Source organism: Sabethes cyaneus, chromosome 1 (genome assembly GCF_943734655.1).
Source record: "Sabethes cyaneus chromosome 1, idSabCyanKW18_F2, whole genome shotgun sequence".
Classification (NCBI taxonomy): Eukaryota; Metazoa; Arthropoda; class Insecta; order Diptera; family Culicidae; genus Sabethes; species Sabethes cyaneus.
In genome coordinates this window covers 51,055,684-51,127,772 of record NC_071353.1, presented here as the reverse complement: position 1 = coordinate 51,127,772, position 72,089 = coordinate 51,055,684, and the positions used below count along the sequence as shown (strand labels likewise).

The window sequence follows — 72,089 nt, the reverse complement described above, 5'->3', positions numbered from 1 at the left end:
ACAAAGCTTCTGATGGCGATACTCCATTCGGTGCATACGGATTTGGAGTACTTCGGTACGTCAGCAAAAACAAATCTAATGCTTCTTGTAGTGGGCCTTTCCCTTCTTGAATCTTTTTAATTCCTCTTTTAAACGTATCGACAAACCTTTCCACCATCCCGTTAGACTGTGGGTGGAAAGGTGCCGTGGTGATGTGTTCGATGCCATTCAGGATACAGAACTGTGCAAACTCTGCGCTTTTAAACTGGGTACCGTTATCAGATACTAACAGCTCCGGCATGCCTAGCCGTGCGAAAAGACTTCGCAAAATCTTGATGGTAGCTGTAGTTAAGATACGGTTTGTTTGCACTATCTCGGGCCACTTGGAGAAGGAGTCCACTACCAGTAGAAAATAGTCCCCGTCGACTGGTCCAGCGTAATCAATATGCACTCGCTGCCATGGCCGTTGCGGCTTTGGCCAAGGTACAGGTGAAACACGAGGTGATGACTTTGCAGCAAGTGCGCATTGCGAACACGCTTTCACCATTTGTTCAATTTCAGCGTCTATCGCCGGCCAGTAGACATAACTTCGAGCGATGGCCTTCATTCTTCCCACTCCAGGATGACCGATATGCAGTTGGTTTAGACAGCGCATACGTAACTGAGTTGGAAGGACAAGTCTCTCTCCGAAAAGTACACATCCTTGTACGGTCGTGAGCGATTCTCGACGGTTATAGAATTGCTGTAACTCACGATTGGATGTGATGGCCTGCTTGGCTGGCCAGCCTTGATGGATGTACTGAACCACCTTGCTGAGTATCGGATTGCTCCGCGTACCATGCTGAACTTCTCTGAAATGGAGCGGAAAGACGTTGAGGGAATCGAAAGCTACTAACCCAACATCCTTTTCGAGGGTGACAGCTGCGATGACATAATCCTCATCCAACCGAACATGTTGGTTTATAAGCCGAGACAGCACATCGACGTGACCGAACTTCTCTGTGGCCACGTATTCGATCGTAAAGTCATACATGAGCAGCATCAAGGCCCACCGTTGCAATCTATTGGCGGTATACACGGGAATACCTTTCTTTGACCCAAAAATACGAAGCAACGGTGCGTGGTCAGTTTGTAACCGGAATTTGCGGCCGAAAATCATGCGATGAAACTTCGTGACCGCAAATAAGCTAAGCCCTCTCGATCAGGTTGACTATAATTCCGCTCTGCTGGGGCGAGGGATCTGGATGCATGTTGGATAACTCGCATTGACCCATCGGGAAAACGGTGACTAATCGTGGCTCCCAAGCCAACGGAGGACGCATCAGCAGCAACGATAATTTCCAACTCCGGGTTATAATGCGTTAAGAGCAGGTCCGACGAAAGGATTTCTTTAAATTTGTCGAACACTGATTGACACGCCGATGTCCACTTAAACTTTGTGCCTGCCTTCAGTAGCTCGTCCAACGGGAACCGTAGAGCGCGCATGTTAGGCACAAACTTGCCGTAATAGTTAACGGCTCCTAGAAAAGCACGAACGCCGGACACGTCGACAGGAGGAGGCATTTGCCTAATTGCGGCAACCTTAGCAGGGTCCGGCCGAACACCATGTTGATCCATCAGATGCCCCAGATACTCAATCTGACGAGAGCCAAACGAGCACTTCTCCAACCGGATGGTAAACCCAAACTCTTGTAGACGCTCGAATAGTGCTTTCAGATTCTCCCAGTGCTCTTCTTCATTGCGGCCGCCTACGATGATGTCATCGAGGTAACCGCTCGTGTGCTGCAGACCTGCTAGCATTGCATCGACGACTTGCTGAAACGCTCCCGGTGCTGCTTTCACTCCAGGCGCCAAACGATTTACCTTGAAGATGCCCCTGTGGGTATTAATAGCCAGGAGTTTACTGGTGGCTTCGTCGACTTCCAGCTGAAGGTAGGACTCGGACATATCAACAATGCTAAACACCTTGCAATGAGCCAGCTTCACAAAAATGTCCTGGGGAAGCGGTAGCGGATACTGGTGTGGTTGTAAAGCCTCATTTAAACCAGTGGAGTAGTCTCCGCAAATTCGTATGCTGCCGTTTGCTTTCCGGACCACTACTATCGGAGCTGCCCACTCAGAGTAATCTACTGGTGTTATTATATTCATGCTCTCCAACCGATGCAACTCATCGTCTACTGCGCTGTACATAGCGTACGCCACCGGACGTTTAGGACTAAAAACTGGCATTTGATCTGGCTTTAATTCGAGCTTCACTGTAGTTTTTATACATTTACCTAGCTCGGTACTAAAAACTTGTGGATACTGCGCCTTAAGACGATCCGCTAAGGATGGAGAAACGGAAACTACGTTGCAAAATGCATTCATCGGAACCGAATCTAGATGGAATGCCTCGATTAAGTCAAGTCCTAAGATATGTAAATCTTTTTCCGCGACGAAAATCGTGCCTACGTGTGTTACCCCGTTAACACTTATTGAACAGTCGAACTGTGACACCAGCTTGAGTGGGTCACCCGAGGCTGCTTTGGCATTCACTGACGGTGGCTTTACTTGCGGTCGTCCTAGCTGCTTCCATGTTTGTACGGATATGACACTAATGTCTGAAGCGGTATCAAACTGCATCCGAACGGACACACCATTTAACATAACGGGAATAAACTTTCTTCTACCCCGCACCATGTCAACTGATACTCGGACGGTCTTCGTATCTACCGTCACGCGCTGGGACTTCCGTTTGTAGTTCGGACGACTCTTCCGTGCACTTCCACAATAGCCTTCTTTGTGGCCGTAACGCTTGCAATCGGAACACTGATGATTTCTGTATGTACAGTCCCGACTAAAATGCATTAACCCGCATGTCCAACATGGACCGGTTGGCCTTTTCTCCATACTGGACGAATACTGCTTCGGCGAATTGTCCTTCTTCGCTACCGACTGTTTCCGGAACTTATGGAATTTCTGCTGTCTTCCGCTGATGACGTTGACCGCATTCGAACTGCCCTCGATCATAGCCGTATCATGACGTAGATTCATTAACCGTTGGCATTCGGTTGACAACTGCTCCAAGGTGACATCTCCTCTTTCTTCGATCTTGCTAAGTAAACGGGTGCGAATCTCAGCATCACTTTCAGCTTTCAACCCGCACACGAACATCAAAGACTTAAATTCCTCCTCTGACAGTTTCGCCAATTCGAATTGTACACAGCTCTTATTAACACGACAAGCGTAAGACAGGTAGTCCTCCGTTGGAGCCTTTGCGGTCTGCAAACACCGGTAACGCTTACTAACCATTGATTCCGCTGCTCCAAACAAAGCTTTCAGCTTTTCCACAACCTGGCTGAAGTTAAAATCCTTGGGAGCCTTTGGCAGAATAAAACTAACGAAGCGTTCATGCTCGGCTGCTCCCAACTTCCGGACCAATAACCTCACTTTTGTTGCGTCATCTAACCTTGCAGCATCCTTTGCGAACAACTCATCATACCGCGAGAACCATGCCGCGAACGTTACACCTTCCTCAATGTCATATCGAAATTCCTTGATATTAGCAGCGACCGAATCAAGGATCGTTTCCGGGCTCTCCGGAACCTGCAGTCTGATATTCTGGATCGCCTCTCTATTCTGCTGCATGAACAATCGCTGATGTTCCTGTGCTTCACGTTGGCTAGCAATAAGCTGATTCGTGACACTTTGCTGCTGCTGGAGCTGCTGAAGAACCTGCAGAATAAGTGTTTCCACCGGAATCTGCTGTTGCTGATCCATGCCTTTTGTAGGTTATACTACCGCGTGGGAAACCGTGATTTTTTTCCTTGCGATTTTTTTCACTACGCGAGCGAACTGAAACCACGAACCCGAGTCGCCACTGTTGTATCTTGCGAACAGGCAGGGGACGTGATATTAGCCGAACATCAAGTAGTTATGCTAACGCGAATAATCGAATTAAAACTATAACGTATATTTAGTAAAAGATATGATTTATCACGCTAACAGCAACTTTTATATGTAAGTCGTTTGACGGCTGATCGGCTTCTGTCGCAGTGACAGCGTAGCTGTCAGGAAGAGCCCAGTGATGAAACAGGGAACGAGCAATGACGTGCTCCCAGTTCTGCTCCAGTTGCCTTCAACAGAGTTCAAAATGCAAGACCTTTTTTTTTTTTTTAACGAGTAGGGAAATCTGCTATCAGACACCTGAAAAGACAGCTCACCCAAGTAACCACAAGCATTAATGCATAACCCCATATTGGCTGTAGCTCGGCATCGCTAATACCAGACAGCGGTATATCAGCAATTCGCATGGTTAAAACTTTTGTATAAACATTGCTAATGCGTTTAAGCATTATCGTAAATTAGCATTATTAAAAACACTATTTGCGTATATAATGTTACAATATGTTGCTTACAAGCTTTAGGACAAATCTTTAAAACGTACCGTAAATGTTAATAAAATGCTTATACCTGACTTCGTTTTTGCTTATTTACGGCCACTACTCATACTCTGTTTCACCTAACTGCTGCTGTCTTTTTTCAACCAATTGAATTCTAAAATCAACTACGAACGACGATTTAAGTACGACTAATTACAACCCACTCATCTATAACAGCTGTGGTTAAGATATCAAAGGCGCCAGCAAATGAACCATGCAGGGATACACGCACCCATCAGGTTCAAGTCTCATTAAAGGTAACATTTGAAATGCAAAAAAAAATCCATTCGTCGTAAATAATGCAGTAACGCATAGCTTGAGAAGCTGCTAGAACCAGCGGACTTAAAAAATAAATATGAAATATATTTATTTTTGTCTTTTGACACGCCGGCCGAATTGATGTTTTTATATTTTTTTCGCAAACAGGCTAAAAATAACGATATGTCGATAATGCAGGCGAAGTGATGTTTAATTCATGCCGTAATGGTGCTTTAGCAATTGCTATCATAATGCAGCTTTAATTTGACAATAGTGGGGCCCTTTTCCACTTTATTACTGCATTTATTGTACATGTAAGAAAATAATACATTATATGATATGCTTTGTAGCGCACTATAAAGCATTACAATTGAATTGATATAAAGCTTCGTGGTTACTTGGGCAGGGAGTGGGGTTTGGTATCCCGTGAAGATCGTGGAGATCCAGACCCACTAAAACCCTACTCGAGTCTCCAGCCTCAATCCCCCCTGGAACCACCTTATCGGTATTACTTCAGGGAGGGGCTATTGTGCTTAACGCACGCTCTTAGATAACTACTGGACTATGGTAGTTAGGCTGTTTATTCGCCGTTGATCGGCTTTCCAACGATTTTGTAGCTCAAGTACGATCTGGGTAGCAGCCGCATTGACCGCACCCCAGACGTCCGAGCTAGAACACATCCTTTGGACTAAGTTATCCGGAGTAGTGTCCTGTCCGCTAACTGCCATCATGTTGCTTCTCACGCCCTCGAAACGAGGGCATATGAAGAAAGCATGTTCTGCAGTTTCCTCAACGTCCGCGCATTCAGGACACTCGGGGGACTCCGCATGCCCAAATTTGTGCAGATACTGTCTAAAACAACCATGCCCTGACAGAATCTGTGTCAGGTGGAAGTTGACTTCGCCATGACGCCTGTTGACCCATCCGGATAGTTCCGGGATAAGTCTATGTGTCCACCGGCCTTTTGTGGAATCAGACCATGCCCGCTGCCATGTGATCATCGAGGCCGATCTTGTGGTACTCCGTATGCCTCTAGTTCCACGTTGGTTGAAGCACTCTACGTCCTCGCTGATGATGATACCAATAGGCATCATACCCGCTAAGACGCAGATTGCGTCATGTGAAACTGTGCGGTACGCACTCGCCACTCTTAAGCACATGAGACGATAGGTGCTTTCCAGCTTGGCTAGATAGCTTTTGGTACCTAACGCCGATGACCACACCGGCCCGCCATACTTGAGTATGGACTGGACCACGTTGGCTAAAAGCCTTCGCTTGCTGCCATATACCGCAGAGCTATTAGACATCATACGAGACAATGCCGAAATAGCTGTGGAAGCCTTCTTGCAGGCATAGTCGACGTGGCTCCCGAACTTGAGCTTGTCGTCGACCATGACTCCAAGGAGTTTTAAGAACCGCGTTGACGAAATAGTGCAGTCCCCGACACTGATATTTGCTTGCTGCACCGACTTGCGGTTGTTAACCACGATAACCTCCGTTTTATGATGCGCTAGGTCCAGTTTCCTGGATCGCATCCAATCTTCAACAATGCTTATAGAGTGAGCAGCCGTCAACTCAACCTCTCTGATAGATTCACCGTAGACTTCCAAGGTGATATCGTCCGCAAAGCCGACAATCGCCACCCCTACCGGAAACTTTAGCTTCAACACCTCGTCATACATGACGTTCCACAACACCGGGCCCAGTATGGAACCTTGCGGAACCCCTGAGGTGATTGGAACGCATTTCTGACCATCCTCCGTGTTGTAGCAATGCAAGACCTTGGAAATGCTTGTATGTTTCTGAATTTGCAGATTGATTATGACAAAGAAAAAGGAGTAATGAAGCTTAGTCAGCCACATTATGTGAATGCCGTGCTGAAACGGTTTGGCATGGAGGCGTGCAAGCCCTCAACAACCCCAATGGAAGCCGGTCTCCAACTCCTGAAAGCTGTCTCGCAAGAAAAGCTAGATAAACCTTATCGGGAGCTCATCGGCTGTCTTACTTACTTAGCAGTTACCTGTCGTCCGGATCTAAGTGCAGCGGTGTCGTATTTCAGCCAGTTCCAGTCTAACCCTTCGGAGCATGATTGGAAACATGTGAAAAGAATACTCCGGTATTTGAGAGGAACGCCGGATTATGGATTAGTCTACACCAGAAAAGAATTACCTTGTCGTCAGATCGTGAGTTTTGCTGATGCCAATTGGGCCACTGACATTAATGACCGTCATTCTGTGCCTGGATACCTTGTTCAAATTTACGGATCTACTACAGCTTGGAGTACCAGAAAGCAGAGAACCGTAGCACTTTCGTCAACCGAAGCCGAGTGCTGTGCGTTGGTAGATTGTATCTGTGATAGTTTGTGGATTTGTAAACTGTTCAACGAGTTAGCCATCTGGGATCAAAATGCGGCACAGATATTCGAGGACAATCAGTCTGCAATTGCTATCGCTCAGTCCGATGGTCCTTCAAAGAAGCTGAAGCATACTGACGTGAAACTACACTTCGTCAAAAAATGCGTTAAGGATGAAAAGGTGGATTTGTGGTATATTCCGTCAGCAGATCAACCAGCAGATATTCTCACCAAAGGCTTAACGCCAATGTTATTTAGCAAACATTGTTTGACCATGGGTATTAAGGCGTGATTGTTTGAGGAGGAGTGTTAACGTAGAGTACAAACTATCCCTTGGTGTTACCCAAATTGAAGGATTTCCGATTTACCGTATATATAAACTTAAATAAACACTTTGCCTTTTGTCATCATTCGTACCGCACGTATTTTACTTTAGATCGCGTATATATCACAGCCTCTGATTTCCTTATAGCTGTTTCGTTCCGACATATACATTGGCATTAGGGAAAATAATCCAGATTTAGCTGCCAGGCACAATAGCATAAAATTTATTCAGCTCTTAAACATCTAAATCTGGTAATTTTATCAAGCTTCGAGCTTGTTAATAGCTGCTTTTAAAGCTGCAATGAAGCTTTATAGAGGGTTTTGCGCACTTTTAAACAACCAGTTTGCACAATGCTGTCAATTCAATTTTTAGAACGAGAAATAGTTAAGGTACACCGGGGCAAGCGGGGCCTAAAAAATGCATAGTTTGGGTTAATTCCACTGTGTTTTCTATACCTATGATTATTTCAAAATTCTTTCAGCACAGAAATTCTTCAGTGGTATCACTTCGAAGGATTAATTACGAGAAAAGCTTATCAATTTACATGAAATGAATCTGGAGAATTTTCAAAATTATGGCGATAGGTCCCACTTGCCCCATTTACCGGGGCAAGTTGGACCTATATTCAAATTTGATTAAAAAGCATAAAATAATAGTCAATTGTGTAAGTTAAAATATAGCAATGTTAAAGCATTGCAAGAAGCAATCGAAAACAATATTTGTACGAAGGGTTCATTCAAAAATAGCGTAACAAAATCAGATAACAGCGGGCGACTTTATCTATACCTATAAAGAAGGATTTCTGTCTGTCTGTCTGTCTGTCTGTCTGTCTGTCTGTCTGTCTGTCTGTCTGTCTGTCTGTCTGTCTGTCTGTATTTTGTTCCTTATAGAATCGAAAACTACTGAACCAATCGGCGTGAAAATTTGCATGTAGAGGTTTTTGGGGCCAGGGAAGGTTTTAGTGATGGTTAGAGACCCCTCCCCCCACTAAGAGGGGGGGCTCCCATACAAATGAAACACAAATTTCTGCATAACTCGAGAACTAATCAAGCAAATAGAACCAAATTTGGCATGTGGGTGTTTTCGGTGACAAGAATTTATTCTAGGGTAATTTGAGACCCCTCCCCTCTTTATAAGGGGAATTATAACTCCTCTCCCCTTTAAGAGGGGGGGCTTCCATACAAATTTCCTCATAACTCGAGAACTAATCAAGCAAATGGAACCAAATTTGGCATGTGTGTGTTTTTGGAGACCAAAATTTTTTCTATGATGAATTGGGACCCCTCCCCACTTTAGGAGGGGGGGCTCCTATACAAGCGAAATACAAATTTCCTCATAACTCGAGAACTAATCAAGCAAATGGAACCAAATTTGGCATGTGAAGGTTTTCGAAGGCAAGAATATTTTCTATGATGAATTGGGACCCCTCCCTACTTTAGGAGGGGGGGCTCATATACAAGCGAAATACAAATTTCCTCATAACTCGAGAACTAATCAAGCAAATGGAACCAAATTTGGCATGTGAAGGTTTTCGAAGGCAAGAATATTTTCTATGATGAATTAGGCCCCTCCCCACTTTAAGAGGGGGGGCTCCTGTACAAATGAAATACAAATTTCCTCATAACTCGAGAACTAATCAAGCAAATGGAACCAAATTTGGCATGTGTGTGTTTTTGGAGACCAAAATTTTTTCTATGACGAATTGGGACCCCTCCCTACTTTAGGAGGGGGGGCTCCTATACAAGCGAAATACAAATTTCCTCATAACTCGAGAACTAATCAAGCAAATGGAACCAAATTTGGCATGTGAAGGTTTTCGAAGACAAGAATATTTTTTATGATGAATTGGGACACCTCCCCACTTTAGGAGGGGGAAGCTCCTATATAAGCTAAATATAAATTTCCTCATAACTCGAGAACTAATCAAGCAAATGGAACAAACTTTGGCATGTAGGTGTTTTTGGAGGCAAGATTTTTTTCTATGATGAATTAGGACCTCTCCTCACTTTAGTAGGGGGGGCTCCTATACAAATGAAATACAAATTTCCTCATAACTCGAGAACTAATCAAGCAAATAGAACCAAATTTGGCATGTGGAGGTTTTTGGAGGCAAAAACATTTTCTATGGTGAATTAGGACCCTTCCACACTTTAACAGAGGGGGCTTCTACACCAATGAAATACAAATCTATACCTATAAAGAAGGATTTCTGTCTGTCTGTCTGTCTGTCTGTCTGTCTGTCTGTCCTGTGTTCCTTATAGAATCAAAAACTACTGAACCAATCGGCGTGAAAATTTGCATGTAGAGGTTTTTGGGGCCAGGAAAGGTTTTAGTGATGGTTAGAGACCCCTCCCCCCACTAAGAGGGGGGGCTCCCATACAAATGAAACACAAATTTCTGCATAACTCGAGAACTATTGCTTGATTAGAACCAAATTTGGCATGTGGGTGTTTTCGGTGACAAGAATTTATTCTAGGGTAATTTGAGACCCCTCCCCTCTTTATAAGGGGAATTATAACTCCTCTCCCCTTTAAGAGGGGGGGTTTCCATACAAATTTCCTCATAACTCGAGAACTAATCAAGCAAATGGAACCAAATTTGGCATGTGAAAGTTTTCGAGGGCAAGAAAATTTTCTATGTTGAATTAGGACCCCTCCTCACTTTAAGAGGGGGGGCTCCTGTACAAATGAAATACCAATTTCCTCATAACTCGAGAACTAATCAAGCAAATGGAACCAAATTTGGCATGTGTGTGTTTTTGGAGACAAAATTTTTTTCTATGATGAATTGGGACCCCTCCCCACTGTAAGTGGGGGGGGCTCCTATACAAACGAAATACAAATTTCCTTATAACTCGAGAGCTAATCCAGCAAATGGAACCAAATTTGGCATGTAGGTGATTTTGGAGGCAAGAATTTTTTCTATGATGAATAAGAACCTCTCCCCACTTTAGGAGGGGGGGCTCCTATACAAATGAAATACAAATTTCCTCATAACTCGAGAACTAATCAAGCAAATAGAACCAAATTTGGCATGTGGGTGTTTTCGGTGACAAGAATTTATTCTATGGTAAATTGAGACCCCTCCCTCTTTATAAGGGGAATTGTAACTCCTCTCCCCTTTAAGAGGGGGGGGCTTCCATACAAATTTCCTCATAACTCGAGAACTAATCAAGCAAATGGAACCATATTTGGCATGTGGGTGTTTTTGGAGGCAACCATTTTTCCCATTATGAATTAGGACTTCTTACCTTTTTAGGAGGGGGGGGGGGCTCCCATTCAAACGAAATACAAATTTGCTCATAACTTTAGAACTAATCAAGCAAATGGAACCAAATTTGGCATGTGAGAGTTTTAGATGGCAGAATTTTTTTTTCTGTGGTGTATTACGACCCCTTTCCCTTTTAAGAGGGTGGGCTCCCATACAAATGAAATACAAATTTCCTTATAATTTGAGTACTAATCAAGCAAATGGAACCAAATTTAGCATGTAGGAGATTTTTCAGTCTTGAATTTATTTTATGATAGTTAGAGACCGACCTCTCACCCCTGTGGTAGGGAGATATGGACTCTCATACAAATAAAACAGAAATTTTTGCGAAACTCAAAAACTAATCCAACTCGAGAAATTCGAGACTCTTCCATAAAACATTAATCAATAACAAGACCACAAAAACTATCTATAGTAACACTAGATCATTCAGGACGAGCCGGTCGCGAGTGTTGCCGGTGACCCGCCGTCGGAAGCGCCGCCCACTGGGGGGCTTGCAAAACTCGAGATAGTGACAAAGATCATCCGAGATTCATGATTTATGTACAACACAGGTTAATTTGTGGCAATACGAAGTTTGTCGGGTCAGCTAGTAATTTATATAAAACACAGATCGTGAACAATTACGCTGTAAAGCATTATTGTAATGAAATCCCAGATAACACAAAATCGTAATAGAAAGTTCACATTAAATCGTTTTCATGTCAATTTCACATTGGAATTGCATAATGATTAGAGTATGTCGAATCGAAGTGAACAATAAGTTGTTTTGCTATATTTCACGCCATATAAGAACATATATGTACCAAAGTGGAGGCGATATACGTGCGAAAGCTTTGACAATTATTTGTAATTCTATTTTGCGTAGTTTTTATAAAACGCAACTAAATACTGCTGAATATATGATTAAGATATAATCAAATATTGCAATCGTCTATACTGCTTTATCCCAGATAACACAAAATCGTAATAGAAAGTTCACATTAAATCGTTTTCATGTTCATTTCACATTGGAATTGTATAATGATTAGAGTATGTCAAATCGAAGTGAACAATAAGTTGTTTTGCAGTTGTGCGTGCCTTCATATACAATTCATGACTGTGAAGTATCCCAGTAAACCCTTTGGTTTGTATATCTCGTTTGCAACTGAGGTATACGAAATCATATCTGAACGAAAAAGTTATATTTCACGCCATATAAGAACATATATGTACCAAAGTGGAGGCGATATACGTGCGAAAATTTTGACAACTATTTGTAATTCTATTTTGCGCAGTTTTTATAGCACGCAACTAAATACTCCTGAATATATGATTAAGATATAATCAAATATTGCAATTGTCTATCCTGCTTTATAATTCACAGTCATGAATTGTATATGAAGACACGCACAACTGCAAAACAACTTATTGTTCACTTCGATTTGACATACTCTAATCATTATACAATTCCAATGTGAAATGAACATGAAAACGATTTAATGTGAACTTTCTATTACGATTTTGTGTTATCTGGGATAAAGCAGTATAGACGATTGCAATATTTGATTATATCTTAATCATATATTCAGCAGTATTCAGTTGCGTTTTATAAAAACTACGCAAAATAGAATTACAAATAATTGTCAAAGCTTTCGCACGTATATCGCCTCCACTTTGGTACATATATGTTCTTATATGGCGTGAAATATAACTTTTTCATTCTGATATGATTTCGTATATCTCAGTTGCAATCGAGATATACAAACCAAATGGTTTACTGGGATGTAGTTGAATATGTCGTTGTATCCAATTCTTGCGAGACGTAATTTAAGATTAACCATTGTTTAATAACTCCAAAATACGATTATGATCTTTTTGTTCTACCATGCCCAATTCGGTAGAGCTACTCATAAGAGATAGTTATGTTATAATAACCACAATACTTTATTGTTTCAGTTCCAGTTACAGATTTGCTTAATTATATCAAATTTGACTTTCCAAATTCAATTAACACCGTTTAGGTGTAACCAAAATGTGACCAAACTGTTTGTTCCCTCACAAGCTGTGCATATGGGCTTCTTTTTTGGGGCCCCTTGGTTTAGTCCTTTTCGGTTTTATTTTAAAGCTTTACTGGTATAAATATTATGTAATTGAACTGAAAATGTTCGATAGTTCATCTAAAAAATGTATTAAGACCAAGGGGTCGGCCACTCGGCACAGCCGTTTTTATGTTAGACGACTTGAAACGAGCCGAACTGTGTCGGTGCTGTACCGAAAGTGCCGAACTGCAAGATTTGTTAAATTCGTTAAAATCTGATAGATCTGGCAACCTTGCGAGATGATTTTGACAACTGGCAGTGCTCCCATTTCATATGTAAAATTGAACCGGAGGTGTGTAAAGCCCTATAAATGTTATTTTTATAAGGCTTTAGAGGAGTGCCGCTTGATATCTCTGCAGTGCCGGGGCACTATGTGCTGAGTGTCCGACCCCTTGATTAAGACAGGAAGTTTTGTCCTGAAACACTTTATTTTTAATAGGTCCCACTTGCCCCGGGTGCTTTGAAGTGCCGACCTTATTTAGACCCATTTTTTTAATCCCGTTTGTTAATTTAAACAACTAGTTTTCGGGTGTAATTTGTGAATACACTCATTATGTTTACCTACCGTCAGAAAAACATGTACTTTTACGTAAAGCCTGTGGCCAAAATATCATTTATAGAAAGGTGCGTCAAACTTATAACGCAAATTGAAAATAACGCTCAAATTTAAAGTCCAATTTTGATGTTTGGAATAGCTGTTATAAATAATCTATAATTTTAATACATGCGTTTGAGCTGTATCTTTCATTTATAGAAAGGTTCCGTTGGAGAAAATGAGGTTGAAGAGAGTTATGAGCTCCCCCAGTAAACCATTTGGTTTGTATATCTCGATTGCAACAGTATAATCAATATATATGGAATGCCAATGTCGCTGCAGTGCGCGTGGTAAACATCACACATGTTCAGATAATGTATTTACATTATATATGCATATGTGTGTGTGCCTGAGATTCATCAAAAGGGGAATCTCATTGTCAAACTTTGACAACCAGTTTAAAATTTCAAATATGGCTGCCAAGTAATGTGATTGGAAACTTCGCTTGCTTCAAATTTCTAAAAAACGGTGCAAAAGGGCGCAGTTGTTGGATTCAATTCATCCGTGCGAGATGATATTGACAACTGGCAGTGCTCCCATTTCATATGTAAATTTGAACCGGAGGTGTGTAAAGCCCTATAAATGTTATTTTATAAGGCTTTAGAGGTGTGCCGTTTGATATCTCTGCAGTGCCGGGGCACTATAGATCATTACATGGGAGCTCCTAACCACACTTTTTTGACAGCACTTGGTGGTTTGTTTACATGGTGTTAAATTTTGAATTGTGTTTTCTATCTTTGTCTGGCACATAATGATAAAAATTTATAGTTTTTATTTAAGAGAAAGTGCCGTACATGCATTTTACAAAAACTGATGCAGTAATCCTTCACGAAATTTCAAATCGAAACTGCTGCTGCTTTTTGTCACAAAACATGTAAATAAACCACCAAGTGGTGTCATTTGACGGAAAAATGACGTCATCGCAAAATGATCTATATGCTGAGTGTCCGACCCCTTGCAATGTTTACATTTTTACACTCGAACAACAAACAATCATGAATGTATCCATAGTAAAGGCCCAGACACAATGCCTACGGATTTTACTACGTTGCGGCAGTTCGACAGCTTTTCCATGGATTTTCTGTCAAATTTCCGCAACGTAGTAAAATCCGTATGCATTGTGTCTGGGCCTTAACTCCGTCAGGGCGAACTCGACGCTCCGCCAATGAATGTCAAAAGATTGTGCCCACTTGTGCTCAATATCCGCCATTATCGCTCGTGGAAAGCTGGATACAGTCGCACATTAGCAATTCTTATTCGCTATGTAAGCACAAATCGATCTCTTGTACTCTCATGGAACTGCCATTCGCTATGTGCGCGAAACGGTGCTGCGACCTTCCCAAGTTTGTTCTATTTGTGAAGTCTGTGCACAGGTTTGTTAAAGAGTGAAAAGGATAGACAAAATTTTGCACCAAATCTTCACAAACTTTCCATATGGCAGTTCCATGAGAGTACATGAGATCGATTTGTGCTTACATAGCGAATATGGAAAGTTTGTGAAGATTTGGTGCAAAATTTTGTCTATCCTTTTCACTCTTTAACAAACCTGTGCACAGACTTCACAAATAGAACAAACTTGGGAAGGTCGCAGCACCGTTTCGCGCACATAGCGAATTCTCGCGTCACTTTTCATTTCGTCCAATGTAACAAATGTAAACAAATCCGGTTTATCACAACTAGAGTGACTATATACAGAGTGGCGACAAGTCATCCCAAATGTATGCAATTCGGCTTTTCCAAGGTTTTTCTTTCTCTTTCCTGCATACGCGTTGGATAGGTCGTCTGCTCGATTGGAATGACACTGACAGATAATTATCATTCCAATTTTGACATTGTCGCCACTCTGTATATAGTCACTCTAATCACAACTAGGCATGGGCGATACTGGTAATCGATACACTCGGTATGGATACCTTACCCTAAAGTATCGAGTATTTTGGCATCGATACCTCCGGATACCTAAAGTGACTATATACAGAGTGGCGACAAGTCATCCCAAATATATGCAATGCGGTTTTTCCAAGGTTTTTCTTTCTCCTTCCTGCATACGCGTTGGATAGGTCGTCTGCTCGATTGGAATGACACTGACAGATAATTATCATTCCAATTTTGACATTGTCGCCACTCTGTATATAGTCACTCTACGGATACCAATGAGTAGTGGTATCTAGAGTGACTATATACAGAGTGGCGACAAGTCATCCCAAATGTATGCAATGCGGTTTTTCCAAGGGTTTTCTTTCTCTTTCCTGCATACGCGTTGGATAGGTTGTCTGCTCGATTGGAATGACACTGACAGATAATTATCATTCCAATTTTGACATTGTCGCCACTCTGTATATAGTCACTCTAGTGGTATCGATACTTTTCAAGCGATACTTATAGGTAGAGTGACTATATACAGAGTGGCGACAATGTCAAAATTGGAATGATAATTATCTGTCAGTGTCATTCCAATCGAGCAGACGACTTATCCAACGCGTATGCAGGAAAGAGAAAGAAAAACCTTGGAAAACCCGCATTGCATACATTTGGGATGACTTGTCGCCACTCTGTATATAGTCACTCTACTTATAGGTATCGTTTGTTTTTTTTTCTAATCCGTCGTAAGGATGATTTAGACTAAACGTGTAAACGGGTGGCTAAGCGTCACTATTCAAGAAACGGCCACCCACTAACATTTACGGTTGCCCAGCATGAGACCCTCGTAGAGAGAGGTTCTTTTTATCTCGAGTTCGAGAAGCGAAGTATGTTGGCAGATTTAAAACACCATGCGCTCGGTTTGAAACGTCGGATCACCATACCTACCATACCTACGCATAGACCTGATACTTGAAAACAGCATTATTTGATCTTGCTACAGCAGACAAAATGACGCGAGATTTTCATCAGTGGCTAAGTCCAACTTCCACATGAAAATAAATGTGGACGATTAGAGTGTTTCTAGCTGATTCCGGAGTCAGCCTCTCTGGTAGGAAAAGGACTCAAACTATTAGAACTCCACCAACCAAAGACATGAGAACCCCCGCATGGAGGTTCGTCGCATTATCTCTAAACTAGAAAACTAGCAAACTATTCGCTCTTAAATTGTATAAGTTATTTATTTACTGGTTTTAATAACTCGTAGAAAACTTTAAGTCGCATGCGCATACCCGAGTTTTTACTTGAAGTTTACCGTTGCTGCGGGTTGTTGGTGTGGGAAATTAACATCCGCGCCACGCAGATCCCGATACTGCTTTTCCTGCGTACAGCGCACAGTGTGCACTAAATTTGTTGGTTTACTCAATGGTTGCTTAAGCTGGTTGGCTTAAGGCCCAAACAGAATGCAGCGTTAACGCATCCGTCAGCGTCAATTTGACAGTAAACCCATGGGAAAACTGTCAGAATAACGCTGACGGACGCGTTGACGCAGCATTCTGTTTGGCCCTTTAGGCTGAGCTTAATGGCTAGTTATTAAACGATGCTTGTTGCTGTTTGATATTATTCAATGTTACCGAATTCTTTTAAGCCAACATATCTCGTACAGGGCGCAAGTTGACGGATGCAATGTCCGGCGTTGTATCGTACAGGGAAATCTTGATACTGAACGACGGAACAAGAACAAACACTGGTACAATAGTGTGTTCCGTGGCGAATCTGTTCAATTGAAAGATATCCTATACGTGGTATCTTAACATACCGCTACTTGGCAATAATAGGTGTCATACCTCTCATAGCACATTTGTCCGTTCGAAATACGGTTGCGTACCGGGGTTGTGGTAGGGAAAACTGCCTATTTAAGGGAAAAGATGATTGCTAAGCTAGACTTGTGGAAAGTCTTCATGCATTTCATCACATTACATTACTGCACATGCATTAATCACGATGTGAACAAAATTATGGGCCACTCGCCTATTTCACAGGTAACATCAAAGTAAAAGATCAAGGCAAGGTGATCCTTAGATTTTGCGCGGTGCTTGAAATTGTTCTTTTGGTTAAAGTTGTCTTCTAGCGAACAGTTTATGTAGCTAACCAACCTCTCCCGTCTGTACACGGGTCATTGGCCGTTTTCGGCAGGTCAAACTCCTCGGTAGCGTTAGCGATACAGGCAAATCAAGCAAAGTAAGCGAGCCCCTAGAATCTCATTCTAATGTTCCATTAATTTAATTTAATCTATACCTATAAAGAAGGATTTCTGTCTGTCTGTCTGTCTGTCTGTCTGTCTGTCTGTCTGTCTGTCTGTCTGTCTGTCTGTCTGTCTGTCTGTCTGTCTGTCTGTCTGTCTGTCTGTCTGTTTTGTGTTCCTTATAGAATCAAAAACTACTGAACCAATCGGCGTGAAAATTTGCATGTAGAGGTTTTTAGGGCCAGGAAAGGTTTTAGTGATGGTTAGAGACCCCTCCCCCCACTAAGAGGGGGGGCTCCCATACAAATGAAACACAAATTTCTGCATAATTCGAGAACTAATTAAGCAAATAGAACCAAATTTGGCATGTGGGTGTTTTCGGTGACAAGAATTTATTCTAGGGTAATTTGAGACCCCTCCCCTCTTTATAAGGGGAATTATAACTCCTCTCTCCTTTAAGAGGGGGGGTTTCCATACCAATTTCCTCATAACTCGAGAACTAATCAAGCAAATGGAACCAAATTTGGCATGTGAAGGTTTTCGAGGGCAAGAAAATTTTCTATGTTGAATTAGGACCCCTCCTCACTTTAAGAGGGGGGGCTCCTGTACAAATGAAATACCAATTTCCTCATAACTCGAGAACTAATCAAGCAAATGGAACCAAATTTGGCATGTGTGTGTTTTTGAAGACAAAATTTTTTTCTATGATGAATTGGGACCCCTCCCCACTTTAAGAGGGGGGGGGGGCTCCTATACAAACGAAATACAAATTTCCTTATAACTCGAGAGCTAATCCAGCAAATGGAACCAAATTTGGCATGTAGGTGTTTTTGGAGGCAAGAATGTTTTCTATGATGAATAAGAACCTCTCCCCACTTTAGGAGGGGGGCTCCTATACAAATGAAATACAAATTTCCTCATAACTCGAGAACTAATCAAGCAAATAGAACCAAATTTGGCATGTGGGTGTTTTCGGTGACAAGAATTTATTCTATGGTAAATTGAGACCCCTCCCTCTTTATAAGAGGAATTGTAACTCCTCTCTCCTTTAAGAGGGGGGGCTGCCATACAAATTTCCTCATAACTCGAGAACTAATCAAGCAAATGGAACCAACTTTGGCATGTGAAGGTTTTCGAGGGCAAGAAAATTTTCTACGGTGAATTAGGACCCCTCCCCACTCTAAGAGGGGGGGCTCCTGTACAAATGAAATACAAATTTCCTCCTAACTCGAGAACTAATCAAGCAAATAGAACAACATTTGGCATGTGGGTGTTTTTTTTGGTGACAAGAATTTATTCTATGGTGAATTGAGACCCCTCCCCTCTTTATAAGAGGAATTATAACTCCTCTCCCCTTTAAGAGGGGGGACTTCCATACAAATTTCCTCATAACTCGAGAACTAATCAAGCAAATGCAACCAAATTTGGCATGTGAAGGTTTTCGAGAGCAAGAAAATTTTCTATGGTGAATTAGGACCCCTCCCCACTTTAAGAGGAGGGGCTCCTGTACAAATGAAATACCAATTTCCTCATAACTCGAGAACTAATCAAGCGAATTGAACCAAATTTGGCATGTGTGTGTTTTTGGAGACAATTTTTTTTTCAATGATGAATTGGGACCCCTCCCCACTTTAGGAGGGGGGGTCCTGTACAAACGAGATACAAATTTCCTCATAACTCGAGAACTAATCCAGCAAATGGAACCAAATTTGGCATGTAGGTGTTTTTGGAGGCAAGAATTTTTTCTGTGATGAATTAGGACCTCTTCCCACATTATGAGGGGGGGCTCCAATACAAATGAAATACAAATTTCCCCATAACTCGAGAACTAATCAAGCAAATGGAACCAACTTTGGCATGTGAAGGTTTTCGAGGGCAAGAAAATTTTCTACGGTGAATTAGGACCCCTCCTCACTCTAAGAGGGAGGGCTCCTGTACAAATGAAATACAAATTTCCTCCTAACTCGAGAACTAATCAAGCAAATAGAACAACATTTGGCATGTGGGTGTTTTTGGAGGCAACCATTTTTCCCATGATGAATTAGGACTTCTTACCTTTTTAGGAGGGGGGGGGGCTCCCATTCAAACGAAATACAAATTTGCTCATAACTTTAGAACTAATCAAGTAAATGGAACCAAATTTGGCATGTGAGAGTTTTAGATGGCAGAATTTTTTTTCTGTGGTGTATTACGACCCCTTTCCCTTTTAAGAGGGTGGGCTTCCATACAAATGAAATACAAATTTCCTTATAATTTGAGTACTAATCAAGCAAATGGAACCAAATTTAGCATGTAGGAGATTTTTGAGTCTTGAATTTATTTTATGATAGTTAGAGACCTCTCACCCCTGTGGTAGGGGGATATGGACTCTCATACAAATAAAACAGAAATTTTGGCGAAACTCAAAAACTAATCCAACTCGAGAAATTCGAGACTCTTCCATAAAACATTAATCAATAACAAGACCACAAAAACTATCTATAGTAACACTAGATCATTCAGGACGAGCCGGTCGCGAGTGTTGCCGGTGACCCGCCGTCGGAAGCGCCGCCCACTGGGGGACTTGCAAAACTCGAGAAGTGATAAAGATCATCCGAGATTCATGATTTATGTACAACACAGGTTAATTTGTGGCAATACGAAGTTTGTCGGGTCAGCTAGTTAATTTTATAAAAATGTTATGCATTGGGGTCCAAATGATCAGTTTTGATCTTGTGTTCAATCATTCATTTTCAATCCGAAATTCGTTTTCTTTGCTTCATTTGAAAGATACAACCACTTACCTTGCACGCAAGGTAAGTTAGGGAATATTTTGTTGACTAATGGCCACTTCAGTTCCGGAACATTAGTTAAGAGCAGAATAGAATGCTGCATCAAAGCATCCGTCAGCGTGTATTTAATAGTTGACCCATGGCCAAAACTTTATACTTCAATTAGTCTAATTTTATAATTAAGTCGATGAGATTTTATGTGCAGCTAGATGTATAACATTTCGCCGAATACCGTTTCGCGGAAAACCAATTCGCGAATGACCATAACGCGGAATATACTGTTTTGTGGAAAACCATTGCGCGGAAAGTACTATTTCGCGGAAAAAATTTTCGCCGAAAATACTATTTGGCGGAGAACCACCGTTCCTTCAGTTTGGAAGCCGCAAAAAGCAGCTTCGCCGCTTTGTATTCAACAAAAGTTAAATCGAAGCGAAGACTAGGGATAACTAACTTAACTAACTAGAGGTCAGTAGACCTAGGAAAACGAATAGACCTAGACAGATGTGACCTCTGCGGGGGGGGGCTGCTCCCCCCGTAGTTGCCGGCGCTTCCGACTGCGGGTCACCGGCGAACACTTGCCGTTGCCTGCGGCCGGCTCGCCCTGAATCATCTAGGAAACGTTTGCTACTAATATGGTTTTCCGCGAAACAATATTTACCGCCAAATGGTTTTTCGCGAAATGGTTCTTTCCGCCAAACGGTTTTTCGCGGAATAGTCCTTTCTGCGAAAGGGTTTTCGGCGTTTTGGTACTTTCCGCGAAAATGATTTCCGCAAAAATGTTTTCCGCGAAATGGTATTCCGCGAAACGGTACTCCGCGATATGGTCTTCGGCGAAATGTTATACAACCGCTAAAATTCAAAAATGTCCCCAAAAACCAGGTACCGCACGTTCTGGAATCGACATTAAAGTGGCCATTTGGTTCCAAATGTCCCCATTTTATTTCCATTAGTCTTATTTTATCAAGCTGATGTGATTTGATGCGCCGTAAGATGAATTATCTCAAAAATGCAAAATTCCCCCAATAACAGGCAGTGGATGTTCCGGAATCGACCTCCGCTTTGGTACATATATGTTCTTATATGGCGTGAAATATAAGTTTTTCGTTCAGATATGATTTCGTATATCTCAGTTGCAATCGAGATATACAAACCAAATGGTTTACTGGGCGTGCGAAAGCTTTGACAATTATTTGTAATTCTTTTTTGCGTAGTTTTTATAAAACGCAACTAAATACTCCTGAATATATGATTAAGATACAATCAAATATTGCAATCGTCTATACTGCTTTATAATTCACAGTCATGAATTGTATATGAAGGCACGCACGACTGCAAAACAACTTATTGTTCACTTCGATTTGACATACTCTAATTATTATACAATTCCAATGTGAAATTGACATGAAAACGATTTATTATGAACTTTCTATTACGATTTTGTGTTGTCTGGGAGTCCAATGTAACTTTTTCCATAATAAAGCTTTCCAGTTATGTGTGTATTGGTGCATGAAAATGAGGCAAACAACAACAGTAAACAAAAGAGATGTATTCCTTTGTCACCAAGGTATAGAATGAATTTTGTCTTCCGCTGGCTTAAATATCAGCAAATTTTCGAAATATGTGCTTGAATTTGGAACAGGATGGAAAATTTGACCGAAATATGTGCTCTGTAGTGTGGCAAACGGAGAAACACAACTAGTAATCGCTATTTTTCGGTTTGTTCCTCCAGCATCAGCTGTTCCCCAAAATGAGGTAAACATCATGTATATACACGCGTATTCGTGTTCGCTAGTGTGGGTGCTTGAGCTGTCAGAAAGCTCTATAAACTAAAACTGCTTAGTTTTAATTAGATTTTTAAAAACTCCGTTAAATATTGAATGTTATTATTCAACAACCACGTTGAGTGAATGACTGAAAATTATTTCATTTTGAAACAATTTAAAGTTCAATTCGAAGAACTTTGATCTCGTTTTTCACAATATGGTGGAATTGTTACATTGGACGAAATCAAAAGTGACGCGAGATATTGAAACTGCGTTGGGAACGGCCTTATGTCTGTTTGTCTGTGGTTGATCGGTGAGTTTGTATTTGACAGATAAAAAATATTTACTTTACCTTGCTCTTAAGATACCTTGAACCTGAGCCTGAGCCAGCGCTTTTATCGATTGAAGAGTTATTTATTTATGTTGCTGATAAGTTTTATGATCAATTCGTTGATTTTCTATTCATATATAATAATTAAGGTATCTATCCTGGAATTTGGTGACTCTTTGGTAAAGAATCGGTCTCGTGCAGTAATCGAATCATAGGTAGTTACTTGTAGGTATTTTTTGTAAGTTATTTTCAATTGCTAATATGGATGCTGAGTTAAGAGTGGAGTTTTTGTGCAATTGGCTGAATGCTTGCAATAGTGTATTGTGCTATTTTATATGTATTACTGCTGATTGCAAGAAAAGTTTTACCTTCAAGAGTGCGCAATCGCTCATAAGGTGGTATTTTAGATTATTGTGCCTTGCAGCAATTTTCCGAATCCTATACGTAAATTTATATTGTGCCTGGCAGCCAAACCTGGACTATGTACCCTAATGCCAATGTATAGGGTGTTTGCAGAGTGCATTTGTATTGGAGATCTGTTGGGCAGGCAAAAGTGACAGCTCCATATAAAACACACGGGCTGGGAAGAGCAAAATTTTTTAAATGATTTATTTTCTTCATTTAAAACAGAAATTACAAATTGCTTCATACATATGGCAAGGTAATATATCTGTTTACTAAATAAAAAAATTATTTTCAACAAATAAGCTAAGACGCGGTAGCAATGATCAAAAATGTAACTGTGACCTATGTTAGCGGGATAAAAGTAAATAAATATCAATAGCCAGCAGTTACTTTCGGCTAAGAAAGCAATCTATTATGCTAAAACCAATTTTATATTCCGTTACTTTCAACTTGGTCTATGCCGTATACTGCTTCAAAAAACAGTATATTTGGGACACCGATTTAACGCGAATTCACCGAAATCCTAGTTACCAAAAGTCAGCATATATTTCAGGGAACATTTGTCGGTTACTTTGACTATTAGTTGCTTTAAAATGATAAATAATTTTAGAAAAAATGATAATTTTATCCAGCACGTTTTTGCTGCATCGAATAGGAAAATATGCAATGTGTGCCCAACAGATGTCTTGCATGTGTGTGTAGCAAAAGCCCTATCTGCACTACAGAGACTGTAAATTACAGAGGCGCCAAGACACTCAAAATCCGCTAAATTTTGAAACAAAACGGAGAGTACCATCATAAATAAAGGTAAAGTAACCATGAAGCTTTATATCAATTCAATTGTAATGCTTTATAGTGCACTACAAAACATATCATATAATGTATTATTTTCTTACATGTACAATTAATGCCGTAATAAAGTGGAAAAGGGCCCCACTATTGTCAAATTAAAGCTGCATTATAACAGCAATTGCTAAAGCACCATTACGGCGTATATTTAACATCGTTTCGCCTGCATTATCGACATATCGTTATTTTTAGCTTGTTTTTGAAAAAAATATAAAAACATTGTGCCCGGCATGTCAAAAGACAAAAATAAATATATTTTCATATTTATTTTTCAAGTCCGCAGTTTCTAACACAGCTTGTCAAAGCTATGCGTTCCATTATTTACGATGAATGAAACACATTTTATTTCGCACTAGCTGACCCGACAAACTTCGTATTGCCACAAATTAACCTGTGTTGTACATAATCATGAAGCTCGGATGATCTTTGTCACAATCTCGAGTTTTGCAAGCCCCCCAGTGGACGGCGCTTCCGACGGCGGGTCACCGGCAACACTCGCGACCGTCTCGTCCTGAATGATCTAGTGTTACTATAGATAGTTTTTGTGGTCTTGTATTGACTAATGTTTTATGGAAGTCTCGAATTTCTCGAGTACGATTAGTTTTTTAATTTCACAAAAATTTCTGTTTTATTTGTGTGAGAGTCCATCCCCCTACCACAGGGGTGAGAGGTCTCTAACTATCGTAAAATAAATTCAAGACTCCAAAATCTCCCACATGCCAAATTTGGTTCCATTTGCTTGATTAGTTCTCAAGTTATAAGGAAATTTGAATTTCATTTGTATGGGAGCTCCCCTCTTAAAAGGGGAAGGGGTCGTAATTCACCATAGAAAAAATTTCTGCCATCTAAAACTCCCACATGCCAAATTTGGTTCCATTTGATTGATTAGTTCTCGAGATAAGAGGAAATTTGCATTTCATTTGTATGGAAGCCCACCCTCTTAAAGGGGAGATGGGCCATAACTCGCTTTCTAAAGAAGAGAGGGGTCTCAATTCACCATAGAAAAAAATCTTGCGTCCAAAACCACTTACATGTCAAATTTGGTTCCATTTGATAGATTAGTTCTCGAGTTATGAGGAAATTTGTTTTTCATTTGTATGGGAGCCCCCCCCTCTTAAATTGGGGAAATCCATAGAAAGTATACCATAGAAAATATTCTTGCCTACAAAAACACCCAAATGAAAAATTTGGTTCCATTTGCTTGATTAGTTCTAGAGTTATGAGGAAATTTGTATTTCGTTTGTATGAGAGCCCCCCCCCCCTCTTAAAAAGGTAAGGGGTCCTAATTCATCATAGAAAAAATGGTTGCCTCCAAAAACACCCACATGCCAAATATGGTTCCATTTGCTTGATTAGTTCTCGAATTATGAGGAAATTTGTATTTCATTTGTGTAGAAGCACCCCCTCTTAAAGTTGGGAGGGGTCCTAATTCACCATAGAAAATATTTTTGCCTCCAGAAACCTCCACATGCCAAATTTGGTTCTATTTGCTTGATTAGTTCTCGAGTTATGAGGAAATTTGAATTTCATTTGTATAGGAGCCCCTCCTCCTAAAGTGAGTAGTGGTCCCAATTCATCATAGAAAAAATTTTTGTCTCCAAAAACACCCACGTGCCAAATTTGGTTCCATTTGCTTGATTAGTTCTCGAGTTATGAGGAAATTTGTATTTCGTTTGTATAGGAGCCCCCCCTCTTAAGGTTGGGAGGGGTCCTAATTCACCATAGAAAATGTTCTTGCCCTCAAAAACTTTCACATGCCAAATTTGGTTGCATTTGCTTGATTAGCTCTCGAGTTATGAGGAAATTTGTATTTTGTTTGCATAGGAGCCCCCCCCCCTCTTAAGGTTGGGAGGGGTCCTAATTCACCATAGAAAATATTCTTGCCCTCGAAAACTTTCACATGCCAAATTTGGTTTCATTTGCTTGATTAGTTCTCGAGTTATGAGGAAATTTGTATTTCGTTTGTATAGGAGCCCCCCTTCTTAAGGTTGGAAGGGGTCCTAATTCACCATAGAAAATATTCTTGCCCTCGAAAACTTTCACATGCCAAATTTGGTTTCATTTGCTTGATTAGCTCTCGAGTTATGAGGAAATTTGTATTTCATTTGTATAGGAGCCCCCCTCCTAAAGTGAGGAGGGGTCCCAGTTCATCATAGAAAAAAATTTTGTCTCCAAAATCACCCACGTGTCAAATTTGGTTCCATTTGCTTGATTAGTTCTCGAGTTATGAGGAAATTTGTATTTCGTTTGTATAGGAGCCCCCCCTCTTAAAGTTGGGAGGGGTTCTAATTCACCATAGAAAATATTCATGCCCTAGAAAACTTTCACATGCCAAATTTGGTTCCATTCGCTTGATTAATTCTCGAGTTATGAGGAAATTTGCATTTCATTTGTATAGGAGCCCCCCTTTCTAAAGTGGGGAGGGGTCCCAATTCATCATAGAAAAAAATTCTGTCTCCAAAAACACCCACGTGCCAAATTTTGTTCCATTTGCTTGATTGGTTCTCGAGTTATGAGGAAATTTGTATTTCGTTTGTATAGGAGCCCCCCCTCTTAAAGTGGGGAGGGGTCCTTATTTACCATAGAAAATATTCTTGCCCTCGAAAACTTTCACATGCCAAATTTGATTCCATTTGCTTGATTAGTTCTTCAGTTATGAGGAAATTTGTATTTCATGTGTATAGAATCCCCCCCTTCTTAAAAGGGGAAGGGGTCCCAATTCATCATAGAAAAAATTTTTGTCTCCAAAAACACCCACATGCCAAATTTGGTTTCATTTGCTTGATTAGTTCTCGAGTTATGAGGAAATTTGTATGGAAGCCCCCCTTTTAAAAAGGAGAGGAGTTATAATTCCCCATATAAAGAGGGGAGGGGTCTCAATTTACCATAGAATAAATTCTTGTCACCGAAAACACCCACATGCCAAATTTGGTTCTATTTGCTTGATTAGTAGTCGAGTTATGCAGAAATTTGTGTTTCATTTGTATGGGAGCCCCCCCCTCTTAGTGGGGGGAGGGGTTTCTAACCATCACTAAAACCTTTCCTGGCCCCAAAAAACCTCTACATGCATATTTTCATGCCGATTGGTTCAGTAGTTTTCGATTCTATAAGGAACATACGGACAGACAGACAGACAGACAGAAATCCTTCTTTATAGGTATAGATTTCAAATGTGTCCTTTAATTAGATTCGAACCTGGGTGCGTGTATCCCTGCATCATTCATTTGCTGGCGCTTTTGACATCTCAACCACAGCTGCAGTAGATGAGTGGGTTGTAATTAGTCGTAGTTAAATCGTCGTTCGTAGTTCATTTTAGAATTCAATTGGTTGAAAAAAGACAGTAGCAGTTAGGTGAAACAGAGCATAAGTAGTGGCCGTAAATAAGCAAAAACGAAGTCAGGTATAAGCATTTTATTAACATTTACGATACGTTTTAAAGATTTGTCCTAAAGCTTGTAAGCAACATATTGTAACATTATATACGCAAATAGTGTTTTTAATAATGCTAATTTACGATAATGGTTAAACGCATTAGCGATGTTTATACAAAAGTTTTAACCTTGCGAATTGCTGATTACCGCTGTCTGGTATTAGCGATGCCGAGCTACAGCCAATATGGGGTTATGCGTCTAGGGGTTTCCAACAGCACTACGCACCTTTGAAAAAAGTTACTTTTGATTACTTTATTGATTACCTCTGATTACCAGTAATCAATCTCTTGTGATTACTATAAATTAATCATGGTTACTAATGATTACTTAAAATTATCATTGATTACTCTACTGATTACCATTGATTACCTAATTAATACGTAAATGATTACAAAAGTAATCTCTGATTACTACGCACTTATGCGCTTTACTGGAAACCCCTTGTTATGCGTTAATGCTTGTGGTTCAGCGGAGTGCTATCCCTATCTTAACGAACGGTGTTTGACAGTCCACTTAACGAAGGGCGCTATTGCAAGAAATCCAAGAAATAGCGCCCGTCTGACAGGTAGATTTGCTGCCAACCTTGTCGAGATGTGCTGAGATGTTGGCAACAAAAACATGGCATCCATCGCAAGCCCCTGTTGTGGTTACTTGGGTAACTCTCCGCTTTCGTTCAAAATTTAGCGGTTTTTGAGTGTCTTGGCGCCTCTGTAATCTACAGGCTCGAAGGAAGTAATCGATTTTTTGTGTGTAAAATCTGTTGGTGGCGCCCTCCAGAAATAGTTTGCCAAACGCATCAAAAAATATCCACGTACGTTTATCAAAATTTCTTTGTGCTGAAGTTACATAGCAGCGATGGCAGCGACATCAAGATTTAGTTTGCCACTTACTGCTCGAGGGGTGCTCTATTGAAGGATTACTCGTAGATTACATAAAAACCTTTTACACACTTTTGTCGATTACCTGGTAGTCTGTTCTCTGTGTCAATACTTGTCAAGTTGGAATCATCATGTAGCATGAAAACTATAACATTAAGGTTTAAAATAAATCATTGAAAAAAAATAATTTTTTTTCACCCGGATAATCGAGTCTAAAAACCCGGATAATCGAATCCCTGGTTAATCGAGTCCGGCCTGTATATGTCAAATAGCGGAGCTTGCAAACATAAACAGCTGATCCGCAGCCAACCGCACTGACTACAAATATCGCAAAAAAGGGTTTGTTTTCTTTAATCAAAATTAACAGCAGCAACTGAATAATGCGTAGGATCACTAGGATGTTTAATTAATCCGCTTGCATCGGATTGCGTTTTTGATTCCAGCGTTTGCGTCTTGTTTGTTTACTTCACTCTAAGCTCATCGATGCGGCGAAAGTTGAAAGCTCTTTAAAAGCTCATTGATGTGACGAAAGTTTGATACTGTGTTGCTGCTTTTCCGGAAATCGCTAGTTCAACGCAACCAAATGCGTGTCGCCTATGTTGCCAAAATCGGGACCCTTTTTCGATATAAAAAAATTAATTCTAAAGCATTGAGAAGTTGACTAAATATCATTAATCAACGATTGCAACCATTTTATGTTTAAAAAGTCCGACAAGAGCTATCCGTCCGGTGCAAATAAGTTATTGACACATAACTTTTTTTCATGAACCTACTCAGGGCATCATTTTTTTCGTCATTTAAAGCATGTATGCGGAAACTGATTGATATTTAAGCATATTTTTGGAAGTGAAATATCTTGTGTTGCCAAAAACGAATACTTTTGTTGCCAAAATCGAACTATGCCAAATTCGAAATCCAACTGTACACAAGAAAAAGTTTGTAGTTGTAGAATGTTTCGAAAAGTAATATTTTTATTGACGTAGGACTACGTCTTGCCGCAGAGTTTAAAAACTTGCACATACTGATGTCATCATTTTGGGTCATTTTGAACATGTATGCGAAAATTGATTGATGTTTAAGCATATTTTTGTTTGCGTGTTGCCAAAAACGAATAGTTTTGTTGCCAAAATCAGTCCGTGCCAAAATCGAGGCATGCCAAAATAGAACCATGCCAAAATAGAACCATGCCAAAAACGAAATCCCACTGTATTAAGTAAAGAGATAAGTTTATAATTATTTCGCATCTCCTCTCTCAGACCCAATTCGATAACTGCAACAACTTTGCAGTCATCAGATCCATATATGTATGACGAATAAAAATCAACGCACAAGACGGGATCCACAATGCAATAAAAAATAAAAATTTATGAATATGAAATGCTTTTTTATATAAATATAGTAGCATTTTATATTTGGCAACAAAAGCGTCTCGCCTATGTTGTCAAAATCGAGACCCTTTTTGTAATGGAAAAATTGAGAAAAAATGAGTCAAAATGGGCTAAATATAAACAATTAATGATTTATCTATATGATTGCAACAATTTTATACTCGAAAAGCCCGACAAGAGCGTCAGACCGACGCAAGCAAGTTTTTGACCCCCTGCGGTAAAACGTAGTTCTAAGTCAATTAAAAAATATTATCTTTTGAAAAATTCTACAGCTACAAACTTTTTTTCATGCACATACTGACGTCATCATTTTGCGTCATTTTGAACATGTACCTATGCAGAAACTGATTGATATTTAAGCATATTTTCGGAAGTGAAATACTTTTGTTGCTAAATTCGGTCCGTGTCAAAATCGAAGCATGCCAAAATCGAAATCCCACTGTTCATAAATTTATATTCGATTTTTGAGCTTAAATAACTCAGGATAGATTTTTTAATGAGTAATACTCATTTGCTATCCGGAAATATTATAAAAGTTCGTTGCGAAATTAACGACATCTGGTTTTATTAACGTTCTGCTAAGGTACCCTAATCTTAACGATTACGCTGTTGTGGAAGTCTGCTGGACACCTAAACTTAACTTAATAATTGCTATTACTGAATTATGTATATTCACATTTTATTTATTTTAGAATACAGAACATATGTTTAGCAACCTATTATAGATGTAATAAAACCCCAGATATAAGTCGGGAAGACCTAGGACAGGACGTGCCAAGTGTCAACCTCGGCGTTGACCCAAAATTGACCCAACTTCTGATTGGCTGAAAGTGACGAGCAACCGTTGACTGGAAAATATAACGCGGTATCGCTTTCAGTGTTGCTGAAACTCATTAGTGGGAATACGACAATAAGTTATTATTTCCGAATTTTGATTTCTTTTGTATTCTGTAGTTCTGCTTGGTTCTACATTAGTTTTGTTTGTACACGAATTTTAAATTCAAAATGAAATGCAAAACATGATTTTTGTAGCATAAACTGTGGCGTATTCGGAAGCTGTTTTTCGGCAAACGATGTTATTCTTAAAATAATATGTGCAGGCAACAGTGGTGCAGAGTGTAACAAAGAATATTCAATCGGGATGGCGGTAATAATAAGAAGAAGAATAAGAAACCAGTTGGCACGTCCTGTCCTAGCGGAAGACACCGAAACTTCAGAATCAAAATACAATACATAGCGTATCTGTTGCATTTGTCTGATTTCTGATGTCACTCAGAATACAACCTCAGCCGCAGAAGGTAAACTTTCTAGCACTATTTGCATCCAATCTGTTGCTACCTGCTTAATTGAAGATAGAATTAACAAAAGGGCGAATGTCGCAAGCGTAAACAAACCGAGTGAGGGTTGATTTTCCTATGCTGGCCAAGCAAAAAGTAACTCTCACCCGGTTTGTTTATATTTGCGACATTCGCCCTTTTGTTAATTCTATCTAGAATTGACTATTCTATACGCGCCAGATTGCAGAAAAAACGACGACGAAAGAAAAAAACTACAAGGTATACAGCCCCAAGGGTTATACGAAAGGGTGACGTAGGACTATATCAGATCATCAGACCAAAGACTAGACTGTAAACTGCCTTTCTGGCATATGTAGGTTTATAAGAATTTGTGAGTGCCATTGTTTAAGTGAATGTTTAAAAGAGAAGAGCAAAATATGCAATGCAATGGTGGCTTTGACAATACGTGGACGGGGGTTCATAAGCACAACGCATGTAACCTTTGAGACAGAAATTTCTTTTCAGAATCTCTTGTGTGCATCATAAAGGTTGAAATGGTAATGAATGACAAATTTCTATTTTATTTGCATGAGAGTCCTTATCCTCCTACCACAGGGGCGAGGGGTCTCAAACCAGCATAAAATAATTAAATTGAAAATAAATTCATGCCTCCAAAAACCCTCACATGCCAAATTTGGTTCCATTTGCTTGATTAGTTCTAGAGTTATGAGGAAATTTGTATTTCATTTGTATGGAAGCCCCCCCTCTTAGAAGAAGAAGGGGTCTCAGTACACCATAGAAAAACATCTTACCTCAAAAAAACCCCACATGCCAATTTCGGTTCCTTTTGCTTGATTAGTTCTCGAGTTATGAGGAAATTTGTATATTATTTGTATGGGAGCCCCCCCCCTCCTAAAAAGTGGAGAAGTTTCAATTTACCATAAAAAAAATCTTGCCTTCTGAAACCACTTAGTTCTCGAATTTTGATGAAATTTATGTTTCACTGTATAAGAGCCCCCCCCCCCTCTTACGCCCCCTTAAAATTACTCTCTTGCCACCCTATAAAATTGCTGGTCATTTTATCTATCCAACTACCTATAAATTGTTCAGTTTCGTTCAGTAGTTTAGTAGTTATTAGCATTTGAAATCTTTCATTCAAACGTTACACTTCTATTTTCGTTTTCACAAAGTGCTACCCAGTCCCAGTATAGTAAACAAAGACGTAGTCCTACGTCAAAAACCCCAAGCTTTACCCAGCAGCAGTCGCATGATGCGAGAACCCAAGTAACCAAGAGTTCAAATAATGGTGTCTAACGAGGGTTAAATAGCTTTATGTATATTAATTTATAACTTGCTAAGCAGCGTAACTTTTAAGTAATTAACCGAACTTTCAAGCTGTCTTGAGTCCGCTGCATAGAACGCCAAGCAGCTTCGAAATAAACTGTCAAAAACTAAGAAAAAACTAAAATTTAGCAGCACTTCTATGTTCTATTTTTATGCTTCTACCTAACTTCTATATTCGTTGCATTTGCCTGCTGTTGGGTTTGAACCCGGGTGTTCTGCGTTGTAAACCTATCCCGATCCACTGCGTCACCTTTGTCGTATACAAGCGATGTGAATTTTGCCAATGAGTTTGTTCTTAAGTAAAAGTTCGTTTTAGAACTTGCACCTGCTTTATGCAGCGCGAGTTAATTATAGAACATAAACTTTGGAGCCAGGCAATTAACCAGTAGTGAGATACCGACAGCATATGCGACACAACACAACACAATAATGAAGAGCATTGCATTCTAATTTACATTTGTAATTAGAAATGTGCGAGGATTAAATTTATTCGAGTGAAATAAAAATAATTAATCTCAAATAGCTTTAGGTTCTGCTGGTTTGATCACCAGAAATTTAAACAAAAAAGTGGCCAGAAGCATTCACACAGAACTTGTTAGCAACTAAAGTTACTTCAGAACTTCATGTAGCATCCTAATAGCTTTGAAGTATCTATGAAGTACTCTGAAGTACTGAAGTACTTCTTAAAGCATTTAGTTCCACGTATACTTGATATACACTACTAATCAACAAGAAAGTTTCAGGGAACTGAATTTGAACTAATTGCGAACTTTAGAGTTCGAACTTCTGGTTGCTTGGGGAGTGCTTATGGATCAAAAGATGGCGGGTTCAATTCCCGGAAAAAAGACATGCATTTTTAATTAGCTAGCCTAATTATTCGAATTAAAGTTATTCGAAATTAAAAATATCGCGTTCGAAACATGTTCACGGCAAAATAAAAAAGGTCGCATTCCATTTTTTTTAATTTAAAAATAGATTTTTTTGGCTGCATAAAGGTTGACGAAGCGTTGATTAAGCGACTGGAAAAGCAGATTGCAAAACTATTTCTCGTTCTAAAAATAGAATTGACAGCATTGCGCAAATTGGCTATTTAAAAGTGCTAAAAAGTTTCTATTAAGCTTCATTGCAGCTTCGAAAGCAGCTATTAATTAACCTGAAGCTTGATAAAATCACCAGATTTAGATGTTTAAGAGCTGAAAAAAGGTTTTTATTTCTAAACCTAAACCATAGATCAGCCACAGGTTGAATAAAATCAGCTATAAAAGCGTTTGATCAGCCTGAAATTGTTACTTGGGGGATGCCAGTTTACACGGTAAAAAATAGTAATCATATTGGCCTCGCCAGCGTTGCTGATATTGTTCAGGGTTTTGCGTGAGAAAAAAAGAAAGGGAAGTATTTTTGCTTTTGTCAACACTCACGCGTTGACAGTTCGGCACGAGATTTCCTGTAAGTGCGAGCAGCCTTTGAAATCTCTTTCAACGCTGGCAAGGCCAATAAGTGTAATAATAGCAGGGGTGTACACAAGGGAAGTCGTTACCACATACTGTTCCACAAAAACTAGCAGAAATGACACTTCCGATTCGGGCAGAATCCTGTTCGATTTCTGCCAGAGGTTTCGAATAAAAACCGGTTTTGTACCAATTCAGCTTTCCCTCCTTTTTTGAATGGTACCCAGGTAACCAATAAGCATTTACAATGCAATTTAAAAGCAAGCCAATATGCATTTAAGTTGCCTTAAATGCTACTTAAATGCTATTTTGGCAAAATATGTGGCTACTTTACTGCAAGCCCTCTTATAGTGCTGACAATGCTTATTTGCAGCTAGTTACCAACAAGAAGAATTTAAATAATATGTTTCATTGATATTTTTCGGTGAAATAAAACCCTTCTTTTCTCGATCTGCGTAACGTTTCTGGCTACTATGCTTCGCCTATCGTCAGACGCATTTTCGTCAGTCTATATTCTTAGCACATTGCTAATGCTGCGTCCGCTGCCGACGAGTAACCATTGCCTGCTTGCTTTGTTCACACTCTGTGTGAACAGTGTGAACAAAGCAAGCAGGCAATGGTTACTCGTCGGCAGCGGACGCAGCATTAGCAATGTGCTAAGAATATAGACTGACGAAAATGCGTCTGACGATAGGCGAAGCATAGTAGCCAGAAACGTTACGCAGATCGAGAAAAGAAGGGTTTTATTTCACCGAAAAATATCAATGAAACATATTATCAAAATTGTTACGGTGACGGAAAATAAAAAAAAAAAAAAAAAAAAAAAAAAAAAAGGGAAGAAGAATTTAAATAGAATTGTGGATGCCAATTTACAACAGCTATGCAGTCAAAAAGCTGATAAACAACAACTTGCAGTATAAAACGCCAGGGATGCTAATAAACGACTGATTTACTGCTTATTTTAATGCTTATTGGTTACCTGGGTAGTAGCAGCGGGCAATAAACAGGTTAACAATTAAATTATCGACCTTTTCGCGTGCGTAATGGCGGCTTGTGGGTACAACTTTCGGAGAACGTTAGCATGCCTTTGGCAACTTTATTCACGTCAAGTTGATATTTCCAGCCTTAATTGTCGTTGTAACACTTTCAAGCATACGTGAGCGGAGTTCCCAAAAGCAAATAAACATTGTCGAAAACTGTACCCACTAGCCGCCATTAAGCGCGCGAAAAGGTGGATACTATGTTGTGCTGCTAATATGAATGTTGAATCAAACCGTTAGGTTAAGTTTTCTCATAAAAAAAATGTTTTATTTTAATTATTCAAGAAATTGCGATGCGAAAGGGTTGCGCTATTCCTGGATGTCAGTCGCAGTTCGCTATAGCTAGGTTGATCACCGTTAGTTCTACACCACTCCTAGCGCAATGGTGGAAAGATGCGCCATGGAGTTCAGTCACCAGTGGGTGCTTAAAAGATACGAAAATATGCACCATGCACTTTCGTGAGGACCAGCTCGATTGTAGTGAAACACCGCCGACTGTTAACGCTGATGTTGTGCCGTCTGTAAACCTTCCTTCAATTATCGAAAATAAAAGAGCTGATAACGAGAACAAGTACAACGCACTATTGGTGTACTGTCGGTTTTGTGGCAAGAAACAAAAAAACCTATTCAAATCCACCTGGAAGATCTTGTCGAATCTGAAACGCTATTGTAGCTTTGCCTTGGTCATAGCAGATTTTTGGAAGGATATCCTAGTGGAATATGTGACCACTGTTTACAGATTGTTAAAGTTACTACTTTCTTTATTAGAGATTGTGAAAAAGCTCAGGAAAAATTACAGAAACTATTTTTTGGAACCTCGCCACAGTTTATCGATTCTTTCAATAAGCAAGAAGAACAAGAATCCGATAGCAATCTCGAAATACCTGAGGTAACCGTTTTATTAGATGAGCCTAATGCTTCTACAAATAATGAACTCAATCCATTTGATCAAAATGAATTCGAAATGCAATCTCTCTCAATAGCAGATAACATTCCCGATCCCTTAGTAATTGATCTGCAGGCGAAGGCTAAATTAACAAAAAGAAAGTCTGACGACCATGGCGAAGTTAATTGTACCGTGTGTGACCGCATATTCAACAGAAAGCGGGCACTTAAAGCCCACATGGAATCCGTTCATGAAGGCCGTGTTTTCGCATGTCCAATTTGCGGCAAAACGATGGGCTGGCGTAAGACCCTTCAAAGGCACATGAAAAGTCATGAAGAAAATTATTACAAACATAAATGTGAGTTATGCGACAAATCTTTTAGCCGACCGAGTCATTTAAAACTACATATGACGAAGCATACCGGTGTTCGAGTACGTTGCCCATTGTGTTCATCTGGGTTCCGGTAAGTTTTATGCATTACTATATTAAAGTACAGAAATATAAAACATCGGTACTATTTGAACCATTTTAGATGCAACTATAAACTTGGCGATCATTTGACGAAATCTCATACACTGGACCAAAGGGAAGCAAAGGAATGGGTGCGAAAAGCGGAAAAATACTAGTGAACGCAACATTTTTCTGGTTTACTCCTGTATTTGTTCGAATTAAACTCGAAATAATCAATCTTAATTCTATTTTTTATTTGAATCACTTCGAATAAAAAACCTGATTTAATCCACCTAGCGGTGCATTACCGCCCAGCCTAGCTTCGAGGTACGATGCTGGTCTAACAAGCCAGTCGTCGTATGTTCGAATCTCGGCTAGGCAGTGCTTGCTAGTTAGAGTCAGTAGGATTGTTGCACTGGCCCCGTAATTTTCCTGTACTCTAACAGCCGGCTGCGAAGTCTGTCGATAAAGAAGGGTAATGTCTAAAGACGGTATAAACCCATGGCTTTGCTTTTTAGCGGTGCATTAGCATTAGCGTTAGCACATAAAGTTGTACACAGGGGCGTAACCAAGGGGTCGGACATTCAGCACATAGTGCCCCGGCACTGCAGAAATATCAAACGGCACACCTCTAAAGCCTTATAAAAATAACATTTATAGGGCTTTACACACCTCCGGTTCAATTTTACATATGAAATGGGAGCACTGCCAGTTGTCAAAATCATCTCGCACGGTTGCCAGATCTATCAAATTTTAACGAATTTAACAAATCTTGCAGTTCGGCACTTTCGGTACAGCATCGGCACAGTTCGGTTCGTTTCAAGCCGCCTAACATAAAAACGGCCTTGCCGAGTGACCGACCCCTTGTGTTTACCTCATTTTGGGGAATAGTTGATGCTGGAGGAACAAACCGAAAAATATCAATTACTAGTTGTGTTTCTCCGTTTGCCACACTGCAGAGCACATATTTCGGTCAAATTTTCCATTCTGTTCAAAATTCAAGCACATATTTTGAAAATTTGCTGGTATGCTGGAAAGCTCTCTAGAGTCTATGTAGACTATTACTTAGGTACGGCAAACGCGGCGTGTTTGTGTTCGTAATATGCTAAAAAGTATAGGTGTGTTAGTGTCATCGTTGTACGGCACAATGTGTTGGGATCACTGCACTGAGCGCATCGCGTACACAGCCGAACGTTCAGCCGGGGTATGTTCCTTTAACGACCACGGTCAACTTCAGGTCGTATGTTGACGTGCGGTGTAAAACAACAACAAATAGAGACGAGTGAGTGACGGAACGGAAGAAAACAATGAAAAATAAGAAGTAAATAGTAGTCAGAATAAAAGGAAAGTTGTGCTATTTCTAAAAGGCAGTAAAATTTAAGATTAAATTTAGAATTTGTGCTAACGAATACCGTTGATTTGGATTTGGAATTCAAGATTCCGAAGTTGATCGTTGTGAGTAAAATTGGAATTAATTAAAAGTTGTTATTTTACCTAAAAACGAGATGCAAAAGTTGTTAACCTAGATAAAAACACACAGTAAAACTTACAGCTAAAGATCGAGAACAAGGCAAGAGAAAAATAGATTAAAGTTAGTGTGAAAATTATTGAAAACGCTAAAAGTAAGTAAAAGCTAAAGGAAATATTTACAATTATTTACAAATTTCTTAATCCTAAATTTGCGCTAGATTTGATATCGATTTATTAGTGCTCGAAGATTGCTGCTGGAGAAGAAAGTGACTAATCTGCTGGAGGGAAAAAGAAACTAAAAATGTAAGTTTAGAGTAGGGCAGGTTTGGGAAATGTAAATCTAATCAAACAATATAATTCTAGCTTTGATCTGCCAGAAAATAAGGCTGATTCCAAGGAAATAGTTTTCGTTTGTTCAAAGTAGTCCGAACAAAATCAAAGATTTTTATCTCTCGGACATAACCTCGAAAGATGGCTAATTCGAAGTCCGGCAGCTGCCTTCTGTGTTCGGAAGTGGACACAAACGAAATGGTCCAATGTGGCCAGTGCGACGGATGGGCGCATTACGGTTGTGCTGGAGTGAATGATACGGTAAAGGATCACCCGTGGAGCTGTCCGAAGGGCAGCAACTTTCTGCAAGTACCCAAAAAGAAAGGTGCTGCTGTCGTAACGTCGAAAAAGACCTCCACGGATGGAAAGAAGACAAGTTCGAAGGGAGAAACTGGCTCGGTGAGTAGTGCTGTTTTGACAATCGAAGAATCTTTGCGAAAGATGCAAGAAGAGATGGATGCCAAGGAGAAGGCCTTAGAGAACGAGCGCATTCTACGTAGGAAACGGCTCGAAATGGAACGTGCGATGAAGGAGAAGGAATTAAGCCTGGAGAGAGAACTACGCCAAATGGAATTGGACCAAGAGCGGGAGTTACGGGCAGATCAGCTGAAACAGGAGCAGGAATTGCTGAACCAGCGCCTGAAGGAAGAGGAAGAGTTTCTCAAAAGGCGAAACAAGCTGCGTGAACAGTTCAAAAATGCAAAAAAGGTACTGGTTGAAAACTACGGCGGTACGGGTCGTGAAAAGGAAGAAGATCAAAAAGAGGATGGAGATGAAGAAGAAGGCGCTGTTGGCGGAATTCCGGATGAAGAAGAAGAGGAAGACTCATCGGAAGGTAGAGGATTGACTCGATAACCAGAAGCTTCAACAGAAACCTGTGGTGTCTGGTGCCAAGGCAAAAAAGGGGCCCTTGCCCCCTCCCACTTTACCGAAAAACCCGAGTGCAAATCGTCACAATATTCCAAATAATGAGGATCCGTTCGAACGATTGACTCGCGATGAACGGAACTTATTAGAAGGGCTACTGGATCGTACACGAAACGTGTTGAGGCAGGAACCGGTAGGGCTCTCCCAAGCGCAAATATCCGCTCGACAGTCCATTTCCAAGCAGTTACCGGTGTTTAGGGGCGAGGCTGAACTCTGGCCGATTTTCATCAGTAGCTATGAGTATACCACCGAAGCGTGTGGATTTTCTAACCTGGACAATTTGAAGCGCCTGCAGGACAGCCTAAAAGGGGATGCTCTAGAAGCCGTGAGAAGTCGGCTGGTCCTCCCTGACTCGGTTCCCGATGTAATCCGCGATCTCCGGAATTTGTTCGGGAGGCCTGAGAAGCTTTTAAAAACGCTGCTGATGAAAGTGCGTCAGGCTAAGTCACCAAGAGCTGACCGTTTAGAAACATTCATATATTTCGGTATAACGGTCAAGCAGCTCTGCGACCACTTAGAAGCTGCGAAACTCGTGGATCATTTGAGCAACCCCATGTTGGTCCAAGAGCTTGTGGATAAGCTCCCTTCAAACTACAAGCTGGATTGGGTCCGCTACAAACGGAACCAAGTCGGCACTCCGTTAAGGATCTTTACCGAATTCATGAACGGTATTGTTTCCGATGTCTCCGAGGTCAGTGAATTCTCCACTCACGATCTTCACGATCACAGTGAACGTTCCGCGCGAGCGAAGCAGAACAAGAAGGAGTTTGTCCACGTCCACAACTCCTTCCCCGGCAAAAGGGAAACGACGCCGAATGTGAAAAGTGAAAAGCCGTGCTGGGTGTGTAAGAGGACTGATCACAAGATCAGATTTTGCGATGACTTCCGAAAATTAAACATCGCAGAACGTCTGAAGCTGGTCGAAAGGTTCAAGTTGTGTGAACTGTGCCTTAATAACCATGGAAAGAGCCGCTGCAACTTTAAGATTCGCTGCAACGTAGGAGACTGTCAAGGAGGACATAATCCGCTTTTGCACCGATCCGAAGAAATTGTTCAGATAATGGAGGTCCAGTGTAACGCTCACAACCGCCTAAATCGCTCCGTGTTGTTTAGGATGCTACCGGTTACGCTTCACGTCGGGAACCGAGGACTGGATATCCTTGCATTTTTGGATGAGGGGTCCTCCATTACCCTGGTAGAGGATTCTATCGCCAACAAGTTGAAGATCAACGGAACAGCTGAGCCGTTAGTCGTCACGTGGACTGGAAACATGAAGCGCTTCGAGAACGGCTCTCGGAAAGTGGATCTGATGGTATCCGCTAGAGGCTCAACCGAGCAGTTCCCGCTACGAGAAGCTCGCACCGTTGCGGAACTCATTTTGCCTAAACAGGAGATGCAATTCCGCGAGATCGCGGCACGCTATCCCCACTTACAGGGCCTGTCGGTTGAGGATTATGACGCAGAAGAACCGAAAATGATGATCGGGTTGGACAACATGCACGTATTCGCTCCGCTCGAATCTAGGATTGGTAGACCGGGCGAGCCTATCGGTGTTCGGTCGCAATTAGGCTGGACAGTCTACGGACAGGAGAACCAGTGTTCGTTGTCGAGTGCGGTGGTGAATTTTCACGCAGTGGAGCCAGTGAGCAACCAGGCGTTGCACGATATGATTCGCAGCCAATACGTGATGGAGGAAGCGGGAGTTGCACCGGCCGGAATTCCGGAGTCGGCCGAAAACGAACGTGCTCGTGAGATTCTTCAAAGTACGACGGTTCGTGTTGGATGTCGTTTCGAGACAGGGCTCCTGTGGCGCGATGACGAGCGAAAGTTCCCTGACAGCTATCCGATGGCTGTGCGCAGGATGCAAGCATTGGAGAGGAAGCTGTTAAAAAACGAGGCGTTGCGGCAGAATGTGGAGAAGCAGATCACCGACTATCAATTGAAGGGTTACGCGCACATTGCTACGCCGGCTGAACTCGTCGACACCGATCCAGCAGCGGTATGGTATCTACCCCTTAACGTTGTGACGAACCCTAAGAAGCCGGGAAAGGTGCGCCTTGTGTGGGACGCAGCTGCAACAGTAAACGGCGTTTCCCTGAATACAGAACTGTTAAAGGGGCCTGACATGCTGACGTCTCTCCCGGCAGTAATTCAACGCTTTCGTGAGCGTAGCGTCGGGTTTGGTGGTGACATACAGGAAATGTACCACCAGATCCGGATCAGAGCGGAGGATAAACAGGCGCAACGGTTCCTGTATCGTCCTTCAAGTAACGACAAACCGCAGGTGTTCGTCATGGACGTGGCGACTTTCGGATCGACTTGCTCTGCGCAATTCATCAAGAACTTAAACGCAGAGGAGCACGCGGAGCAGTATCCGGAAGCGGCGGTAGCGATTGTGAAAAACCATTACGTCGACGACTATTTCGACAGTCTAGACACGGCTGAGGAGGCAATTAGGAGAGCCCAGGAGGTGAAAGCTATCCATTCCCGTGGCGGTTTCAACATCCGAAACTGGGTCTCAAATTCGTCGGAGTTTCTGCGAGAGATGGGAGAGCAACGCGACAGCAGCGCGGTGCACTTTCACCAGGACAAGCAAGCCGAAACAGAACGGGTGCTCGGGATCGTCTGGGATTCTAAAGAAGATGAGTTTTCCTTCTCCACCATCACCAATGCAGGATTCCAGTTGAAGATCTCAGGTGAAGTGCGGCCAACGAAGAGGAACGTTCTCAGCTGCGTCATGGCGATGTTCGATCCGTTGGGCCTACTAGCACCGTTCACGATATCCGGAAAAATGTTGATTCAAGACTTGTGGAGGACCGGGTGTGAATCGGATGAGCAAATCGACGACGAATCGATGGAGAAATGGATGCGGTGAGTTGAGTTGCTGCCGACGATTGCGGAGATCAGGATTCCGCGAAGCTATTTCGGGAAAGCGCACTCTCAACAAGTGAAAGACCTGCAGCTTCATATATTCACCGATGCTGGAGAGAAGGCGTGCGGGTGCGTAGGATATTTTCGTGCCATCGTCAACGAAGAGATCGTTTGTGTGCTGGTGATGAGTCGTACCAAGGTTGCCCCGCTGAAGCAACTGAGTATTCCACGGCTAGAACTGCAGGCCGCAGTGCTGGGCGCCAGGTTAGTGCGCACCGTTCAAGAGAGCCACAGTTACAAGATCCAGAAAACGTTCCTCTGGACCGATTCGCGGACGGTCTTGTTTTGGATTAGATCGGATCAGCGGAGGTATAAGCCATTCGTCGGTTTTCGCATTGGAGAAATCCTCAGCCGTACGAACCTGTCCGATTGGCGTTGGACACCGACGAAACTAAACGAGGCAGACAGACTTACGAAGTGGAGGCGTGATGCAGAGTTGGAATCGAACAGTAGCTGGTTCAAAGGGCCCAGTTTTTTGTACCAAGACGAGGCGAACTGGCCGCAGCAAACTGCGCCGGTCAACACGAACGAAGAGCTCCGGGCGCAGTTCCTGTTTCATGACTTGGTTGTGCAGGACACTCTGGTCGACGTTCATCGGTTCTCCAAATGGAATGTGTTAGTGAGAACGGTGGCTTGCGTATGCAGATTTGGGTCCAACTGTCGAAGGCGGATGAAAGGCGATCCGATCGAAACCTTGAAGGCGACGAAGAACCAGGCGAAGTCGTTGATGTCGGTGAGGTGGTCAGCAGTACGTACACCGTTGAAGCAGGAGGAATTCGAGCAGGCGGAGCGGTATCTATTACGAGCGGTTCAGGCCGAAGCGTTCGGGGATGAGTTGAAAACCTTGTTGAAGAATCGAAACAGACCTACGAGTGAGTGGATAGTCTTGGAGAAGTCGAGCCCACTGTACAAGTTGACGCCACTAGTCGACGAAAACGACGTGATTCGGATGGAAGGACGTACGGAGAAAGCCGAATTCTTACCATTCGATCTGCGCTTTCCGGTGATTCTACCGAAAGACCACCATGTGACGGAGTTGATCGTGCAGCACTACCACGAACGCTTCGGGCACGGTTATCGAGAAACGGTTAAAAACGAGATTCGGCAGCGGTTCTACATTCCAAAGGTCGGTACGGTGGTGTACAAAGTATCGAAGGCGTGTCAGTGGTGTAAAGTTCATCATAGTCGTCCACGGGTCCCGAGGATGGCAGCTTTACCGGTGCAGCGTTTACAACCCTATCGACGACCGTTCAGTTTCACCGGAATAGACTACCTCGGCCCAGTTAACGTTACGGTAGCGCGTCATAGCGAAAAGCGCTGGATAGCCGTGTTCACTTGTTTCGTGACACGCGCTGTTCACCTGGAAGTGAGTGCTAGCCTGACCACACAGTCGTGTTTGATGGCTATTCGTCGCTTCATGCATCGTAGAGGGCCACCGCAAGAGTTCTTCTCCGACAACGGGACTAACCTGAAAGGTGCAAGCAAGGAGCTGACAGGGATGATCAACGATATCAACAGCGACTGCGCGGACGAGTTAACCGACGCGCGGATGCAGTGGTCATTCAACCCACCAGCTGCCCCCCACATGGGAGGGGTATGGGAGCGATTGATCAGATCGGTTAAGGAGGCGTTGGGAGCATTGAACGACGGGAAGCGGTTGACAGATGAAATTCTACACACGTCTGTAACAGCAGCAGAAGATATGATTAACTCGAGGCCACTGGTGTACGTTTCGCAGGAGACAGTTGAGGCAGAAGCACTCAGTCCGAACCACTTTCTGCGAGGTGTTTCGCCGAACGAGCCACAGATGGTTCCCCCTCCACCGCACCCTGCTGAAGTGTTGCGGGATGCATATAAGCGTTCGCAGGAGTTGGCGCAGGAGATGTGGGGCCGATGGATCAAGGAGTGCGTGCCGTCGTTGAACCAGCGGTCGAAATGGCACGGTGAAGCGAGAGTGCTGAAGAAAGGCGACCTAGTCTACGTAGTCGAGGGGTCCAAGCGAAGAACCTGGGTACGTGGAAGAATCGAGGAGGTCATCCTGGCAAGTGACGGCCGCGTACGGCAGGCCTTGGTCCGGACGAGCAGTGGTTTGTTTCGGCGAGCTGTGGCGCAGTTGGCTGTGATCGAGGTTGGCGAAGAAGATGGTGGTAAAGCCAGACCGGAAGTGGCCTCCGGACTAGGTTTACGGGCCGGGGAAATGTTGGGAGCACTGCACTGAGCGCATCGCGTACACAGCCGAACGTTCAGCCGGGGTATGTTCCTTTAACGACCACGGTCAACTTCAGGTCGTATGTTGACGTGCGGTGTAAAACAACAACAAATAGAGACGAGTGAGTGACGGAACGGAAGAAAACAATAAAAAATAAGAAGTATATAGTAGTCAGAATAAAAGGAAAGTTGTGCTATTTCTAAAAGGCAGTAAAATTTAAGATTAAATTTAGAATTTGTGCTAACGAATACCGTTGATTTGGATTTGGAATTCAAGATTCCGAAGTTGATCGTTGTGAGTAAAATTGGAGTTAATTAAAAGTTGTTATTCTACCTAAAAACGAGATGCAAAATTTGTTAACCTAGATAAAAACACACAGTAAAACTTACAGCTAAAGATCGAGAACAAGGCAGGAGAAAAATAGATTAAAGTTAGTGTGAAAATTATTGAAAACGCTAAAAGTAAGTAAAAGCTAAAGGAAATATTTACAATTATTTACAAATTTCTTAATCCTAAATTTGCGCTAGATTTGATATCGATTTATTAGTGCTCGAAGATTGCTGCTGGAGAAGAAAGTGACTAATCTGCTGGAGGGAAAAAGAAACTAAAAATGTAAGTTTAGAGTAGGGCAGGTTTGGGAAATGTAAATCTAATCAAACAATATAATTCTAGCTTTGATCTGCCAGAAAATAAGGCTTATTCCAAGGAAATAGTTTTCGTTTGTTCAAAGTAGTCCGAACACAATGTTTATGCTTTTTTTTATGCCCGTAGAAGAATAGGGCGAGATTGACGTCACCCTTGCTGTTTACATTATTTGCGCTGCTAACACAAACAAACGGTACGTTGTTTCACACCTCTACTACACTCAACCCCCGCTAATATGAAAAACAGCTCGTTCAGATTGGGCGAGTTCATTTTTAATCTGAATATTTGGTAACTCTATTCATTTTCACATATGCGCAAGACGCGCACCCTATAAACTTATTGTTTTGATTTGACGAAAACAAACGTTTTGAAAACATTTCAAACATGCGCGAATTCTAAAGGTTCGGTTTGTAGAAGACGAAATTGACTCGGGAGTTTCGTCTAAAATGGTCTATTTTCAGTGCCGGAGAGAGATAGGTTGCATATGAGCTGTATTGCCAAAGCTCCGGAGCAAGAGGAAACGCATTAAGATTTTTTGCTTTTTTTTAATTTACCGGTCAACTTTAACGTCAATTGTGTGTGACGCTTGGTCGATTTTTAATGTGAACGCATTCATACCACCGGGGTACAGATTAAAAATGTTCAGATTAAAGAAGGACATACCAACGGGGGCACACGGTACTTCACATCGCTCTAGAGTGACTATCCAGCTTTCCACGAGCGATAATGGCGGATATTGAGCACAAGTGGGCACAATCTTTTGACATTCATTGGAGGAGCGTCGAGTTCGCCCTGACGGAGTTACTATGGAAACATCCATGATTGTTTGTTGTTCGAGTGTAACAATGTAAACATTGTTTAATTTTGCCGATCGCGTTAACCTTATCGGAATCCGGTTAAAAGGTGAGTCATTTGAATTGGCAAAATATAATCATGTTTTTTAATCAACACTTTCGTTTTGGTTGGCTTATTAGACATTGATCTGTGCGGTCCCAGCGTTCCATTCTTGCTAGGACTTGAGGATCACGATGTTCACCAATGCGAAGAAGGATGGGTACCAGTTTATACCAGTGCCGAAAAGAAACTGGCCGTTATGTCGGTTGGTTTTCTATTGAAGAGCCGAACCGAAGCTGTTATTTGGCGAGGACTCAAGAAGACTGCAATGATCAAACAGTTTTTAGAGGACGTCGCTTGGGATGAGCTGGATTATCTCATTATCGATACTCATCCGGGGTTTTCGGACGAACACATCACCCTCATGGAAAACTTGAAGGGAGTAAACGCAGATTGTGACAACGCCTCAGGAAATGGCCTTGGAAGACGTCCGAAAGGAGGTAACTTTCTGTAAGAAACTGGGATACCGATCATTGGGATTGTAGAGAATATGAGCGGCTTTGTGTGTCCCAATTGTGCCGAATGTACGAATATATTCTCTTCGGGAGGTGGATTAGCGTTGGCAGAACTGGCAAAAGAGCCCCACTTGGGGACGTTACCGATCGACCCCACGTGTTGGTGGATTGGGGTGTACGGGAAAGGCATGTGTGAATGAACTACCAGATTGTACCACGTCACAAGTGCTGAGAGATATTGTTAAGGTTTTAACAGTGGAAAAGCAATAAAACTTAAGCTTAATTTGAAATAAATTTTTACGTTCGAAACTTCCACGATCCAAACTGGTCATCAAATTAAAATACAAGAAATTATTTGGCTTTAAAGCTCCAAGTATATTAAGGCTTAGAAAATATCTCTTACGACCGTAACTTTATGGTAATAGTGAGGTGCCAGTTCTGTGAGCCACTCTTGTTTAATAACGGTACCTTTATAAACAATTTGGTAGTATGCAAAAGTTCACAAAATACAACCCAATGTGGCTGTTCTACGGTATACAATGCCGAAAGTGGATGAATCGAAAGCTCTGTGTCACCTCGTACCGTTTTGTAAACCCTAGAATGATGCAAATAAGCAGCGTATGGAAAAAAATCCCGACACAATGCAGCGGCATATAGTTTCCACATTGTCACCACAAGAAAGCAGTGGTATGTTTAATTCTCGTTCCAGCATGCTGCAAAGTTGTGTTTTGATTTCATGTGCGCGTTTCAAATTACGATAAATCAAAAAATTTCGTCCACAGAAGTCTTTCGTGCGATCATTTGCAACAAAGGCTGTGTACACATTCAAAAGTGTGATCAGATCTCCCTCAGAAACTTCAAAATTACGCTTCGCAATAGGGGCTCGTATGGACGCCTGGCCGCTCACTGGTTTTGAGAAAACTGATTGAACTTGCAGCATGGCTATTATAATAAGAATTTCCTCTGAGCATCCCATCTCGCCGGCGTTGTACAGCATTTTAGCCAACATCGGATTTATAGGCATTTCTGCTACGAAATAACCAGTCGGGGACGTTAAGTTTCCATCGGAGTCGAGTGCATCCAGAGCGAACAAAGTCTCCAGTGAAGCCAGCAGATTCTTAGTCGGTGGTGGTGAAGGAAACGTGAACCGCAAGATGTTATCAATTCCCAATGCTTTTAGAAATAAAACCGTGCTGCAGAGATCGGTTCGGCGCATTTCCGGTGGAGTATAATCGGGTAGTTTGTCCCACTCTTCTTCGGTATAGAGACGGTAGACTTTTCCGCTGCGAATCCTTCCGGCTCGCCCGGCTCGTTGTCCCGCTGCTGCTTTGCTAGTCGGTACTATTACCAAACTGTTAGTGGTGCTCTCGGCTAAATACCAGTTCAACTTTACAAATCCGCTATCAATAACTGAAAGTAGTTGACATTAGAATTTCTTTACAGTTTCAAGCAAGCAGTTAAGTTACAAGCCGGCTTACTATAAACAATTCCTGGAATTGTCACTGATGTCTCCGCTATGTTTGTAGCTAAAATAACTTTCCGAACTCCCTTAGGGGCGTTGAAAAAACTTTCAACTGATCCGTGTTGGATAGCGTTCCGTACATGGGAAGTATTGTCAAGTCATCCTTCCCACTAGCCTCCTTATGCTCACGCAAAAGATCGAGTGCTTTTAACATTTCTTTCAGCCCCGTCAGGAACGCAAGAATATCTCCCGGTTTCTCACTACGATGGATTTTCATTACCGTTTCTACTGTTCCCTTCACGTAGTCTGGACAAGGTTCTGAAAGTGTAGTCCAAATTATTATATCTTTTTGAGCCTGACGAACAAAACCTTACCTTGCAAATAAAACACCTCGTAGGGATACATGCGACCTTGCGATCTGCAAAATTAAACAATGTTTACATTGTTACACTCGAACAACAAACAATCATGGATGTTTCCATAGTAACTCCGTCAGGGCGAACACGACGCTCCTCCAATGAATGTCAAAAGATTGTGCCCACTTGTGCTCAATATCCGCCATTATCGCTCGTGGAAAGCTGGATATATGAAGATAGAATTAACAAAAGGGCGAATGTCGCAAGCGTAAACAAACCGAGTGAGGGTTGTTTCTCCTAGAGTGACTATATACAGAGTGGCGACAATGTCAAAATTGGAATGATAATTATCTGTCAGTGTCATTCCAATCGAGCAGACGACCTGTCTAACGCGTATGCAGGAAAGAGAAAGAAAAACCTTGGAAAAACCGCATTGCATACTGTTATGTTTTGCTGCGCAATTTAATATATCTGCGCGCACTGGTTTCCCGATTCCTAGCAACACTACCTGTTTTTTTTGACATTCTCAATGTTTACATTATCATTAGAGTGACTATATACAGAGTGGCGACAAGTCATCCCAAATGTATGCAATGCGGTTTTTCCAAGGTCTTTCTTTCTCTTTCCTGCATACGCGTTGGATAGGTCGTCTGCTCGATTGGAATGACACTGACAGATAATTATCATTCCAATTTTGACATTGTCGCCACTCTGTATATAGTCACTCTAATTATCATTAATAAAAAACGTGGTTAAACGTTAAACGATTTACTTCGCGATTTATATTAATCCCAAAAGAATGCATAATCTTAAAATAAATACGTAAAAGTGGTGTCAGAAGTGAGTCAAAATGTCGATTCCGGAGGATGTTTTACAAAACCTCACGGCTGTTTTCGCCAATGCGCTAAAAACAGCAGTTCAAGAAGTTCAAGGTGGTGCCAATGCAGCACCGGAAGGAGCCCCAAAAGCAGCAGCGTTCACAATTGGCGAATACAGGACAGCGGACTGTTCATCGGTGGAAGACTATTTTAAACGATTTGACTGGGCTCTCATAGTGATGTCCGTTAATCGTTCGATTAATTCAACTAATCGAATAACACATGGAATATTCGAATAATTTTTAATCGAATACTGCCAGCACGAGTAGTTGAATTAATCGAATAGTTCAATTCGTACGAATAATGCTCGTTAATCGTTCATAATCGCTCGATTAATCGAATTAATCAAAGAAATATTCGAATATTTTTAATCGAACACCACTGACGCGAATAGTTGAATTAATCGATTAGTGCAGACAACGCTCACCGATTAATCGATAATCAAATAATTGAAAATTTCGGACATCACTAGGCTCTCAATCTCAGTAGAATCCGGGAAGTGGATTATGCGGCGTATGCTCGCGTTCATATCGGCAGTGAATTGAATAATGCGCTCAAATTCCTAGTGAGCCCAAGACAGCCGGAAGATTTGACATACGCCGAAATGAAAAGAAGATTGGTAAAACACTTTGACCGGGCAAAGAATAAGTATGCAGAGAGCATTAAATTTCGGCAAGTACGTCAGGAGCCAGAAGAGAATGTTGCAAGTTTTGCATTAAGGTTACGGCGGGCAGCTGTTCATTGCGAGTACGGTGAATTTTTGGATCGTATGTTAATCGAGCAGTTTCTTTTTGGTCTGGAATCGCGCGGTATGTGTGACGAAATTATTCGGAAACAGCCGGAAACATTCGACGCAGCATACGAAATTGCACACACGATGGAAGCAACCCACAAAACATCAGTGGAAGTGACAGCCAGCCCAGCCGGTATAACAGAAGCATCGAACAAGTTAGGTTATGTGTCAACAGGCATAAAAAAAGAAAGCTTTCGCTTAAATTCGAATAAACCCGATCGTACTTCAACATGCCACGGCTGCGGAAGCCGTCACGAACGAAAATACTGTAAGTTTCGTAATGCAGTATGCTTTGCTTGCAAAAGAAAGGGGCATCTGTCGAAAGTATGTAAATCGAAAACGGCCCAGATCCAAGAAGAAGTGCTCCCTTTGTCGGATGAAGGTTCGGATTCCACGGACACTTTTCAAAAAGTGAATATTGTTTCGCCAGTTGCGTCGCTAGACAGGAAGATGCTGGATGTCCTGATCGACGGCAAAGTTGTGAAAATGGAGCTCGACACAGGAGCACCGTGTGCCATCATAAGTCTGCGCACACTTCAACAGATTAAAAAAAGTTTTCGCCTGCAAAAGTCAGAAAGGCAGTTCGCAAGTTATACTCGTCATAGAATCCACTGCATAGGCCGCTTGCCAGTTAACGTTACACTAGGCAAGACTTCTCGGCGTCTAAACTTGTATATCGTTGATGGTGATTTCGATTCACTTTTCGGCAGAGAATGGATTGCGCAGTTTGCACTCGGTATTGACTTTGTACGATTGTTTAAGGGCGATGAGCAAGTCAACACACTTACTATAGCGGAACCGGAGATCACAAAGGTACAGCAGCTACGACTATCACACCTCATTTCACGTTTCGACGGTGTATTTGGAGAATCTGCGGGGAAACTTGCGGGACCTCCGGCTACGTTACATCTGAAACCAGGAGCAACGCCAGTCTTCGCAAAGGCACGAGAAATTCCTTTCGCACTTCGAGATTTATATGCCAAGGAAATCGACAAGAAAATTCTTTCCGGACTTTACCAGCGGGTGGAGTCATCTGAATGGGCATCTACTACTCATGTTGTTGCTAAGAAGAATGGAAAGATCCGAATCACAGGTAACTATAAGCCGACCCTAAATGCCAGAATGATAATTGATGAGCACCCAATTCCTCGTGCAGATTATCTCTTTCATAAGATGAAGGGCGCGACTATCTTCTGTCATCTAGATATAACTGACGCGTACTCCCACTTGACAGTTGACGACGATTTTAGTCATGCTCTTATATTGAACACACCCACACACGGGTTGACTCGACCCACTCGTGCTGTATACGGTGCAGCTAACATTCCCGCAATTTGGCAGCGTCGCATGGAAACAGTGTTACAAGGGCTTCCGAATGTTGTGAATTTTTATGATGATATTTTGATTCATGCGGCAAATTTCGAGGAAATGTTGAAGGTGTTAGAAAAAACACTGAATAGGCTGAAAATAAACGGACTTTGCTTAAATCGGTCAAAGTGCGTTTTTGGAGCTCCCGCTGTGGAATTTCTGGGGCATAAAATTGATGCAGCAGGGGTACACAAGTCCGACAGGCATGTAGAAACAATACGTGATGCTAAGAAACCGGCGAATGCAGAAGAGCTCCAGCTATTTCTAGGAAAGGCAACTTATTACAGTGCTTTTATCCCTAACCTATCGTCACGAGATAGGCCTCTGCGAGATATGCTGCTCCAGGATAATTTCAAATGGACAACAAGTGCCGATGCAGCGTATGAAGAAATTAAAAATGCGTTGATTTCACCACAGGTACTGATGCAGTACGATCCAGATCTTCCATTGTTGTTAGCTACGGACGCCAGTAGCACGGGACTTGGTGCGGTTTTATCTCATCGTCTGAGCGATGGAGCAGAAAGACCGATTGCCTAATCGAGCCGAACGTTGAGCGCGACGGAGCAACGTTACCCCCAGATCGATAAGGAGGCCTTGGCTATAATCTGGGCTGTGCAGAAATTCTTCATGTACCTGTATGCTCGTCATTGGACTTTGATAACCGATCATAAACCGCTCTCACAAATACCGTTCTGATTCAAACTTAAAACAGTCTCAAACTTCGAACACTTCAGAATAAAATGCTATTATTGTCGCTAATATGATAAAATATTATGCTTGTTGCATACCATTGGACAGAGGGCATTGTAACGAACACGGTGGTATATAATAAGCATAATATTTTATCATATAGGCGATGCTAAGAGCATTTTATTCTGAAGTGTTCGAAGTTTGAGACTGTTCTAAGTTTGAATCAGAACGGTACTACATCCTGAAAAATCGCTTCCAACGCTTTGTATCAGTCGCATGGCCAACTACGCTGATTTTCTAGGTAATTTTGATTTCGAAGTAGTGTTCAAAAAAACAAAAGAAAATGCAAATGCAGATTATTGTTCCCGTGTTGTTTCAGCGTGTCTGGTAAATCTATTGCGAGAAAATCATGCGATTGCTTGGGATGAGCAATTAGATGAATTTGATTGCTTCATGTTACGTCAAATCGAACAGCTGCCGATTAATGCTCAAAGAGTCGCACAAGAAACGCGTAAAGATGAAGAACTAGGAAAAATTCTTCGTGCACTCGAGCAGGGTGGCAACTGGATACGAAAAACCAAATTCCCTGATTTTTCCAGGTTTTTCCCGGTGTTTAATAAAATTCTAGGTTTCATATTGCGATATAATTTTAACTGAAAATGTGTTTCGATCATTGATATTTGAATTGTTTATCAATCTACGAGGTATTGAGAAAAATTTCCCCACCTACTCTATTTCCCTAGGCGAACTCTCCAATCACTTTCTCTTATTCTGCCGACCAGTAAATTACACTCCTCCCGTGAGTTTCTCATCTGTTCTTTTTTCCGCGGAAGTTTATTCGCAAACTCAGGCGCAAGCGGAGTTTTAGTGCCCATTGCGGCTAGCTCTCGAACCCGCCGTGGTGCTTTTCCTGTCAGCCACGCGGAAATGTTCGTATGTTTAATTTTCGTTCTTCAAGCCATAAGCCATGCAAAAAAGCAGTTTAATTGAGCTAATTTATTTCGCTTTACCACTGGTGGCGGTTCTACTTTCTGACCAACGCGGCTTATTTCACTTTGCATTTGGATTTGGACTTTGGATTGATCGGGATTCGTAACGTGGAAGGTAGGGTCGCTACTCCCGCATTTCGGTTACAATTTGTTACAACAGTATGGCAAGTTTATGTACTGCCGTGAGTCAGTGGAATTTCTCCAACATTTTTCTCGAAAACCGAATTTCGCTGCGGTGCCACTGGCATTTATTTCGATGTTCTGCGAATTGTGTAACATGCCGCAAAATGTCCGTCCTGAAACTTCAGTGTTATTCGATTCGACTTGACTAACGCCAAACGCAACGCGCAAAGTGAGTGCAAACTAAATTTGTTATATCACTTCACTTGCCTCGCAGAATAAGGCCCTTTGCAAAACACTGAGCTAATTATCGATAACCCAATCTATCGCTTGTGTGCCGTACTTCTTTATCTATTTCTAAGTGTTCATGACTACTCAATGAATCGATCATTGGGGTTGTTTGAAAAATTCCCTGATTTTGTTAAAAATTCCCTGATTATTCCAGGTTTTTCCAGGTAATTTCAAATTCCCTGACAATTCCAGGTTTTTCCAGGTAGTTGCCACCCTGTCGAGGATGGCATATCCTTGGAACGTTTAGGTTTCAGATCTCCCCAAATCAACTACAAAACTGCCGCTGGATGCCTAGTTTACGAACATAGAGTGATCATACCTCGTTCTTTACAAGCAACTATTCTGAAGGATTTACATGTTGGACATCTGGGAATAGTAAAGATGAAAGGGTTAGCGCGATCGTTGGTATATTGGCCCGGAATAGATTCAGATATCGAAAGGACTGCAAAGATGTGTTACGAGTGTGCAAAAAATGCTAATGATCCCCCAAAGTTTCGTGATCACGTTTGGGAATACCCTAAGGCGCCGTGGGAGCGCATTCACATCGATTTTGCCGGGCCACTTTTGGGAGTAATGTTGCTAATAATCACGGATGCATACAGTAAGTGGATCGAGGTGAAGGTTACAGTTAGCATGACAGCTAGTGCGACGATTACTCTGCTTGACGAACTTTTCTCAGCGTACGGAGTTCCTACAACTGTAGTCTCTGATAACGGAACCAACTTTACATCTACTGAATTCAAAACATTTCTTCGAATGGCAGGCGTTAAATATCATAAGTTAACTGCTCCATACCATCCATCCACCAACGGACAGGCAGAACGAAGTGTACAGACAGTGAAGAATTCATTAAAAGCGATGAACTCAACGAGGAATAACATACAGCGTAACCTGAACGAGTTCCTTCGTCGATACAGAAGAGCCCCTCATTCTACTACAGGTCAACCACCGTGTCAACTATTTTTGGGTCGAAATATTCGAACATGCTTAGACTTAGTATTACCAGCGGATCCATCAACAAAAATCGATCAACAACAGAAGAGTAAAATGGATTCGTCTTTTCGTGAGTTTAAAGTCTCCCAACCAGTTTATTTTCGTTCCTATAATCCAAGAATAGCTAAGTGGGTTCCCGGCATTATCTCGGCTCGCTTAGGAGACTTACATTATGAGGTTGATTATAAGGGTAAGTAATGCAAGCGACATGTTGATCAACTGCAAAACAACGCGAGCGAATCAGTCAGCGAGTCAGAGAAAAGTCCATGTATGGGTGACAAGCCTGATCCCTACCGCTTTCAGTTTTCATCGGAGTCTACACCAACCGGCGTTACCATTGGATCCAGCAGTCACGAACAGTCAACTTCAACTCCGATCTCAGGTAGTAACGGTGGCGAACGGGCCATCACCCCACCTGTTAGCCAAGACACTGGTGCGATGGCGACACCTGCAGCCCCACGAAGATCGACGAGAACAAGGCGGCCACGAATCATCTTCTTACCCGATGGTCGCTGAAGGAGAGAAATATTGTTATGTTTTGCTGCACAATTTAATATATCTGCGCGCACTGGTTTCCCGATTCCTGGCAACACTACCTGTTTTTTGACATTCTCAATGTTTACATTATCATTAATAAAAAACGTGGTTAAACGAATTACTTCGCGATTTATATTAAAAGAATGCATAATCTTAAAATAAATACGTAAAACATACATTTGGGATGACTTGTCTGACGGCAGAGGACGGTCGGACAGTGGAAAAACACAGCGTACGGATTGGATTATTAAAACACGCGACTACTTGGAAAAGTGCCTTTTATTGGAATGATAACGGAAACGATATAACGCACATAACAATGTGTTTTGTCTTCTGACAGCTAGTGAGCCGCACATGAGCGGTGAACTGAATATGAGAACAAAGTATATATAACTGCAAGGTGGGTCACTGTTCTTCTCAACACTCCTCCTCAATGACCTACCGAATAATCACTAAGACCCATCATTACACAGAATTGTTGGTGCTTATTTGGTCCTAGAGGTCTGCAGTCATTAAATCAGTAGAACAGTAATGTAATTCAATCGCCTTCTTATCACATAAATCTTTAACAAATTTCTCACGAGTGTCGATATGTTTCGATCGCCGGTTGCAGCGTTCCGTCTAAACAAACGCGATGCACCCTTGGTTAACCTCGTTCACAACCCTAGGACCATTTTGCTCCTGATCAAAGTCGTAAAGCAGCTGCCTCAACCATAAGGTCTCTTGGCACGCCTCACTCAGTGCCAAATACTCCGCCTCCATAGATGACAGAGCGATAGACGTTTGACGACGACTACTGTGTTACCTGACTCACTGCGAAATGCGTTGTATTCGCGGGATCGTGTTGGTTCGAAAGGTTTCGAAAAATATCGCCCTTGTATCGAAAATATCGTTAATTTTGATCACTAAAAATAACGTACTTAAACGTTATATTTCATGTGCCAGTAGTACGCAATAATTGTATTGTGAAACTGAATTGTTATTTATGCAACTTTTTACAAATTAAATGCAATAACAAAAGCACAACTTACAAAAAATCGTTTGTTATCGATATTAACTGCATATGCGTTATAAACGAATAAAGCGTATGGTTACGTTTTATTTCAATAATACGCATATTCGCAGTGAGTCAGGTAAAACAGTAGCCCACGAAACCAAAGCACCTCCGAAGAAAAACACGAAACCCGATGTCGATTTTCGGCTGCAAACATCTCCGGCCCAGTCGGAATCCGAATACCCGACAAGCAATTGCTCTGAATCTCCTCCTAGTCGTAGGCTGTAATCTGCTGTTTTCTTCAGGTATCTAAGCACCCGCTTTGCTGCTGTCCAGTCAGCCTCCCTCGGATCACTGAACTTGCGACCGAGAATTGCTGTACACGCCGCGATATCTGGCCTAGTATTCACTGCAAGATATAACAAACCTCCTACAAGACTTCGATATTTGGTCGCATCTTCAAGCACTGCACTCGAGTTATCATCTTTCATGAATCCAGGTTCCATTGGTGATTTCGCTGTCTTGGCCTGTTCCATTCCGTGGTTAGCAATCAGCTTCTCGATGTAGTTTTTCAATCGTATTTTATAAACTCCTTCCTCCCGCTGTATGTCCATTCCTACCCAGGTAACCAATAAGCATTAGTATAAGCAGTAAATCAATCGTTTATTAGCATTCCTGGCGTTTTATACTGCAGGTTGCTGTTTACCAGCCTTTTGACTGCATAACTGTTGTAAATCGGCATACACAATTCTATTTAAATCCTTCTTGTCGGTAACTAGCTGCAAATAAGCATTGTCAGCACTATAAGAGGGCTAGCAGTAAAGTAGCCGCATATTTTGCCAAAAAAGCATTTAAGTAGCATTTAAGGCAACTTACGTGCTTATTGGCTTGCATTTAAATTGCATTGGAAATGCTTATTGGTTACCTGGGTAGGAAATGCCGAACATCAAGACACGTGAGTTCGAATTTTGCTTTCAGCGAATCAATCAATCGTAACACCTCTCGTTCACTAGTTGATCCAATCCGCATATCGTCGACATACACGAGTAGAAACACTTTAAGTTGGTCAATGGTTCGTATGAACAGACACGGATCAGCGCTCACAGGTTTGAATCCCAGCTCAGTTAAAACTTCGTTCAGTCTCTTGTACCAGCAGCGTGCTGACTGTCGCAAACCATAAATGCTGCGATGTAGCCGACAAACATACTCCTCCTGGCCACGCACAGCTCATCCAGGTGGTTGACGCATGAAAATTTCTTCGTCCAATATCCCGTAAAGATACGCTGTCTTTACATCTAGATGTCGCACAACCATATTTTCCTTTGAAGCTACTGCAAGAAACCCTCGTAAAATTGCTTGACGTGTTACCGGAGCAAATACTTGATCGTAATCAACTCCATACTGTTGCGTATATCCCTGAGCGACAACCCTGGCTTTAAATTTTACTATTTGATCCTGTTCATTACGCTTGATCTTAAACACCCATTTTGAACCTACTATCTTACGTCCTTGAGGTGTAGGAACTAGCTCCCAGGTTCCATTACGCTGATGGGAAGCTCATCCTCCATCGCACTTCGCCACTCCGATGCTTTCAGTGCTTCGCGGTAATCCGAAGGCTCTTCAACTGCGCAGGCCGCAATACCAACGGCGGTATTCCGCGGTTAGGGCGATCCGATCGTCGTACAATTTCCGCAGTATCATCATGATCAGCAACTTCATGGTATTCGTCATCGTCAGAATCAACTTCGCAATTCATAGCAGGCTCCTCTTTAAACGGCAACAATTTGATATCGTCTTTATCATTTGAACCAGATGAGGTCGCAGGATATTCTACTGAACCACTTCCATTGCCATGTTCAATGAATCTGGCATCTCTGCTCACTATTATTCGATTCGTCAGACGATCCACAAAGCGATAGCCTTTGTGCTCTATTGAGTAACCTACGAAAGTAAGTTTCCGGGCTTTTTCTTCCAGTTTAGATCGCTTCACTGCTGGAACTAATACGTATGCTTCACTTCCAAAAACCTTCAGGTGACTCAAATCCGACATACGCTTCCACCATAGTTCAAATGGTGTTTTCTGAACGGACCTTGACGGTAAGCGGTTTTGCAAATAAGTAGCGGTAAGCATGGCTTCTCCCCAGAAACGCTATTCAAGGCCAGCATCTATCAACATACATGTTGCCATCTCGGTAAGTGACCTATTCTTGCGCTCAGCTACGCCGTTCTGTTGTGATGAGTAAGGGGTCGTAAACTGTGGTTTTATACCTTCTTCACGGTAAAAGCGTCGGAGCTCGACATTGTTAAATTCTCCTCCGCCGTCCGAACGAATAACTTTCGGTTTCTTACCGTGCAAATTATACACCCACCGAACGTAGTCCTTAATATTTGCTGCCGCTTCACTCGGGTGTTTAAGGAGATACGTTACCGTGAATCGACTATAATCATCGATTATATTCATAACAAATCGATTACCGCTTGGAGTAACATTCTTCATCGGGCCACACAGGTCTGTGTGCACGATGTCGAGAATTCCAGTCGATTTCCGTTCGGTTACTTCAGGGAAGGGTGGTCGGGATAATTTCCCAGCTAAACAACATTCACATTCAAGTCTCAAACCACAACCGCTTACCTTCATTCCGGATGCGAGGTTCTCTTTAACAATACGCTGGGCAGCAGCCCAATCGCAATGGCCTAAACGTCGATGCCATACATGCTGACAGTTAGCAGTGTGCTGCTTGACGGTAGCCTTCAAGGAAGACTCTACTACTCTCAGGCGATACAACCCGCCGCAACGGTCGCCAGTCGCTACCACGATACTATTTTGATCAATAATCTTGCAACTTCTATCGTCAAAATGCACCTTTAATTTCTTCTGCGCCAATTTGGAGACTGAGGACAACTTGAGGACAAACCAGGCACAAATTTCACTTCACTGATATCGATCTTCATTATATTCTCCATTAAGAACACCACTTCCTTCACCTTGGTTCTGCGACTTCTTCCCATCCGCCATAGTGATCCATCCGCCAGCGGACTCTTTAAGCGACGTAAAAAACGAACGGTCGTTCGTCATATGAGCACTTGCTCCACTATCGATAATCCAGCACATATTTTCATTAGCGACGGTAAACGCGACATCTTTTTCACCGTGTGCAGCTTTTGCTTTCACTTGTTCTTCTTTTCGCGAATACGAAACACTTTCAGTTTCCTTCTTCGATGCCATCAACTTTCTACAGTTACGTCGTATGTCGCCAGGCTTCTTACAAAAGTGGCACACACGCTTTTCTTTTCGATAATTTTCTGCAGAGCGCATCGCTTTTTCCGTTTTGGGAACACTGTTTTCACGCTCAAGTCGCCGAGTATAATCATCCACCACCTTCGATTGCACAACATCCATGGTAATTTCGTCATCCGGCCGACTATCGAGAGCCGTAACCAAAGTATCGAACGAGGGCGGTAGGCTACGCAAAAGCATACAGACTTTCATGTCTTTGTCTAACTCGGCACCCGCCAAGGCAGCGATTCTGTTTGTTGACATTCGGTCAGAATTCCGGTTTTAACTACGCCCAAGTAACAACGGTAGCTGAATTGCAAGAGCAATGCCTGTTTACGGGTTGGTTTAAGGCGATCAAAGCTGCATAAAGTAAGCACTCAAATGGTGTTTAAATAAGCTATGTTTAAGCTACTTTAAGTTTTTCAAACCAGTTCTCTCCCAAAAGCTGAAAAGCAAGCTTAATAGCGGATTTTTCTACTAAACAATCTGCTTCTAAACAGCCATAAACATCAAACCGTTTTACGGTTGCTTAAAGGTGTTAAAATGTAGAGTGGAAGCTTTCATTAGGCTCACAGCTTTCCAACTACTTTAAGTCTGCTTAAGGGTGTTAAAGTGGCTTTACGAACTTCTACCAAGTTTTCTTTCGGCTCACAGCACACATACTGTCAGATCATAAAATTTCGCAATTCGACTGACGGTAAAAGTTTGTCAGTTATCGACATTATCGACTGCTTCACGCTAGACGGGCTAGGCTTCAGGTGTAAAGATATTCTCACTGTCTGTTCTGCAGACGCAAATGGGGCGGATCATACGGTGAGTGCCTCTGTACGGTGAGTGCTTATGGATCAAAAGATGGCGGGTTCAATTCCCGGAAAAAAGACATGCATTTGTAATTAGCTTGCTAGCTTACTTTACTTGTACGAATTAAAGTTATTCGAAACTAAAAATATCGCGTTCACGGCGAAATATAAAAATGACGCGTTTTATTTTTTTAAATTTAAAAATAATTTTTTTTTGGCTGCATAAAGGTTGATGAAGCGTTGATTAAGCGACTGGAAAAGTAGATTGCAAAACTATTTCTTGTTCTAAAAAAAGAATTGACAGCATTGCGCAAATTGGCTATTTCAAAGTGCAAAAAAGTTTCTATTAAGCTTCATTGCAGCTTCGAAAGCAGCTATTAATTAGCCTGAAGCTTGATAAAATCACCAGATTTAGATGTTTAAGAGCTGAAAAAAGGTTTTCATTTCTAAACCTAAACCATAGATCAGCCACAGGTTGAATAAAATTCAGCTATAAAAGCGTTTGATAAGCCTGAAATTGTTACTTGGGCGGTCTTGTGGTAAATAACTTGTTATTTGATTTGAAAAAATAACTAAACTGTTTTCTTTCTAGAGCACATCGTATGGATACTTGTGAAGAAGTTTATTTTCCAGACGAAAATGATTTTGAAGCCGCTAGCTCCACCAGCAGGAATCGAAATAATGAATCACAAGCAGCCGGCACTAAACCACTAGATGATATGGATGTAGAAAACTTGGCATTTGAAGAAGGATCTTTGGGCGATGAGGCTATGTACACCTTTCCCGCAACTGTTTTTTTACGTTATTTCAAAGGTCATAAAACAGGGCCTTCAGTGGGAAAATTTTGGATCAACTGCGACTCAGCGATTGAGATAATGCAAGCAACGTGGGCTTACTGTAAAGATTTTATACGGAAAGAAGCCGTATTTGAAACCCCCACAGGAACCGATTACACAGTTAAGTGGAATAAATCGTCGCCCACTAATGAAGAAATCGACAAATTCATCAGCTTTCAAGATAAACTTTCCAAAAAAGTTTATAAACCAGCACAGCTTCTCGAAAAACCGGAAAAAATGCAGAAATTTTGTGGAAGGGAAGTAAATGTATCCGTTTTTGTGTATTCGAAATCAGTATTATCGTCGAATATGTATGACATATTGAAAATGCAACTGCTACAACCCGAAGAAAGAGACCGCGCAGGAGCTGCATCGAACCATTCGTTAAATAATTTAGCAGCAGAGTTAAAAGAACTTTACCAGGATAAATACAGTTCGTCGGCAATTAACTGGTCTATCTGGGCATCTTATTTACAGACAAAAGACCGCTTTACTCAAGAAAAATTGAAGCCGCTTGGCCCACCACAACATTTAATTCACTTGTTCCAAACCGTTCCATCAAAATCTCAAAAAATTTTAAGCACATCTCGTCAAGATCTACGTATTGCGCAAAACGTAAACAATTCATTCAAAGATTTTATGGCAAATTTACAATCAGATTTGGATCAATTGTTGTCTTCTATAAAATTGATCCAGCTTTTTACAAGCCATAATGGCGGACGTGTTCGTAATATTTGAACAGCACTTTTGACATTTCCTTAGGCTATGAACCATTTCGCGAAATTTTTAACTTTTTGGTTAAAATTTGACAGTTCGATGGTTATTTCTCCTTGAGTGGTTAAAATCAGTTCAGAATGTGAACCATTTCATATTTGACGGATTGATAGTTTTTTTGCTCAATGAGAGCATATAAGGTGAGGATGAAAATATTGTTTTTTCTGTCCGAGTTAAAATCGGAGGAATTTTTGATGTTCATTTGCTTTTATTTGATAGATAAAATTCATCTCATTTCAATCTGGGTTGTTTGAACAAATTTATAATGCGATAAGCATCTATACCAATGTAAAAAAATCTAACGAAAAATCAATGAAACTTGTCGAAGCTCTCTTCCTCACCTGTGCATATCTCATTGGCTCTCAGAACTTGGTTAAAACTAACCATGCTCCCGAGCAGGGTTATTTTCGGAAAACCATCGAACTGTCAAATTTTAACCAAAAAGTTAAAAATTTCGCGAAATGGTTCACAGCCTTAATACATCGCACGTTTTCTTTCCGCGCGGTCACGGTAAAACTAAAGGAATGTACGGAAAGAAAACGTAAGATGTATTAGGGAAATGTCAAAAATGCTGTTCAAATATTATGAACACGTCCGCCATTATGGCTCGTAAAAAGCTGGATACAGCTACGACTAAACGCAATGGCGGCAATTCAGAACAGAAATGAATCATTACTGGCGGATGTTTCTGGAAGCTTTACAGCAACTGAAGATTCATATGGAAAGGAGCTGGCTGAGGAGGTCTCTGACTGTTGGGATATTGATCACATGTAAAATATCATTGCTCTGTTTTATTATTTTTATTTTGCAATGAAGCTGTAAAATACATAAACGGTTTATCTTTACTAATAACTATTGATCGAATCCAATGTTTTCTGCGGATTGATTTAATCCTCTCTCTGCATCAAATATTCCACCTGACAGGTATCCACACTTTCGGAAGATTTTTGTGCAATCGATAGTTGAAAACTCGTTCAATGTTGTCGCAATGGTCACGACCTTCGAAGAGTTTTCCTTGTAATTTTTTTGGAGTTTGCGTTTGCAGTACCCAAAAACAAATTCGATGGGATTAAAATACGGTGTATACGGAGGCAGAAAAATTACATGAATTCCCATGGATCTCAGATATTCCACGATACGATGATGACAATGAATTCTAGCCCCATCTAGAATCCAAACAGAATTCACTCCCGGATGCTTAAATATTTTGCCACTGTTGGCAAAATTACGACAGCACTCAAAAAATTTTCTGCGGGTAAAAGTTCCATCGCACATGAACGATTCCAAAATTCCATTTTGATTCAGGAAACACAGTAGGGACACACGAGCCTTGCGGTTAAACTCGCCTCGGTATAAATATAACTTTCTTTCCCTTAATCGCATATCCACGATTGCGAAGCATTCCTCTATTTTCAATTGATACTTCATCCAGGAAAACTAAATTATGAAGATCCCAATTGACGTTCGCCAGCTCATTCACAAAGAAACAAATTTTATCCTCTTGTGCCTGAATAGTAGAATCAATATATATAGAATGCCAGTGTCGCTGTTTTTCTACAGGACTCATTGTGGTAAACATGATGCTAACAATCTGTATCAAGTCTGTGCATCGGGAACTTCATTGTCAAAGTTTCTCATTGTTATTTATCTGTTCTTTATCTGTGCGCTGGTTGGTGCTGTCACTGTCATCAGTGCCAGGGATACCAGATTTGCAGATTTGTCTGCAAATTGCAGATTTTTGGAACGGTCTTGCAGATCATTATAAATTTGCAGATATTTGCAGTTTTTATGACTTTTATTGTTTTGTTGCAGATTTTTGTTCGAAGCTCTTTAAACTTTCACAGACTTCCTAAAAAAGTGTGCAGATTTTCGCAGATTATTTTCAAACCAGAAAATTCGAGTAGCCGGAAAACTGCTCGATTTTTCCGGTTTTCGAGCAGTTGCAGACATTTTTTTAGAAAATATGGCATCTCTGATCAGTGCGCACTCCGCTGTGTTTTTATGCCAGTGAAATGGTGTTAAACGTTCTTTTTCTTTTCGTCCGGATGAATAGAATCCCAAAACTGCGCCCTTTAGCACCGATTTTTTTCAGAAATTTGAAGCAAGCGAAGTTTCCAATCACATTATTTGGCAGCCATAGTTGAAATTTTAAACTGGTTGTCAAAGTTTGACAATGAGATTCCCCTTTTGACGAATCTCAGGCACACACACATTTGCATATATAATGTAAATACATTATCTGAACATGTGTGATGTTTACCACGCGCACTGCAGCGACACTGGCATTCGATCTATATATATGATATATATTGATTATACTGCCTGAATTGCTCTACGCTCAAGCACTTTCCAGGTGTATCCTTCTTCATGCAAAATAATGGAAATAGATGAAGTACTGATGGAAATTCCGAACGTCTTGAAAAATATTTCCTTAGCTTCATTGAGAAAAAGGGTCGGTTGCTTTTGGAAAAGGTTTACTATCCAAGCCCGTTTTTCCTTGCCGAATTGCAAATAAACTTTTTGTCTTATCTTTCGAGATACAATACCGTGTTGTTGATAATTTTGAATCCATCTAGTGATTGTACTGGGATGTTTTCCGTAAATTTCCGCACATTCACGTTTGGACAATCGTAGAAAGAAAAACTCATAGAGCGCATGGTATTTTGTATTGGTTGATGCGTGTTGGTTCAAAACTTCATGTTTTATTCTAAACATGGTGAAATTTTAAGTGATACTTTAAGTTAAGCAATAAATATTACAAGTTGGAACAAATCAATATACGTGGCAGTTTTGCAGTTGTTGACGTTTTTAAAGAACAGCTGATTGTCAACGTGCGCACAACTCGTCGCGCAACTGACAGTCGCGCAACTAAATCATCATTAGTTGCATTTAAGAAAAGATTCATAATATCTTGCATTTTGCACCTTACTGGACACCGCAGTCTAAAAGTGCGACTGGCACAAAAAGTGCGACAATGCGAATGCTGTGAGCAAGGAAGAGAAAGAATGACAATTGCAATGATTCTGTTTTGTTTTGTCATATACATTGGCATTAGAGAAAATAATCTGGATTAATCCAGGTACAGCTGCAAAGCACAATATTACTTTCTTGAGCATTTCCTGGCCTAGTTTTAGCTTATATTTTTTCAGCTGCATATCCCGCTTTATCAAAACAGTATCGGGATGAAATTATCGATTTAGCATAATATCGACGTCGTGAGTATCGATGAAATATATCGAAATATCGGCCTTCGAGTTTCGATAACACAGCAACACAGGTATCGATACGGTATCGCCCAATACTAATCGCTATATATTTACGAAAAGATTGTTGTGGAGTTTTAGTTTTCGGAAATTTGGTAAAAATGTCTACTGCCCTTGAACCAGCTCGTGAAAAAGCTTTGCAAGATTATCGCAAAAAACTACTAGAACATAAGGAAGTGGAATCCAGGTTAAAAGAATGTAGGTATTCGCTCCCGGGATAGTCGAGGTTATGGTTCCACAAAAAGTGATTCGTCATTAAGTTTCTTCGTTTTTATTTCAGTGCGAGAATCCTTGAAGGAATTAACAAAGCAGTTTGATAAGTCCGAAAATGATCTAAAAGCGTTGCAAAGCGTCGGTCAAATCGTTGGAGAAGTCTTAAAACAGTTGACCGAAGACAAGTTTATTGTAAAAGCTACTAATGGGCCTCGTTACGTCGTAGGTTGTCGTCGGCAACTAGATAAAACTAAGTTAAAATCTGGGACTCGCGTAGCGCTCGATATGACTACCTTGACCATCATGCGTTATCTACCGCGTGAAGTAGACCCGCTAGTCTATAACATGTCTCACGAGGATCCCGGGGAAGTACTATATTCTTCCATTGGTGGTCTTTCCGAGCAAATTCGCGAATTGCGTGAAGTAATCGAATTGCCTCTGCTTAATCCGGAGTTGTTTTTGCGGGTTGGAATTACACCGCCGAAGGGGTGCTTGCTATATGGTCCCCCCGGTACAGGAAAAACCCTGCTGGCCCGAGCCGTCGCATCCCAGTTGGATGCTAATTTCCTTAAAGTGGTTTCATCGGCAATAGTTGATAAATATATAGGAGAATCTGCTCGCCTGATTCGTGAAATGTTCAACTATGCTCGTGATCATCAACCATGTATTATTTTTATGGATGAAATTGATGCAATCGGTGGCAGACGATTCTCCGAAGGTACATCTGCCGATCGTGAAATCCAGCGAACATTGATGGAGCTTCTTAATCAAATGGATGGCTTTGATTCACTAGGACAGGTTAAAATGATTATGGCCACAAATCGACCGGACACACTGGACCCTGCACTCTTGCGTCCAGGACGCTTAGATAGAAAAATTGAAATTCCTCTGCCCAACGAACAAGCGAGGCAGGAACATAAAATGTAATTTGTTTTTCCTTTTTTCACAACTTGTATATTTTTAGACTGGAAATCCTGAAAATTCATGCCAATCCCATTGCTAAGCATGGAGACATTGATTATGAAGCGGTGGTCAAGCTTTCGGATAACTTCAATGGAGCGGACCTCCGCAACGTATGCACTGAAGCCGGTCTGTTTGCGATTCGCGCTGAGAGAGAATACGTCATTCAAGAAGACTTTATGAAAGCTGTGCGAAAAGTTGCCGATAACAAGAGATTGGAAAGTAAATTGGATTACAAGCCGGTTTGAATTACATATTACCAAATGCTCATCAAACAAATCTATAGATTTATAGTATTTCTCAATTGCAAATCTAACTTTTTCAGCATAAAAATAAAAGGAAAATAAATAAGAGGAAGGAATTATTTATTTCTTTTCATTTCTTCTACTCTTTTTCGTTTGCGATTTTGGTAATCTTTAATGTTGTCAAATTTTTTCTTGAACAGAAAAGTAGTAGTGTCAACATATGCCAAGCGTTCATCTTTAAGTAATTTCGGTACACTTTTTTCATCGAAGTGAAAATTATTCTGATTTAAGATAAAAGTTGTTTGTGTAACTTCTTCGGTGTTCCTTTCAATAGCTAAGGCAATCAAATCGTGTTGCTTGTCAAATATAATAGAGGAAAATATTACGTTTGATTTAGCATACAGTTCTTGAAGATATTCACATCGCACGGGTTCCCCTCCAAATAAGCGGTATGCAATTATTTTCGTAGGTTCATAGCAGAGCACTGCCAACAAAATACTTCCATCGTGCAGTCGCGTGGTTGTCAATTTTGTTCCCATGTTGTCCATTTTTTGCAGAAACATTTCTTCTCCTATCTCGTAATTCCATAAACGAAGCGTTCTGTCTCCAGATAAAGACAATAATTGCTGGCCACTAGTAGTTCTGACAAACTCCAATTGAGCAACAAATTCTGTGTGACCGAGGCAAAACGTTTCGATTTCGTGACTGTCAGGATACCTGGTCACTCGAATCTTTTCGTCCCTGTCGCATGTGATTATCCGACTAAAAAAATGAAACGCAATAAGTGTCAATTTTGAATGAAATGCAACCATAAATACCTTTCCTCAGCGTCAATCAGTACGTCCAATACCTGACTCATATGTCCCAAAACCCAACGACCCGGTTTGCTATAATCAATGCAGTCATATATGTAACAATCACCACCTTTATCACAGACAATCGCAAATTTGCCACTGGGGGCAAACTTTATACAATTAGAAGCTCGAGCTACTAATCTTCGCGAAAGTAAACGCAAGCGATTCCCTTCTACGGTCTCGTCTAGAATTTCGTGCAAATAAAATGATTTGTTATCAGTAGCTATGGCCAGTAGAGATTTAGATTCGTTTACATCAACTGCGACAATGTGCTCTTTGGTTTCTTTTGTGCTGTTTAGCTCTTTCCTTGCATCCTCGTCATCATCGCTTTCACTGGCAGCATCTAAGTACCTTCCAGGGCGACCTTTTTCAAATGGTACGTTCGAATCAATTTCGCTCATCCATTCCGAGGCCGGTGATTGAAAAATTACGTTCTTATTGAACGTAATTATCAAAGAGTTTCCGTACAATTTGATGAACGACATTGGTTTTAAAAATTAAAAACTAGGTTAAAACCTTACCTAAAACCAGTCACTCAAAATGCCCCTAAGAGCATCCGTAACGGTGCGCTCTGCGCTGCTAAACCATAGAGTGACTATATACAGAGTGGCGACAATGTCAAAATTGGAATGATAATTATCTGTCAGTGTCATTCCAATCGAGCAGACGACCTATCCAACGCGTATGCAGGAAAGAGAAAGAAAAACCTTGGAAAAGCCGCATTGCATACATTTGGGATGACTTGTCGCCACTCTGTATATAGTCACTCTACTAAACCCAACTATATGAAGATAGAATTAACAAAAGGGCGAATGTCGCAAGCGTAAACAAACCGAATGAGGGTTGATTTTCCTATGCTGGTCCAGCAAAAAGTAACTCTCACTCGTTTTGTTTACATTTGCGACATTCACCCTTTTGTTAATTCTATCTAGATATGTGCTTATACGCCTTAAGCGGGTTACGCTGCTGAAAAGTAATGGGTAAAAAGATAGGACAAGAAATGCTCAAGAAATCGATTTCTTTTACGATTTCTTAAGCAGTACGCACCTCATAAGAAATATTATTTCACGTCCAGATGACGTTGGTTTACACGCAAGTGAATTAAAACGTCACTTTTCCGTACGGAATAATATCCGGCGCAATTATTACCACAAGAAAAAATGACAGGTGGTTGCTTGCATTGGAGTTGTCAAAATTTCTTCGGTAAATAACAAGATTTTTTCTTGAGCTGTTTTCTTTTCAGCAGCGTACCCCGCTTTATCCAGCTTTTTACGCGCTATAATGGCGGACGCTATAAATTGTGTTCGTAATATGTGAACAATCTTTTTGACAACTCTGCATACATCAAAACTGGGCACTCTTCTCCTGTACGGCAGTGTTGCTCTTTCTTTCGTTTACGCAAAAGAAGGAAGGCAATAGTTTTGTTTACATTTCGCACAGTTTTGCTTTCCTTCTTTGACGTAAACGAAAGAAAGAGCACGGTAGTGTTGCAAGAGAAGAGTGTCAGATTTGATGTATGCAGAGTTGTCAAAAAGATTGTTCGCATATTACGAACACAATTTATAGCGGCCACCATTATAGCGCGTAAAAAGCTGGATACTGGAAACCCCTTGGTCCCACAGAGCTTGCCCAGTCCCAAAGCTACACTGAGAAAACTTTTCGTATGATTTCTATGTGTCCCACACGTAGATTTTTGCATTGTGCCCAGTCAATGAACTTTATATGCCAAACAGTTATAATTTATGGGTATACGCGAAACTTTTGCACATACTATTCATATGCGTATATTTTTTATGTGTATAATTGCACATACTATTCATATCCGTATAATTTTTATGTGCATTTCTAGGCGGATTGTGCTTATATGCGGCACATGATAATCATCTGGAATTTCATATGGAAATTTACCATTAGTTATGTGCAGAATATTTTGAGTGTACAAAAACTTATCGTTTTTCACTCAAACGTATGTTTTTTACCGGAGTATAGAGCTTACTAAGCCCAGTGCAAAAGGCTACAAAAACTTATCGTTTATCACTCAAAAGTATGTTTTTTTACCGGGTATAACTGGGGGAAAACAAAAACAAACGTGTAAAATCAATGTAAAATCTAACAACAGCAACAACAAATCGCGCGTCGATGTGTGCGTGCGGCAAACGTCAGCAAGCTCAATAGAGATTTGAGGCAAACAACAACAGTAAACAAAAGATCCCAATAGAAAATTTTGACAGATGCTGTTTTACGCATCTACCGACGAAATAGGATGCCGAAGAAATGAACCAATTAATCAACCGACTTCATCGGATCGCGTTGGATGGTTGTCTCCGTCACCCGACGCATTGGTATACAGCCTGAATTCGTTAATTGGGCCACGACTGCACTCCAGCTGATTCGCTAAATGGGCCGACTGACAGTTGTTAGAAAATTCTAAACTCGAAAATTCCATACAATTTTGACATTCAAGTTGTCACATAGCCCAATTAGCGAACGCCCAATTAACGAACCGCCCAATTAACGAACCGCCCAATTAACGAACCACCAATTAACAAAACTTTGCTGTATTTAATCTGTTACCGTCGGGTAACGATTAAATCAGATGATGATCGGTTTACTCTGTACAGAATGATCTTTTGACAGCTTAGTCTGATTGATTTTTTAACAAGGCCAGTTTACTTCTAACCCAGTTAACACAAAATCGTAATAGAAAGTTCACATTAAATCGTTTTCATGTCAATTTCACATTGGAATTGTATAATGATTAGAGTATGTCAAATCTAAGTGAACAATAAGTTGTTTTGCAGTCGTGCGTGCCTTCATATACAATTCATGACTGTAAATTATAAAGCAGGATAGACGATTGCAATATTTGATTATATCTTAATCATATACCGTGGACCCCCGTTCGTTTGACCATTTTTAATCTGAACACTTTTTAATTTGCACCCCGTTGGTTTGCACGACGTGCAAATTAAAAATGGTTCAAATGTCATTCTCAACATGACATCATTTGCTTATGCAGACAATGCACATAAACACGGTTTTTTTGTACTGACCTAGCGTGTTTAATCGGTTTCACATTTCGTTTTCCTAACGATTAGGATAGAAATCCGATCGGAAAATGCAATATTCGCACTTGCAACTGCCAACTAAAACAAACCACCAAAACAATAACAAAGAGTAGGGCGGCCAGTTCACACAGGTTTCAGCATATTTCGGGTTACCAGTTGTTCAAATTAAAAAGTAACCCCGTTAGTTTGCATGAGGAATCGTTCAAACGAACGGGGGTCCACTGTATTCAGGAGTATAAAAACTACGCAAAATAGAATTACAAATAATTGACAAAGCTTTCGCACGTATATCGCCTCCACTTTGGTACATATATGTTCTTATATGGCGTGAAATATAACTTTTTCGTTCAGATATGATTTCGTATATCTCAGTTGCAATCGAGATACACAAACCAAATGGTTTACTGGGAATTTACTTGTTCTTTATTTGAATAGCTAGGTAAGTATCCTTTACATAAAAAGACAACTGCATTGAATTTGTAACTTATTATCGCTATTTAAGTTGGAATTTCGCACTGAAAATTATCGTGCGACCAAGGGGTCGGACACTCAGCACATAGTGCCCCGGCACTGCAGAGATATCAAGCGGCACTCCTCTAAAGCCTTATAAAAATAACATTTATAGGGCTTTACACACCTCCGGTTCAATTTTACATATGAAATGGGAGCACTGCCAGTTGTCAAAATCATCTCACACGGTTGCCAGATCTATCAGATTTTAACGAATTTAACAAATCTTGCAGTTCGGCACTTTCGGTACAGCACCGGCACAGTTCGGCTCGTTTTAAGTCGCCTAACATAAAAACGGCTGTGCCGAGTGACCGACCCCTTGCGTGCGACTATTTTTTCCTATCGGATTGTGGAGCCGCCCAACGGAGATGGAGGTTAGGTCCAGTAATAAGCTGCTCTTGACTCGGTTAATATCTTCCTTAATGGAACTCTGTCCGGATATGCGTCGCCGTCAATGAGGCATGGAATCGAAAAGGTTCTGCGACAAGTTCATCTCCTTTGTCACGATGCGAACGGATTGGTTCTGCGGAGGAAATTGATCGATTGGCTTCATGAAGGATAAGCAGGTTAGCGAAATGAAACTACAGGAGTCAATATAAGTGCTCGTGTATGTTCCGAAGGAGAGAGAAATTTCTTCAATGAACAGCTTTTTTTCGATTCCAATTAATTACCTTCTGATTGTTACAGGTTGTCATAGCGCCGACGTCGCTCGTGCTATTTCAAGCAGCCTTCTTCGTTCAACTCGGTTTTGGGCCGCTGGTCGCTAATTTCTCAGAAGTCGCAAGTAGCTTTTGAACTGGTCGAGCGATCCCGCACGGTGGGCATCTCTGTTCCTGAGGCAGGAGGAGTTGTTGAAGAGGGTCGCTTTCAGGGCATTATTAGGAGAATTTTTATTAGAATTAGGTTTGGTTCTATAGACTGTTCAATATAATGCTCAAATTGATCCACCTATTTTGTCTGTATTGATAAATTTTATGCCCCGAATAATCAACCTATTTCGTCTGGTTCCGTAGGTTACAAAATTTTCTCCATCGATTAATCCACCTATTTCGTATGATTTACGTATTTTGGTGCTTATTACCAATCTCACTCCACGGTGAAATAAATTTCACTTCCAAACTCACGTCACTTTTTTTGACCTATTCCCGATTCCACGTAGAGTGAAGTGAAAAAAAATTTCATTCGTGAAGTGAGATTGGCAGTGAAGTGAGTTGCATAATAACCCCATTGACAAGATTGACGGAATAGCGTCGGATTGTTTCATTTGCCTACTCATGTGAACTTGTGCAATAAAATCTACGGTCCCTTATCAATGGTCCGTGGAGTAAAAGGGATGCCCTTCTTATTTCCCTTGCCGGACGGACGGCCGGTGCTCAAAGGCTAGTGCTAGTACAGTATTGCACATGTGCCATATTTCCATCTGATTCTGCATCATCCTTGATTCTGCATTCCGATCGGGCTCGTTCCGATCAGAAACGTCCCGATCGACGTGTGTTATAGCATAGGATGTATTCCGATCGAAGCGCAATTTCTGATCGGATCCGACTCCTATCGGCATGTAGAATAGAGGTGTGTATTTTAATTTTAGCTTGGCCAGCTGGGACTTGAGACACGGAGACATCAAATTGGACTTGAAATCATACTGACCAGACGTGTTGGATTTTGCGGGACTGTACCGGATTTGGAAGGTTTGTTCCGGATTATCATGTGTCCCAAAAATGGTCCCGCATTGATTAATTTCTCTATCGTGTCAGTTGAATATTGAAACGCTACTGTGAGTTATAGGAATTATTCAAAAAATTCTCTATAGGTACAGTGGACCCCCGTTCGTTTGAACGATTCCTCATGCAAACTAACGGGGTTACTTTTTAATTTGAACAACTGGTAACCCGAAATATGCTGAAACCTGTGTGAACTGGCCGCCCTACTCTTTGTTATTGTTTTGGTGGTTTGTTTTAGTTGGCAGTTGCAAGTGCGAATATTGCATTTTCCGATCGGATTTCTATCCTAATCGTTAGGAAAACGAAATGTGAAACCGATTAAACACGCTAGGTCAGTACAAAAAAACCGTGTTTATGTGCATTGTCTGCATAAGCAAATGATGTCATGTTGAGAATGACATTTGAACCATTTTTAATTTGCACGTCGTGCAAACCAACGGGGTGCAAATTAAAAAGTGTTCAGATTAAAAATGGTCAAACGAACGGGGGTCCACGGTATACGAATTATTGTTGAAGTAAGTTCATTCAACTGAAAAATTTATGTAATTTTGTATTAAACTGCCTTTAAATAAATTTATTATATACTA

At 41.2% G+C, this 72,089-nt stretch overlaps 4 protein-coding genes and 3 pseudogenes across 4 annotated transcripts in view; 4 read left to right on the top strand and 3 right to left on the bottom strand.

The window, feature by feature from the left end:
• LOC128745679 (uncharacterized protein K02A2.6-like) overlaps positions 1-3,738 on the bottom strand; it is a 4,279-nt gene extending 541 nt beyond the window's left edge. The window contains exons 1-3 of the mRNA XM_053842757.1: positions 1,244-3,738; positions 876-1,040; positions 733-830 (exon numbers count right to left, since the gene is read on the bottom strand). Coding sequence (XP_053698732.1) covers positions 733-830; positions 876-1,040; positions 1,244-3,738 — 2,758 coding nt within the window. The remainder of the gene's footprint in view (positions 1-732; positions 831-875; positions 1,041-1,243) is intronic.
• An 18,614-nt stretch (positions 3,739-22,352) lies between these two features.
• Positions 22,353-35,832, top strand: LOC128745250 (serendipity locus protein beta-like; annotated as a pseudogene).
• Positions 35,833-37,590: 1,758 nt separating this feature from the next.
• Positions 37,591-43,525, top strand: LOC128745678 (uncharacterized). Its single transcript, XM_053842756.1, has 3 exons — positions 37,591-38,284; positions 38,469-41,247; positions 41,296-43,525. The coding sequence occupies exons 1-3, from the start codon at positions 37,591-37,593 to the stop codon at positions 43,523-43,525; spliced, it is 5,703 nt and encodes a 1,900-aa protein (XP_053698731.1).
• Positions 43,526-45,128: 1,603 nt separating this feature from the next.
• Positions 45,129-45,780, top strand: LOC128745677 (cytosolic Fe-S cluster assembly factor NUBP2 homolog; annotated as a pseudogene).
• Positions 45,781-45,895: 115 nt separating this feature from the next.
• On the bottom strand, positions 45,896-55,595 carry LOC128745676 (probable ATP-dependent RNA helicase DHX35; annotated as a pseudogene).
• An 8,389-nt stretch (positions 55,596-63,984) lies between these two features.
• LOC128733091 (26S proteasome regulatory subunit 10B) lies at positions 63,985-65,457 on the top strand. Its single transcript, XM_053826697.1, has 3 exons — positions 63,985-64,129; positions 64,212-65,052; positions 65,109-65,457. The coding sequence occupies exons 1-3, from the start codon at positions 64,033-64,035 to the stop codon at positions 65,350-65,352; spliced, it is 1,182 nt and encodes a 393-aa protein (XP_053682672.1). The 5' UTR covers positions 63,985-64,032; the 3' UTR covers positions 65,353-65,457.
• A 6-nt stretch (positions 65,458-65,463) lies between these two features.
• LOC128733092 (tRNA (guanine-N(7)-)-methyltransferase non-catalytic subunit wuho) lies at positions 65,464-66,734 on the bottom strand. The gene is made up of 2 exons (XM_053826698.1): positions 66,168-66,734; positions 65,464-66,111 (listed from the first exon to the last, which is right to left on the bottom strand). Exons 1-2 carry the CDS (start codon positions 66,686-66,688, stop codon positions 65,466-65,468), a joined length of 1,167 nt encoding a protein of 388 aa, XP_053682673.1. The 5' UTR covers positions 66,689-66,734; the 3' UTR covers positions 65,464-65,465.
• Between the last annotated feature and the right edge of the window lie 5,355 nt (positions 66,735-72,089).

Excerpts from the sequence above, each read along its gene's own strand:
- LOC128745678 (XM_053842756.1), top strand. The coding sequence starts at position 37,591 with ATGGCTAATTCGAAGTCCGGCAGCTGCCTTCTGTGTTCGGAAGTGGAC. Across the intron at positions 38,285-38,468 it reads AGAGGAAGACTCATCGGAAG|GGCTACTGGATCGTACACGA; the intron begins GTAGAGGATTGA and ends ACTTATTAGAAG. Across the intron at positions 41,248-41,295 it reads TCGATGGAGAAATGGATGCG|CTATTTCGGGAAAGCGCACT; the intron begins GTGAGTTGAGTT and ends GATTCCGCGAAG.
- LOC128733092 (XM_053826698.1), bottom strand. The coding sequence starts at position 66,688 with ATGTCGTTCATCAAATTGTACGGAAACTCTTTGATAATTACGTTCAAT. Across the intron at positions 66,112-66,167 it reads CTGATTGACGCTGAGGAAAG|TCGGATAATCACATGCGACA; the intron begins GTATTTATGGTT and ends TCATTTTTTTAG.
- LOC128733091 (XM_053826697.1), top strand. The coding sequence starts at position 64,033 with ATGTCTACTGCCCTTGAACCAGCTCGTGAAAAAGCTTTGCAAGATTAT. Across the intron at positions 64,130-64,211 it reads GGAATCCAGGTTAAAAGAAT|TGCGAGAATCCTTGAAGGAA; the intron begins GTAGGTATTCGC and ends TTTTTATTTCAG. Across the intron at positions 65,053-65,108 it reads CTGCCCAACGAACAAGCGAG|ACTGGAAATCCTGAAAATTC; the intron begins GCAGGAACATAA and ends GTATATTTTTAG.